This window comes from Lepidothrix coronata, unplaced genomic scaffold (genome assembly GCF_001604755.1).
Source record: "Lepidothrix coronata isolate B3197 unplaced genomic scaffold, Lepidothrix_coronata-1.0 Scaffold313, whole genome shotgun sequence".
NCBI classification, from domain to species: domain Eukaryota; kingdom Metazoa; phylum Chordata; class Aves; order Passeriformes; family Pipridae; genus Lepidothrix; species Lepidothrix coronata.
Genome location: NW_016690493.1, coordinates 132746 through 204171, shown reverse-complemented (window position 1 = coordinate 204171; position 71426 = coordinate 132746). Strand labels below are relative to the sequence as shown.

Sequence of the window (71426 nt, the reverse complement as noted above, 5' to 3'; positions counted from 1 at the left end):
CCTTCAGGGGAATTACCCTCTACATAGCAAATAATATCTTACTGTATATGTAAAATGGTAGGAACAGGTTGAAATAGCTAATCTTTGTTTTCTTTGTAATACTGATGTATCACAGCTTATTGCTTTACCAGCAAGAGCTGGCACAGCCCTACTCCTGCTGTAGGCAGCAGCACCGACTTCAGTCGGTGACAGACGAGTGTTGCAGAGGCTCCTCCACTCCATTACAGGAATAAATCTTTAAAACACTAATTCCTCAGATTTGGGTCATGTTTTGTCATTGGAAGTGTAGGACATTTGGCCAGCAGCTGCTGAAGTGTGTCACCTGCGATCCAGCACCTTTAGGTTAAACTGAAGCACGTGCCTACGCACGCAGGGTTACAGCAGGGACCGTCACTTCTCGGCTGGTGTGCCAATGGGGTTTGTGCAGGTTACAGTGCAAGCATTCAGCTGAGAGCAAGCCTTCATCAACAGTGAGCAGAATTTAGGCTTCTTGATTAATGTATATTCACGGTGGAAAAGATTTTCTCCTTTTTCAGTAGAGAGAGATTCAACAATGGTAATGGTAGAACTGAATAAACACTGTATAGCTCATAATAGCAGCCCTTAACAGAAACCAGCCACGCTTCATTCAAATCTTTGTCTCTACGCTCACTTGAAGTCAATAAACTCTAACAGCTGGAGCTAGAGATCTATATTGGAGGACTTTCCAAGTCACAAGTATAAACCCCTTGAAAAATAGCAAATGGAACCTGAAATCTGTGAAACACTAACTGAATTCTACTTATAGTCTTCTGTGATCTACAAGTATTTGCTCAAGTGTAGACATTTTATTGCTTTCCCTATATTTTTTCTTCTCTGACTTTCTTCTTGAATGGTTTAACTCTTCCCTTCAGCTGTTAATCACATGCAAATTTTCCTTGGCATTGTGCTTCAGTTTGAGTTAACTAAAGAAACATTACCTGATCAGAATCACCTGAGGAAGCCAAATTAAACAGTTGCTCTGTATAGCTTGGCTAAACTAAGCCCTCTTCCTTTTGAGTCCTAGTTTCATCCGCTTCTTTCAATGACATGAAAAATCACTGAAGACTGGCACCCGCTCAGTTATCAAAAATGCTGTTGAAATATACTTCAACAGGCAATGGCTTATTGTTTTGAATTTAGGATGTTTGCAGACTTTCCAACAATTCTCATTGCTTTGGAAATGTCTTCAGTAACAGATGAATAATATGATGATAAGGAGCAAGCTCAGCACATCCCGACTTAACAGCAACTCAACAGATCCATTATTTCCCTTGGTTATGAGCACTGCAACACCCATTTGCCTTCTCATTACAGAAGGTATACTGCCTATAGCACTGTCTAGAAGTTAGAGCTGCATGTTGTTTTTATCAAAACATCATAAAAAAATTCTAAATATTTCTTTGGGGCTCACAACTCTTAAGAGTGAACAGCTCCCAAGAAACTTAACATTATACCTTTATACTACAGACAGGAATGAGGAACTGAATAAAGCCTTCAATGACATGAGTCTAGTGATCTGGAAAGTGCAATTTGTGTTCTTCCAAAGCCACTCTTGTAGATGTCTTGTGCGTGGCCTTGTCATCTCAGGCCAGATGAGTTGACTGAATACAATGTTCTCATTGTATCTAAAAGGTTTGTGATCTTCAACTTGCAACTGTATTTAACTCCTTAAATGGCTTTCTCTGAAAGGAGTCTCCAGGGTTATCATAGAATTGCCTCAATGTTTGCCTTTTGATGGTCCTGCGAATGTAGACTCTTCTCCAAGTGATGCTGTTTTACTCTTCCACAAGAGAATAGTTTGCAAAGATGCCCTTTGTCCTCAGTTGAGGTGTCAGGTTTGGTTCGTTCTTTATTGCTGACCATTTCTCTTCTGCAGAGGAAGGTGAGGGAACACAGAGGGAGGAGAAATTTGCCTTGCTGGAGCCCTGGTCTGGAATTCCTCATCCTCCATACCCAGCATCCATGTGAGAAGGCCATTACTGTGTATTCCACTTTTTCTGCTCCTTGTCAGTCACTTCTGGTTCTGTAATCTTCCTTAGCAGGGCTCAGCCAAGAGGATGCCAAACACACCTACTCCTGCACCTCCCCCACTACACTGATTCAGATTAGGAGACAGGAAAGAGAGGTTCCCCAGCCCTAGTCTTCTCAGTGAAATTATGCTTGGGGTCCATGTTGTTTCTTTCCTCTCCAAAGCTCAGAAGCAGAACCTCCCTTGCCTTGTCTGTACATCTGCAAACTGGGACACAATTAATGCTTACTTAATTTTTTATTTTTTCATCCATATGTTTCCGAATATCCTCTTGGAGAGGCTTTTTGGAGAAGATCCACTGCGTTATGCTGGGGACCCGAAGAGGTGATTCCCCTCCAAAGTTTAGTTTTCATCATCGTATAAAACTGCTTTGTTTTGGGTAAGAGCATTGTCAGTCTGCTGCTGCACAGCTGGAGAGCCAGAGCATGCAGCTGCAGCCCTCTATAGAACCGACGGCTCCATGGGGATAGATCCCGCCGGCATCAATAGGCCTGGCCTCTGAGTGTCTAGACACTCCTACCCATCCTTTCACAGCAGGAAAATAGCCTAAACGATTATATGGGTTTAGCAATTCAAAAGCACGTCTGTGCACCTCATCCAGAGGCTTTTGAGCTGTGAGGAAGACACACGCACACATTGGGAAATCTTGCTTTATTCTGCATGCAATCCTAAACTCTATCTTCTTCCAATTCTGTAATGACCCTGTGCCCATCAGCTCCAGAGCAATATTAAGGTTTCTTTTTTTTGTTCCACACAAGCAGATTTGGATCCTGGTGAAGAGGATGGACTGTTCTAAAATGCCTTTTTTTTCTTTCTTTGTAAGACAAGATCTGGGGACAGCTGAGAGATTTTGGCTAATGGATCCAGAATTATCAGCATCTTTAAGGCCACAAAGCTAAATTCCTAGACTTCTTGTAATTTCAAGGCACAACACAAATTTTTATTTTACCTAAGGTAAATCTATTACCAATTAATTTGGTTCCCTACTCTGAATGGAAAAATTAGCACGTATGGATGCTGCAGGAATACGGCATTAAAATATGCTTAAGACTTTCTGAAAATTGCAAGAACTGATGTGAAGCTGGTTTCCAGCCTCTCAAACAGTGGGCTTTTGGGAAACTATGGTTAACCTGTACCCTACTTTTACGCTTCCCTCTCCTGTTTTGCCTTACAACACAAGTATTAATGATCCGAAGTGGCATCACACATGAAACCAAACCCTGATTCTCACAGAAGACAAACGAATGCCACCTCCTCTCCTCTGCTGCCATCATCCACCCTGTCCTGCCAGAGCATGAGCTGCTGCACTTTGGCTTAAAATCTCTGCCCTTTAGGGCAGTTGAGAAGATTTATACCAGCTGACCAACCCTCCTTTGTAGCTTGGTCTGTATGAAGGCCTGTGGATTTCATGGAGCTAAAGAAATATGGCAAGCCATTTCCGTGTTTCCTTTTGGCTATTTTCCCTACTCAAAAATGCAAGAAGAGATTTTGTTACTTCCAAAGCAGCTACTGAGAAATAGGATGTGCTTAGCAAAAGTCCACGCAGCTTCTGCTGGAACCTTATCATGGTAGGGTGGAAAAATCAATAGCAGAGAGGGCTTTGTGATGGGAACAATTTTGTTTCAGAACAGGTATTTCCTTCTGCATGTACTGAAAATAACAAAAACTCAAATCAATCACTGTGTGCAAAGCATCAGAGCCTCCAAAAATCTGCCATTACCTTCCTGCCCTCACCAAGAATGTTGTTGGTTTGAACTATGATATGTCCCACATAATCCATCTTGGATGCCCGGGAAGTTTTTCCCATCTTCCTGCAAGCTCTTGTCTGCATGTGTCTCTGAAAGATGGAGGCAAGGGGTGGAGGGTTTTTATAGATCAGCTTGCAATCTTCTTCATCTGTTTCGGTAAACAGCAGGTAGAAATCATGAAAGGCAAAGCAAAAAAATCAATGCATTCAGTTGGATGACACTTAACAGAGGGATTTCTGACTTATCATAGAGCCTCATTCTAAAATCCATGTTATAGATGAAGGCTTTTTTTTTCTTTCCCCCTGGGTTATTCTAGTTCATCTTCCTCATAATGATTTTCTCCTTCAGTTTCCATTGTGTGGCACAGAGTGTGCTTCTTGGGGCTGACTTTTGCAGGGCCAGGAGCTGGTCTTCGATGATCCTTGTGGGTCCCTTCTACCTCAGAATATTCTATGATTTTATGTGTTGTTGTTTTAAATTAAAATGAAACAATTTGGTACTCTAAGATAGCAGGATAAGATTTACAGCTGCTATATTTTGCCTCTTCCTCATTTCTTCCAATACAGCTGTGTACAGTGGTATCAGCTTAGGGTCTGATTTCTCACGTAGTTTTAGTAAAGGATATTGCATTAAAAAATCTAGAAACCTGTAAGTCTAAACATAGCAGCAAATTGTTCATTAAGGGCTTTGTAGACAGGTAGCCTTCAACAACCTATGCTATTCATGTAACTTAAAATTACATCTGAATAGTTGTCAATAAAATGCAGAAGGAAAACCATTTTCCAGCCAAGTTTTCATATGCAGAAACAACTGAGCTAAAATTATCAGAGTGATTTTATAAATACAAATACCAATAATTTTATCTGAAAATGCCAATATTACACCCTAATGTCAGGATATAAATGATAATCATACTTGCTAATTTAAAAGTATTAATGCTCCTGAGGACTTTTTGTTTCCCAAGATACAGTACTGAGGGGGCTCAGTAGCTATTTTTCAGACATAAGCAGTCTGGTTGAAGTTGATGACAACAAATGGTCTTAACATTTGTTAATTGGTCTTAACATTGCCCTAATTTTGTGTGTGTCTTGTGTTAGAGGAAGATGTTGCTGATGAGCAACTGATAACACAGCGACCATATCAACAAGTGTCTGACCTTGCTTCCCCAAAAAATAAGCGGACATCTTTTCTTCAGTGGTTAGAAGTAACCCCAAATCTGCTTTCCCACACTTCAATGTCTTGTTCTTTATGTGTAGGGGAGAACCTCTTACCAGTACGACTTATGGTCTTGTTAGAATTTCTAAACTTTCAGTTTTCTTTATTTACAGTCACATCTTGTATACGTGCCAATTACAGCCATGACTCATTTTGTAGAAAGTATGCTAGGGAAGTGTGTAATTTCTGACACTGTAAATACAGGGAGAACCATTACCAGATGATGATCAGCTCCTCGAGGATTGCCAGCCACCACAGAGATAACAATTTCAGAACCATGGTACTCTGCAATTTTTTTGCCTGGAGACTGTATGAAAGTCTTTCCTCACCTTTAAAGATTTTTACACTAAAGTTAGTTGCACTAAGATAGCAAATGTCAAAAGCTGTGCAGAGTCAACTATGGCTTCACTTATTCTCTTCCTTTTTTTTTTGAGGTGGTGGTGCCTTTCACCCTGCAGAGCAGGGGAAACTTTACACGAAGGAGAGCCCAGGGAGAAAGGCATAGCTAGAATAGAAAAGCATAGCTAGAATAACTGTAACTAATATCAAGCCTAGCATTTGGCCTCTGCTGAATAACCCCATTCCTTGAGCCTCCTAGGCCAGACTCTGCCTGTTGATGAACCAGCAGCAGGACCTGAGCCCAAAAGAGGGGCTGTGAGGCCGAGCAGTACAGCAGGTGACAGCACCGTGCACCAGCAGCTTCTCATCTCTGCTCATTTCTGCTCGTCTCGACAGAGTTCCCATATGGGTCAACCCCAGTGCTGGGGTTGCTTTCAATAGCACTGTTACCTAGAAACTGAGTTGGTCTCTTCCTTCCACTTCTCACTGACTAAAGGCTTAAGGGTGAAAGTTTTGCATGTGTTTAAAAAAAAAAAGAAAAGAAAAAAAAAAGAAAAGAGAGAGAATTGGAAGGGATCCAGCTTGGTTAGCATTTCCAGATCACTGATAGTTCTGTCAACTGTCTGCAAGCTACAAGGGGCCTTAAAATCTCCACTCAAGTAAATGTGGGCACTGCAAGATATTGATAGCTAGTATTTTTAAAGTCAGCACTCCCTAGTGTGTCCTGCTTGTCCTCTTGTCCAATAAAACACCTACTGAAATGTGAGACCTTAAGGTCTCCTTCCCTGATCTGAATCAGTGGTAGAGTACTGCTCCTGTGACAAAATCTGCACAGTGGCCAACAGCCATGAAACCAAATGCTATTTGCCTTTTTGTTGTTGTCAGCAGTGTTAACTCTTAATAATCACAAACCAGCTCATTCAGTACTCTTTCAGTGCACACATATCCTTGTCTTACTGCTGCGGGGTGAGCCAGTGTCCCCATATATGGTACCTATTGCTGTGAGCAATCCTGGCTGTGCTTCAGCTGTTTTCACTGAGAGAGCTGGGATATTATCTATTGTCTGGCAGGCAGGTTTGACTAACAATTAATTGCCTGTCTGCTTTGCATTGAGCATGAAGCTTAAACAGAATTCTGAGTAATTAAAAGGATGCGCTGACCACAGGTCAGCAGCAAAACCTTACCAGGATGTTTTCTTTCAGACCAAAGGTGTTTGCTGCACTTCTTTCCACTTAAAGGTAGATTGATAACAGTAGTGCTTGTGGTTAATTTAAATGGTCATTTAAACTATAGGTCAGGTCCAGCGAATGAGGGATAGCTTTGGTCACAGTCTGTCTTTTGGCAGGAACCTGGTTTTGTAAGGTGGGATGGGGTCACAGAAATATTTCAAAATTTTTGTTTGCTACATCCTATGGTGCAAGGTTATGTGTGTGGGGAAGAGCGTTATTTTTAATAACCGTGTTAGTTTATACGTGCATCTTGAGCGGCTTGGTATGCTGTGCACAGTTTAACATGGCTTAAGTCAGTCTATAACTGGCCTATTGTTCAGTTTTTCCTGATACTAGACAATCTAAGAAAATTTTTTCCTTTCTGTGGCAATGCATCTTTTACACATCCTAAATTATCCAAAAACCATCTGAGATATCTGAATTCAGAGAAACACATTTTGATATCTGTGTGCTTCTGCAGAGACTCTTAGCATTTACAGAAACTCTATTATTCTAATATTCTAATTATATTCTTCTAATTATACAATCAGGAGCCTGTGCTACATAAAATTTCCCTGTCTGGTTCAGTCAGAAATGCTTTTTCTATTTTTTTCCCCCCCCACTTTTCTACTATTTGATTTTCTGTTTATTTTCTCCGAACTAGACTCCTGTTTCCCTCTGTTGTTCCTTTTCATGTTGGTTTGCTTCCCAGTATAGCCATCTCTTATTCCTTCCCAGCTACAAGAGGCTTTGTCCTGCAAGCCTTATGCTGAAGTTGTGTTTCAGCCCTCACCAATGTCCCTGCTTTGGGAAGTTTTCCTCTCCTGACCTGTTCCTGTCCTCATGCCCTCAGGTGACCCGGAGCACTGACCTGCCTTAAAGATTGTATATGGTTTTCCTGGGTTCATTTTTCCTTTTTTTTTTTTTTTCAGTTGACTCAGTTGTGATGGAGTCATGAACAAAGTAAAAGGATGCAGCTTCAGAAGATGTTACTTGACTTTTTAATTTTTATGGGCTTTATAATTTTTTTACCTGTGCTTTGGGTTTTATGCCTGACAACAGAGTTGAAAAAAGTGAAAGGTTATAAATTTTGCTAAGCCCCCACAGCATTTTGAGAGTAGCTCAGGAATCATGAGACTGTTTCCAAGAGATTAGAGCTCTTGTTATTTTGTCTGGGTTCTTAAGAAGTTCTTTGGCTATATTTGGGTCACATTTTCAAGCTTCGTTCTGCAACCACAAAGGCTAAAACCTTATATTTTGTAATAAAATTGGAATTTTGGGTTCATCATTTCAAATGACCAAATACCACAAGACATATAATGTAGTTGTGAGAGATGTCAGTGTTCTCCCAAAATGCATTTTTACAGTGACTCCCTTACTGCATCAGAGGTTTCTGGGGTTTTATTTATTCAAGCTGATCTTTTTTTATTTGTTTTTGTCTCTTGCTTTTGAACACAACACATATGGGCAACCTGGGATGACTGTAAATTTCATGATGAATTGGGAATAAATATTCCCATCCTTAGCAAGAACTGTTTGCTGTATCGCCTCCCTTCCCCGAGGCTCTACGATCTCTCCCAAATCCTCACTGCGTGCAGCCGATCCAAACACTGTGTAATCCTTTTGATGCAGGTCGGTTCATTTTGAATCAGCAAAGCATTTTGTGCGCTTTTAACCTCCATACTGCATGCCACACCTGTAGGGGGGCTGCTAATCTAATTTTGATTCACAGTGGTGGCAACAAACAGGTCACTTACGGAGTTAATGTCAGCTGCTCCGCTAATTACTGTAGGAAAGCGATCCCATCATCCAGGATGAAAATGTCTAACTCCAGCCTACAAAGCACTTTCAGTGCACTAATTCTGTTAATGCTCCATTACTGCTTCATTTGAGCTGTGTAGTCCATCTCCCAAAGTGAGATAGTAAATCCCCAACCAGTTCCAGAGCTGGGAAAATGCACAGACTAAAACATTATTGACTACATTACTGGGCATTGTTTTCTGTCGGGCTTGCTTTGTTTCTTGAAGTTTATTTAGACAGATCTTCCTTGGTAACTCAGCTTATAGCAGCCTTAATCTTCCACTCTACCTTGTAGGGGGTTAGGTGCCAAAAAAATACCCTGTGCACAAGGATCTGATCTCTCTGCTCCTTAGAAACTGAAATATGAAATGAGAAAATAAAGCTACACTATTGCAATACCTTAAAGATTATCAGGATCAGAAATCATGAAGTGGTAGGCTACAGCAACACCCTTAAACACAGAAGCAGAGGAATGTCTTGAAACATCTGTGTAGGTATCCTTGGGCTTGGGATCTTGCAGTCTTCTCTTTGCATGAAAACAACCTCAGTTCATGAGAAATAACCTGGGCACTGTGCAACAGTAAATGAGAATAACAGATATAATTCTATGCTGTCATCCACCCAAGGTCCCCACTGAAGACATAGGTATGTATGAAGTGTTTTTTCTTCCTAAGGTTGTAAGGCTTTAATTTTCTCCTTTTTGAAGTAAGTGAGGATCCTCACACTGGTGTCTTTAGAGATTCCTTAGGCTTCTTCCGATCATCTTCACTGTCATTTCTCCTGAAGCCCACTTGTTTGTCTTCTGTAAGATATACAAATTATTTGGGAATTTGTTGTCAAGCAAGTGCTTTTGAAGAGCAGAAGAAAATGCGTAGTGCTGGCCATTGCTGGCTGGCTGGGTTTGGAAAGGAGCTCTAAATGAGGTGTGTTCACAGTGACAGATTAATAAATGTGCTGAGGTGCCTGAGCTTCCTCTACACATTCCCTGTTCACTTCTCAGCTGAACTGCAAAGACTCTTGAAAATTTTCACAGAAGTTATAAGTGAGAGGCAATGTGAAAGCTGCTGAGCTCTTTGTAGTTAGTGAGACAGCAAGGGCTGGATGATGATGCCTCTTGCAGGAGCATCCAGTGACTGTTATCCCGGGGACTACTTGTATGATACTCCTCCCATGCCCCGTTCCTGGGATCTCTGTTAGTCAAAATTCTCTTGTACTAAGGGAAATTCCTTGTACTAAGTCTTACGGAGTTCATGCCTAAATAGTAACTCCAGGCTGCTTTTATATTTCTGTTCCTTTTGTTTTAAATATATGAACTGTATAAAAGTATAATAAATTGTGATATCATGGCTTAACCGTATTGCATATCCTGCAGTGAGCAGAACCTGTTGCTTAGAGCACACTTTTTCTGCATATATATATATGTAACAATGTTTCTTCAGCCTTTTTTAAGTTTTAAAACTTTTGCTGCTAACTTTGAAAACCCACTTATGCATCTAAGAAGAAGCTAAATATAAAAAAATTTCTGTCTGACTGGAACTGTTTTGTCAATGCTTAGGAAGAAATGAAGTGAATGGTTAAAGATGAGGTTGGAATGTAGCCTTAATAATAAATAGGACATGCTGCCACTGTACTCTATCGTACTACGAAATAGTAGTGTGCGTCAGAATAAATACTGTGAGTGTCAGAATAAATACTGTGATTTGATCTGAAGATGTGACTATGCCTTGTTTTGTAATGCTTGATTCTATATCACACAAGGTATTTTTTGTCTCCCATAATGTAGACTGTGGTTAATGGGTACTTGGAAACTTGCATCTCCCCTTCCCCTATGGAAAGACCACCATGACAGATATGCCTGTACCAGCCCAGCAGATGACACACCTTCAAAGAGACAAGGCAAACGTGGAGAGCGTGGCATGAAGCTGTGCCCCCTCCTGCCAGACAAGGGCTCCTACCTTTGTTTCCCACTGTTTCACAAGGCTGCCTTGGCTCCTCTCTGCTTGCCCCGCTGCCGGCTCTGCCGGGCTGCCTTCTGGCAGATGGCTGATTACCATAAAGAGGAGCCAGCCTGTTGTGGCCGCTGTGTGCATATCCTGGCGTAACCAAGCACAGCACAGCTGTAGCTAAGCACGTGAAAGAGGCATTCGTCTTCCCACTGATGCCGGTTTTGACCTTTTGTAAGGAAAACTGGTGGTGTCACTCGGAGCAGATGGTGAACAGGAGCTTGGTAAAACATCTGCGATGTCATTTTTAAAAAGTCCCATCGGGCTGTCCAAGGACTGGAGCTCTGGTACCAGAATTTCACCATTTTTCCTCGTTCCAAAGGTGAGCTGCCGCTAAGGGCAGTGTACACCTGATATGGGATGGAAAATGCTTTCCCTTAAGAAATTGCCAGTGTTCGCTCGTGATGTCCTGAGCTAGAGGAAATATAGACTATCATCCTCCATAACGCAGTGTGCACTTGGACATTGTATGTGGCCAAATTATCCAGCACAAAATGAAATGTTCAAAGCACAGTGGTCAGGGGGGTCTGTTGGACACACTCAGGCAAGATGGTGCATATGTGGGTTACTCATTGACCGTGGGACAACTGCAAATAAGAGTCTGACAAACTCACATGTGTCAGCAGTTCAGGCATTGTCATGAGCCTCTAAAATCCACTGCATTGTGTTTGACTCAGTATTTGACAATTCCAATCTGACTGAAAAATTAAATATGTTGGTTCTTCTACTTCATTTCACAGAGGTAGGAGGCGAAGATGTTTAATTAGAAAACTGGTGTCACTCTAGGATGAGCTGAGGAATCTGGCTGTATGACTCCTGCCAGGGTATGAACCCTTCATTGCTGTGAAAGTTGCTTTGTCAACCACTGTGTCACCCATACCTATCCATGGGCATTACCCTGCACAGCTGAGGTGGGTCCTGGCTGCATCATGGCTCACAAGAATAAATAGTGGCAGAGGATGGGACTTTCTCTACTCTGAAGATAAGGGACTGGGAGAGACAATGGAAACATGTTGCTCAAGAAGTTGTGGATGCCTCATACCTGGAAGTGTTCAAGGCCAGGTTGGATGGGGCTTTGAGCAACCTGGTCTAGTGAAAGATGTCCAAGGTAGGGGAGGTTGAAATGAAATGATCTCTAAGGTTCCTTTCAACCCAAACTGTTCTGTGATTATATGATTCTTGAAACTTAGAGCAACAGAAGTGACCAAGAGGAGTGTTTAGACGGGTTACAGGCGAAGACTGAAACCATTGGGAATTTTTCATCAGTGCAGAGTGTCTCCTGCTGCTGAGGGGACTAAAACAGATGAGAGAAAACAAGCTGTGTGCTAATGGCCACCCTGCTCAACATTCCTAGACCCTGGGACAGCATGGCCTTACATTTAGGATCTCTGAGCTTTCGCTGATTTTTAGATTGTGTGATCTGATTTGTGTGTTCATTTGCACCTGACATACAGCTCCTGATGTGTCAAACCTCTTTCAGCCAGCTCAGATGCTTTGGGTTATCACTTCTACCAATAATCTTACATCCTCCAATTTTTCCTGGTAATCTGACAGATTCCTAGAAATCTTGACTTCTAAAAGAAGAATGCCTCTTTATTTTGTGTGTGGTGAGCCTGGCATGCCTGGAGTGCACGTGAAATGGGCAATACCTTGTAGATGCACTAGGCTTTCTGTGTATATACAGTGGGTGCTGCTTTTCTGTGCATAGATTTTAACAGAGAGGCCATAGGTGGCCTCTCTCTGGACAAGACCTCATTTCAACTTCAGGGAGTACTTTAGGACTGAACTATCTCTAGTTGAGGAAAGTGATGACAGACAGGCTTGTCACCAACAAGTGTCCTGACAGGGACAGTGTTGGCAAGAGCAGTTACTCCTCCTAGCAAAACATGTGAGAGGCTGAGGAGGAGCCAGCAAAAAGCTGGTAAAGCAAAAAGGAGGTAACTGTTGTCACCTCTAGCTGTTAGCTGGTTGCTTCATTTCTCAATGTAACAAGCCCATATTTACCTGTGATACCTACACCATCTCCGTGTGTTTCATTGTGACAACCTAAAGTGACATGGGGATGTGCCCCTTTCTCCCTTCCCCTGGGAATAAAGGGACATCAATTTGGCAAAGGGGTCTCAGTTGCCCAAGAGGTACTCCTTCCCTTTGGCAGCTCCCTGGCACTGGCCCAGATCAAATATACACATGGTTGTAAAAATATGAATGAAAAGAAACATGGTGACTGTAACTAACTAACTCAAAGGCTGAATTACTTCTGTGAAGAGTAGGATAAAGAATGACTGACTGTTTTGGGTACAGTACTGGTCATCTGCAGCAGTGGGAATGGGATTGCTATGAGGTGAATTCACTGAGTGAATCACACATCTCCAGAGACATAGGTGGATCCGCCCTGATGGATGGTATGAACATTCATGACAATTTATTCTCTTCAGAGTCTCTGACCATCGCTCTCATAGTAAATGCACCTTCCTCACACATTGGCAGTGCTTCTTCAGATGCTGGCTTCTTCAGTGGGGGACAGTTCGGGAACCCCAAGAAACAGCAAGCTGTACCAGAGATTTTACCTCCTTCCTATTTCACACATCCCCAAGTCTGCACCCAAATTGCCGTATTCCCTTTGCAGTGCCCCTCTGCCCCATATTTGCTGTTCTCTGCTTTATCTGGTGCTACTTGGCTCCTCCACAGTCAGGGGATATCTGACCCTTAAAACTCTGAGCATTAATAACCTGCTGGAACAGTTATTATACACAGCACTGGAACACCGTGCTCACCAGACTACCTGCTTTTGCCTATTTCATTCTTCATCACCAGGTCTGTTGGGTGCCTTCAGGAAAGATCTGTTTGTGTCTTCAGCATTAATTGTGGCTGCTAAAAACACCATCCTTATGTTACTCAATTCTTGTCCTTAAAATGAGTTGTCCATGGCAGGGTCTGCCAGAGTGCAAACCCACCAGCAACGGGCACTGCTGGGAGCGGCTGCTGCTCCAAGAGATGTAGGTAGTCGACTCTACATGGAATACCTGGAAGCAGTTGTTTTTGCTAGTCAAATATAAGGCATTCAGGCTGATTGTCAGGTTTCATCTGATCACAAGGTAGGCTGTTATTAATCCCTTATCAATGTAGTGCTTTTGATTGAAATCTGTCTCTCTCTTTTTCTCTCCTCCCCCCTTTTCCTTGCCGGACATAAAAGACAATGGAAGGGATAGGGCCAAACTGCTCTTCTGCGGACAAGAAGCTAATTGTCTGAAAACAACACGTCATTCAAGACCACGGGAGACTGAGGACAGTGGCAGAAGCATGAATATACAAAAGTGCCTACTGTTAAGGCCACAGCTTTAAGTGTTTAAATTCAAATCACATTCCCATTTGAGGTTCAAATTTATAGCAAGAACATACACACAAGGGTTTCAGTGTTCTAAATAAATTTCATCTGACTTCTCAGAGTATTCCTGATGGCACATATCAGAGCTGAGTGCAAGGGAGACTTGCTTTCTTTGCTCTGTGAAGCAAAAATATTGAAGTAGGTTATTTTGATTTGGTTTGGTTTGGTTTTGTGTGCTCTGTGTTAGTAAATAGAGCAGCCTGTCATATTTAGGCTCTGGTTTTCTGATTGTGAGGTTAGTCCTTGGCTTGAAATGCTATTGTTCTTGGACGTTTGCCTTGAGCTGAAGGGTTCATATGTGGGGAGGAAGAGGAGGAACCAAGCTAAAAATAAAGTGAAACAAAATGCTGTTTATTGCTATGGAGTGGATAATGTTTTCCTAGATGTCTCAGCAACCCTGTCCTTGCAGGCAGTGTGGATTGGCACAGTTTGCTTCCATCACATGCGAGGGGTGATTATCGGTATCCCCTACTGCCTTCCTGGTATTTTGCTCTGTGCTCTACTGGTGTTTGCTCATGCCAGTCACATCAACAGCAAGAGAAAGAGGTTCCACTTTTCACTACATGTCAAGCAAAGAGCATCTGCATTGCAGATGTGAGAGGCAGGTCAAGTTCCTTTGCTCCTTCATGTCCCTCAGAGTGGCCCCGTGGTGTCTGCTCCTGCCATGGCCCTGTGGTGATGGAAGGTGCTGAGAGCCACAGGGACTGCAGCACACAATACCTGTGTGTCCACAGGCATACGCTGTCCGGAACAATACCTGGACCAAAAGCACTCTCTGTCTCCGTTATCCCATGAAGCACTGGAGGCTGCAGATGTAAGGCAGTGAAGGAGGGACTTCTGCACCAGGGGCTACAGTAGTCACTGTGACAAGACTTGGTACAGGCAGGAGCTGAGCAGATGTTAGATTGCTTATGGGAACAGTGAGAATATCCCCAATTACATCAGATGAACTGCAAACTAGATGTGAGGCAACTGCCATTAGTCAGGATTGAGAAGAAAGCTTCTTTTGGACTGGACATTCCCTCCTTGTCCATTTTCAGGCTTTGAGTACGTGGCCCTAAATCCTCAGCTATGAAACCCTGTCAGTGCTGGGTACTTGGCTAAAAGCATAGGGTTGCCTCAGTGCACAGATTACCCTGTTCAGTGTAGATGCCACAGAGGCAGGTAAAATATTCAGACATTCAAATATTTTCCATGAAAACCATTCAATGAGGTTATCTTTGGCCAGTGTGCCAACATTCATCATCACACAGGTAAACAGTGACCAAGCAAAGATCACAGAGGCTACATCTTCTGCCTGTCCAACCATGCTCCTCTTGCACTGATAAAACATTCCTGCAGCTTTACAAGTTCAAAGAAATGGATAAAGAGTTTCTATCAGCAATGTGGTTTTAGTCAGATGATTGTGAATAGTTTATGCACCTCAAGAGCATGAGGTGCTCAGTTTCTGAAATATTTGTACAAGCAGAATATCAGAACCATTTAAAGTTTGGGTTTAGTGCCTCAGTAATGAGACACGGTGCCTTTTTAGACATTTTAGAGATTATCAATAACAATATTTCTCTGTGTGAGTAAAACACAGAGCACTGATAATGCCTCTGGTGTCCTTTCCCAACACATGCTGCCTGCACTCATAAAGTGGGCCAGTGGCTATCTCCTGAGGATCAAACCAGGCTATCTACACAGAAAAATTCCCAGGTCTGGTATTCAAGTTTGGTTATATTATTAGCACATCCTGTTACTTATTTTAGGGCAGCTAATTGAGAAGCTGCAGCAAAGCTGTCTTTTCCTGAATCCCTAAAACCATGAAGGTCCCTTTTCCTTTGCAGCAGTAATTGAGAACATGTAGTAAGATTGCCTCTGAGAGCAGTGAGTTATTAAAAAGCAGGCACTTGAGGACTGATTTTGTGAGCTCCTGTGATGGTAAAGGGCAGACAGGCAAGGCCCTTGAGCAGAAACCTCGGGCTGGGTACGACCTGTTGCCAAATACAGCTGTTTGGCATTCATGGATGTGTTTCTTATTCTAAAGTTCTCTTCATGACTAGGAAAGGGACTTGTGCACCCAAAGTGATCGATAATATTCTTCCTGTGTGGGTGGTTGCTTTAATAAAAGATGTAATCTCTTCTTACAAACTTTATCTCATTTAGAGGAGAAAATGCAACAGTAATTTTGCTGTCTGGGTAGTAAAGTGCAGGAGTTGTCTGTCAGCATCCCAGTCCTGTGTCTGTGCCTTATCTCTCTAGGAAACTGATGTTGAAAAAAGAAACCCAGAAGCAATCCCTACCACTATTTTTTTCAACAATTAAGACATTCTCTTTCTCTCTTCCTGGTGCATTTGGTGCCTCACTGATCACTAAACCTTAAATTGCTTTTCACCTCTTTGCTACTATGTTTTTTATCTGTGCTGGTAGCAGTAAACAGCTGCTGGAGAGATGGAGTTCCCATGTCAGCTCCATCCCCTGCAGCCACTGGAAGTACAGGTTGTGGACATGGTGTCACCACAGAATCATAGAATATCCTGAGTAGAAGGGACCCACAAGGATCATTGAGTCCATCTCCTGGCCCTGTTTCAGGACAGCTCCAAAATCACACCATGTGCCTGAGGCGGTTGTCCATACGCTTCTTGAACTCTGTCAGGCTTGGCTCTGTGACCACTTCCCTGAGGAGCCTGTTCCAGTGCCCTTTACCCTCTGTGTGAAGAATGTTTTCCTAGACCGGAGAAAAGGAGGCTCAGGGGAGATTTTGTTGCTCTCTACAACTACCTGAAAGGAGGCCAAGTGGGGGCTGGACTCTTTTTCCAGAGAACCAGGGACAGGACGAGAGGAAATGGCCTCAGACTGTACCAGGGAAGGCTCAGGTTGGACATGAGGAAGAATTTCTTTGCTGAAAGGGTGTCAAGCATTGGAATGAGCTGCACGGGGACATGGTGGGATCACCATCCCTGGTAGTAGTGTTCAAGAAATGAGTGGACAAGGTACTTAGTGCTGTGGTTTAGTTGGCACGGGGGTCTTTGGTGAAAGATTGGACTCAATGATTTTGGAAGTCTTTTCCATCCTTAATGATTCTATGACTAATATCTAACCTAAACCTTCCCTGACACAGCTTCATGCCATTCCCTTGGATCCTGTCATTGGTCACCAGGGAGATCAGTGTTTGCCCCTCCATTTCCCCTCATGAGGAAGCTGTTTGCACATGGCCTGGGACAACTCTTCAAAGATTCATCTGGATGCAGGATGAGGATGCAGTTTTTGCACCAGCCTTCCTCCCCAGTGCTGTCAAGTTGAAGTGCCTCTCTCTTTCATCCCACCACTACAAGAGATGTGGGTTTTGGTTAGTCCTCACCTGATCATTTGAGGGTTTTGGTGGAAAAAAAAAAAGAAAACAGCAGCAATCCAGCCTGGCTGTGCCATCTGTGCTAAAGGCTTGCCACCCCTCACCAACTGGGATCTCCACTGCAATCTACAGCCAGCATCTGCTGGGGAAACTTGTGAGCTCCAGCTTCAGTGTTATGGGGAGCAAATTAACTACTGGAAGGAAAAATTCTGTATCAAAGCAACCTCAAAAGCAGATCAGGAAGGAGGGTGTCACCTAGAAGCACATGCTGAGCCTGAGTGGGCTGGGCACCAGACATCCAGGCTGAATGGATGGAAGTTGCAGTGCTGCCTTATTTGTGCCAGCTGAAGGTCTTGCCTTATCTCCTGAAAATACAAGTACAGTTCCCTCTAGCTCAAAGTCTGCAAGATGTGACTCTTGAAAAATAAAGGCAGCAGGCTTCTTTTCTTCCATGAAGTAGCTTGGTGGTTTCATTGCACCTCTGGAGGAACAGCATGGATGAATTTGACTCCTTCTTTTAAAGTCTCCACCTTACCATTAAGATTGTTATAAGTCCCAGTGCCAATTAAGTGTTGTGATACTCTTAATCTGATTCTGTCTCCTCCAAGTGGCTGTTTATTTTTTTAAAAAAATCAATTTTATTGTAATTCTCCTTGCTCACCTTTCTCACATGGAATCAAATCCAACTCTTTCCTCTGGTTATATTACTGAGGACCACTTCAGGAGGTAGTTAAGATTTTTTTTAACTGGCAGCTACAGAGTTATCCCTTAGATTGCGCAAAATGTGTGATGGATATCAAAAACACTTTCAGTTGCTGTTTGCCTTGTTTCATTTGTGTGGCACAACTAATGTAAGGCCATCTTTACAAATTACATTAATAATTACTTTCCCTTGTGTTATGGAAACAGAATGAAGAGCTTTTCTAGAATCTAACAACTACTCTTTCCCATGTCCCATACTTTGCATTGTTCTAACCAAATATCACATCAGTAAAAACATGAAAAACAGTTTCACCATTACAGTCATTATCGAGAATACATGGTTGTAGTTGTTGAAAATGTGCTATCTACATTAACACACATCTTAGAGAATGCCAAAAGCACTTACTTAAAAGGATCTTGTATTTTTCAAGCAACCACAGTGTTACAAATAACCACAGTGGTGATAAGCAAGTGCACTTGCTTCTGTGGTCATGGCTTAAATTGTGCTTTCGAGATGAATGTCTGAATACCATCAGGCCGATACAGATTTTAAACCTGTATTGTCATAAATGTGAGTAAGGTTTGACTTAGCTGCTGGGAATAAATTAATATGAATAAGAGGATGTGTGGGGAGCTGTTTGATACTGCTGGGAGCAGAAAGATCAGGTTTCTTCAGTTAATACAAACAGTACGTTTGCATCCACATCTTAAGACAGGGACCCAGGAATAACTAAAGGCCACTGTGCAGATATTTTTTTGATTGGATTTTGTCAGCAATGATTGCAGCAGAGACAATGCCTATAATGATAAAATTCATCGTCTTGGTAGAAAGCTAAAAATCCCCCAATTAATGTAATTAATATCGTAAAAAGACTCTACTGCTGCTGTCTGTTCTGCGTGTGTTGGGGGCTATTTTACCACTGTTGTTTCACCAGTGGGAGAGTACTTTTTTGTCCTTGTAGCTCATTGCAGGAGCCTGGCACTAAATTTGCTCAGTCACCCTGATACCAGGGTGGGTGTGAGTGGGCAGAAGCACTGGGGCAGAAGCAAACAGTGAAGTGCTGGTGGCAAGAGCAGCAAGAAACACAGAGTAACATGCTACATCGTGGAGTATCTGTTTGCCCTTAGTGGGATCCCTGGGGTAAGTTTTAGCCCTTTTGCCAGAAGTTCTGCCTACTAATGAGAAACACACGCCCTCAGTCTGCAGTTCCCACAATACTTTAATCTAGCATTGTCTGCCACCAAGAAAGGCAGTCCCACTGCCCTCCCACCTCTGTGCTCTTCCAGTCTGTGTCACAGTGGGTGCGTGTTTGAGTCTACACAGGACCTGACCTACACCAAAGAGGATGATTTGCTCTCAGTCTTTGGTCAGGCTGAGTTTCCCATCAAACTCTTTCTTGTGTTAAATTAATCCCAGGAAACTTCAAAACAGGGGAAGCCCCACCAAACAGGCTTCCACTGAGTCCTGTTGTCCAGTGGACATGCTCCACCAAAGACTGGCTTAAAAGTATAGCTTTGACCATGGGTAGAAGTCTTCACCTGAGGAGCCTGGAGGTAACTGGGTGGAGCTGCTGTGCGGTCACTTAACTAGGAAGAAAATTTAGCTGCCCTAAGTCTGCAACATTTCTTAAGGTGCAATAAAGCATGAAGCCTTGTTTTAGTTATAAAACTTAATGAAACACTGCTACAGAGGTGTTTTAGGAGTTCTGCTGGCTTCCCTTGTTCTTCATAAAGTTCCTAAATGATCCTGTGCTTTGATTCGATTCTCATGGGAAAAGCTTACCCTTTCAGTTTTGTGTAACTCATTAAATGCTGACAGCTGCCACAACATCGTACAAGACGTGGGAAAAGAGAGCAGGAAAATTCAGAAGAAGCATAATGGAAGATGTACCCTCCATGGTAACTAGATAGCAGCTTTAAGTGGCAAAATCATGGGACTTGCATAAGCCTGATGTTTCCTGGATAAATAAAATTAAGCTAATTTACAGCCATGACTAAATTGCATTTCTTCTGAGTCCAACTGCAAGGTTTCCATTTGCCGTCAAATTCAGCATCTTGGATTTGTACATCTGATATCCCCTGAAGACAAGAGACTTGGGTAACTCACAGCAAGGTCAGCCTTATTTTTCTTTGTGAGCCAGCCTGTCGTTTCACAGTCCCACTCAGAGTGGTGCTGGTCCCGGTGAGGCTGTGGTGGCACTGTGATGTTGTCATCCTCTGCTGCGCTGGGGGCTGAAAGCAGGCCCGATGCACTTCGATAGTGTTGACGTTATGCCTGATTTGTCACATGTAAGTAACTCTGACCTGCTCGTCCTTGCATCAAAACAGTCTCCCAGAGTGACATTTCTGGACTCTTTTTCAGACTCCCTCATCCATGGAAGGAGTAAGCAAAGGAAGCTGGGAGACAGATGTGCAGCTGATACAAACACAAATCCTTCTAATGAGCTCAGTGGAGCTGAACTAGTTGCATCAGCAGAGAAAATTTCCCTTTCTTCCCATCTCAGAAATGGTAACTGGCGATCTGGCTCACCTGTATCTGGCCTGAGTGCTATTATTTGCTCCCAGAAACATGTTGCCTGTATCTTCAGAAAGGGATGGTGAAAGTGTTTGGCCCAAGGGAAGAGCTGGGGGCATGGCTGCCCAGCAGATGGGAACTAGAGCATCAAATACAGGAATGTTGTTGATTAGCCACCTTGAGGGCTGCTGGATTTCTTCCTGGGTGGGTCAACATGGCAGAGTGTGAGGCACTGGCTTGGTCTCCTGTATGGCAAGAATTCATGGTGTCAGCTAGCAAAAGCCTGGATATGTGTAATCTTTTGTGGCTCATGCACCCTCTTCTTGCTTTTTTATTATAGGGTAAAAAAAAATTAAATATTTATATATTTTTATATAAATAATTTTTATATATACATGTTTATAAACTTATATATAACAAAGCTTCAGGAACTTCCTGAGAATCTGAAAATCTGGTTGCAAAAACAAGCAAAAGGACATCTCCAGAGGTTAAAACTCAGGGCTGTTCTTTGAACTTTTGCCACATTTTGGAAACAAAGTAATCAGCTGTGATTGCATCCAGTTTGAGATCATTGCCATAACGAATTTTAATTAAGGTATATTTAATTTAAACCTTGTAAAGTTTTTTTTTCATGTCCTTGCATAGCACTGATATTCATGTGTGATAGAACGTCACTCAGATGCATTTTTGCAGTTCAATATTAACTCATACAGCACCTGCTAGCTTACCATGCTTTGAAAATTCAAAATATGCTCCTGCAAGTAGGTTGCAGCAAATACCAATGCAATGGTTACATAAGCAGAGGAATCTACTGTCATGTGTAACCTCAGTTTTGTGAAATACCACATCACACGTGTCCTCGCACATGCCATAGGTTTTTATGGCATACAGTGGATTGATTCTTCTGTGCCCTTATCAGTCTATTCCATGATGATCTCAGCTTGAGGTGGTGATGCAGGGTGTATGGGGCTTTTATCCATGCTTCTGAAATCGCTATAACTCTGGCCAAATGACTGACAAATTTATCTCCTGCTCCCCCCAGATTGGAGCCACCCTTAAAGAGTCACTGGCTCCCAGCAGCTGCCAGCCCCAGCTGCTGTGTCGTTCACTTTTGGGAAGCTATGAAAAACAATGAATAAAGCTACAACTGACTTGAGAGTCAGAAACACTTGGTATGTTAATAAAAGTATTCCTGACAGATCAGTAGAGGCCAATAAAGCAATTGGCTTTATTCTCACTGAGTGGTATTTATGTATTTTTTTGGTAACTGGCTGCAGAGTTGAAGCAAGTGATATTATTCCCTTCAGGACTCATATAAGGAAATTCTGACGCAGAAATCAGAAAACAAGCAAGTGTGTAAAGGTGTGATGGTATGGATTAGCTTATGAAAATATCGCTTGGATTTAGAAGAAAATTAAACAAAGTGTTTCTTTTATGTACTTGAGACAAACAAACAAACAAATGTATAGACAAAGTAAATTATTTACTATACAAATCTCCATACAAGCAGGTCCTCTTGTCTAGGTAAGGCTGAAACTAATATTAATTGAAAAATGCATGCTTCTCTTCCTGAAATTTACTGCCACCTTGAATTAGCATTCCTCGTGGTAAGTGCTTGTCAAGCACACCGCCAGTAAATAACGCGGGTGGTGTAAACACAGCTATGTGATCAGGAAGTTTAAAAAGGTTTGCTAATGCCTTTTGGGGGGTCTTCCTGTTTCCCAGAGGAAGAGTTTTCCTGCCCAGAAAACTCCAAGTTATCTGTGCAAACGCATGTTGGCTCAGCCAACAGCTGACCTCCGTTCTGCAGATTTCAGCCACATGAATCATTTCCAGTTCCGCTTTCCGATTGCCACCGATTTTCAAAAGGGAGCGGGTGTGATCAAGAGTATCCAGTGTTACTATTGTTATTGCTAAACCAAATGAGAATAAAGTTGAAAAAGCTCTTGAATGGCCTCCTGGAAGCCACTGTTTAACTCCTGTTGTTGGGATGAGAAATACAGGTTTTTCTACACCCTGGGAAGCATCCAATACTAGTCTGCATCAGAATTGCTGAACAGACTGGACTTTGAGATTGAGCCAGAAGATTAATTCCTACTTTCCTGTCACAGCCTCCTTCCTCTTGGAACTGGAAAGTGAGCCAAAAACCCCTTAGCAGTGTGTCTGGCCTTTGCTGTTGGCTGCCAAGGCACTGAGTGCACCCGTTGCCATGCTCCTGGGATCCCTGTGCACACCATTCCCATCCCTGGCTGCTCCTCATATGCTGGCTGGATGTCCCCATCTGGTCATGGATCTGCAGTGCAGGGTCATCTCACCCATCACCAAAGCTGCTTCCTGGCATGGCCACCTGCTCTCATCTCTTGGGAAACCCGTCCTAGCTTCCCTTTATTAAAAAGCAAAGGTTTGTTTCGAATCATTCAGATACTTTATTGTCAATATAACTAGGGAACTGGGTAGCCTTTGTCCTATAAATATGGCCTTTAAAAAGAAAGATATTGGAATTTTGTAGAATGAACAAGGTGACCCCTACTCAACTGCTACCAAATTATATGTAGGTAAACAAGTAAACCAGTTTCAGGACAAAAGGAGATGGTGCTCCATGAAAGAAGTGATGGACTTTAGGACCTTAGGAAGTCTTTGCCAAAAGGTGGTTTTTTATGAGTTCAAAGGGAAGATGGCAAAGTGCTTGGGGGAGAGACCTTTTGATTACTGAAAGACAAAGTGCATCAGGCTCTGGAAGAAGCCCCCAAGCTGAACATAAGCAGAGGTTGGGAGAATATTAGGGGCAGAAGGATCACACACACTTATGCTGCTCCTGCCCTCCCCACGCTGTCCACCTATGGCCACAGCAGGGTACAGAAGAGGCCCAGAGAGGTCCTTGGGTGGAGTGACTGTGGCCCCCTTGTCACCTCATCAGTAGCTTTCAGGAACAAAAGGTAGCCTCTAAATGGTGGCTCAGACAGAAGTTACCCCCTGCTGAAATCCTGCCTCTGCAGAGGACAAGCTATTGTATTTCCATGCTTAAGGATTTAGTCTTCAGAACAGTAAGGGTTGGGGCAACACCACTGCATTCTCATTAAGTTGGTAATTGATTTGCATGGATTGCCTTATTGGTGGCTCAAACCTTTGGGTATAGGAACAGTGAGTAATAGCAAGAAAAAGTTTTAACTTTATTTGACTGATTTTTGCTTAAACATTAAGTAAATTCATAATCTTAATTAATTAGAAGTGATCTTTCAAAGTTAATAGAGCAAAATTGCTTGTTGGTGGGGGGTGTACTTAAAGATCTATGAATAAAGTTCTACACAAAAGCCTAACCCTACTTTCATTATAATTTTGCTCATGTGCAATGTTTCTTTAGGTTAGAAGTTATACAAAATAAAACTTTTTTTTTCTATGTTATCTTTCATAGGTTCCTAGAATAATCAAATGGACCCTTAAGAAAGGAGTTCCAGTTTCTATGCTTCATACTGATACACTGAAGCTCCAAAATACAAGTTGCAGTAAAGAGGAAAAGCAACAACAGGGATGCCAGTGGAATAACCTTATTTTGGTCCTCTTGATGATCTTTTTCCCTGTTTCCATGTCAAATCTGATTTGAGTATGATATCAATTCAGAGAGAATTAAATGCAGTTTTTGTTCATTGTGATAATTAATTAAAGATTGTTTTTCTCTCAGTCACCTGAGTTTGTTTGAAGTTTTTCTCTCAGACGAAGAGGTCAGACCCAGAACTGAAGTCAAAGTATAACACTATAACATGAAATGTTAACAATTATTTGCATTTTTTTTTATTTTTCATCATGTTTCTCCTCAGGTTCCCATCTCCCTAACTGACTCTCTCAGGATGAGTGTGTGCTCTCTGGGTGGGGGCTTTTCTCCACCCCCAGGTTTCAGCCAAGGCACCTGCAGTGTCTAGAGGCCTTGGGCTTTGTGGAGGAAGGCAAACAATGCAGTTTTATCAATGCAACATCCTTTATGTGTGCATTAAACAGAAATAGATGGATCCTCATCTATGGAAGATGCAGATGACAGAAAGTATGAGTCCTCTGGACAGCTGTAATTGGGTCTAGGCAGTAATCCCTGCCAGCTGCTGCACAGATGTGCCTGTTGGAAGCATTTATAATTTGGGAAACTCAACAAGCTCCATCTAAGAGAATCCTCCTCTCTTTATCCAGGGCACAGCCTCTCCAGTGGGCTGTAGTACCAAACTGTTGATTTCTAAATAACTCTACAAATACTATGAATCTAAAAGATTTCTGGTGATAAAGTGTAATGGTCTAGTGAAGTGAATAGCTGGTTCACGCCTAGGAGTCTGATTTTGATCTAAGCTATGCTGTTCAAGTTACACTGCTGTAAATCTGGAGTGACTTTCAGAAGCCTAAGAGAGATCTGACAGAGAAAGGATGCGACCCACTGAACAGGCAGAGCTTGCAGGTTTGCCAGCAGGATTGCTGGGGAAGCGCAGGTGCTCTGCAGAGTGGGGTCACAGTGGTGGTCACTTCTCTGCAGATGAGTTACAACGGTTTTGTAGCAACAGCTCCTGTCCCAGGGGATAAAGACCTCTAAAAGGTTCTCCAGTAACCATCCTGGGACCCCAAGCTTAGGCTGACTGGCAGAAAAGGTGCTGGAGCCTGAACTCTGGTCCCTTCTGCCTCCTTGGAAGGGGCAGAGAAAGCCCCTCATGTTGTGCTGGCAGAGGCAATTCCCATCACACACAGGAAATAGGTGTGCAGAAGGTGCTTTTGACTTCGTGCGCCCAACTGGAGGTGTTCTCACAGAGTCCAGAAAGGAAAGAAACTGCTCTGAGGCAGATTCTGTCATTCTAAACCAAGCAAGATGCCCAGACAAATTCTGGAAAGTTTACTCAAATGAGGATTACTGTGCTTGAGCCCAGCCACTTCTCACTACTCTTCTTCAACTTGTTGTACTCCCAGATACCTTAAACCTGAATATAGCCCATTCCTTTGTTGGACTCCATGCGTATCTATAACAAACACTGAATATTTAGTGTAATCTTACAGTCAAATTATATATACACATATATTCACATATCAAATATATCTGTGTACACATTGTGTATAAATATATATGTACACACATATATACAAAAATCTAATCTTCAAAAGACAAAAAAAATTTACAGGTGGAATACAATCAGTAACTCATAGTGTTTCTGAAAGTCTTATATGTGGATAATCCTGAATATGTTAGACAGAACAGCTCAGGAACATCAGCTTTGATGTTTTCAGTGACATATGGAGAAAATTTCTTGCAATGATTAAAGAGCTGTAAACTGCTGCTGAGCAGTAACCAATGCTACATGCAAATGTGGAAATTGCTTGTTAAGTGTAATGTTCAGTGATAAGTGTTTTGATTACAGTCATTTTAGGGAAGTCTGATATATGGCAGCAGCGAGATTGAAGGAATATTAATTCCTCCTTGGATCATCTCAAGCCTTGGGTATGGTGGAAGACAGAGAAAACCTTTTTCTTCTGAATAGCTTTAAGCTTTAGTCAATTTTAAATTATTTTGGTTATTACAGGTGAAAGATCAGAACATCAAGGTTATTAAAGCCTGTGATAGTCAGAGTGCAGAACCACCCCAGTGGCAGCTGCAGGCATAGAGGACACATCACCAGGTCTCCAAAACTCAGCTTCACTGTCTGAAATCTAATCTAGCACAAGGAAAAGCAAAGGAAATCCTGGTCATAAACCCCCAACTTTTCCCCAAGGATGTAGATGCAACATATGTCGCAAAACTATTTTTTCTGAAGACATTGGAGATAAGATGTGAAGAAAGGCCTTCTGATGAGGGGCTCCATAGCTCATGGATCAAGTTTTCCAGGGCATAGTGTTGGATCTTCCTCCTTGGCACCAACTCTGTGCAAACCAGCCTATTGATTTGGGCTTGGGGTCCTCTTGCCAGGTGAATCCTTTATGAGATACATTTGCATCTGATCTCTACCAGGCAAATCCCAGTTATCAGATGCATTTGCATCTGATCTCTAATTTTTTTATTTGCATTTGATCTCTAATTCAATTTTTTTTTTTTCCACCACGGATCCATAAAAGGACAAAACACTTAATTTTTTAAAAGTACAAATGAAAAGTAAGTAATAGAATGCGGGGAATATACCTTGCTAATTCCTGATATTTTAATGAACTTGGTGGTCTCAGCCCTTCACTGAGCAGCTCTGGTCAATGCAGCCAGCTTAAGGCAACAATAGGTTCATCTCAAATTATTTCTTTTGTGGATTCTCTCCATTGCATGTTCAAAACAGACTGTGCCCTGTGAAGAAAACAAAGTGTTTAAGGACTATCTTTGACTGGTCAACAATATTTTGTCTGCCCCAGAAGAGAGCCAACAATAATAACCTTGTGAAGGAGAGGGAGGATGACTTTGGTTCCTGAACAAAACCAGCCTTAGATGGGGATCAGGACATTTTCTAGACGTACATATGCAGACACATGTGGCCTTGCACAGAATTGTTTTCTGTCCTTCCAACATTCAGCCCATCCTCTATTTTATTTGCTTTTTAGCAGTTTGTAAATTCCCATTCACATCTGGAAACATCCCTGAGGAGCTCTCATCTGCCGCCTGCCGTTGGATGCCATGGTGATATGTGTCTGAGAGGTTCTGTGCTGCACAGGGACCCACCAGCCCCGCTAGAGCTGCCACAGGTGCAAAACTACCCGGCTGAAGAGCTGGAGATGCTACTTGAGGACCTCAAGGGCCATTCCCCAGCAGGATGTATTGGTCTGTGTAGAGGTCTACACCACCAGTCCTAAAGGACATCATTATTAGCACGACTACCTCAGACATCCAGCAGGTCCATGATCCACAGGCTTAATGTTGGCAAGCCAGCTGTTGGTGCTTTGATAGTGAAGTGGATTAAAACCTTCATAATCCATGAGTGATGGGTATTGAGAGTGTGCCCAAAAGGACTGGCTTCCAGAGGAAAGGCTTCCTATACTCAACCAGGACCATTAGTGGCATACGGTTTGCTGGCCACAATGAGTGTATGAATATATCAGCCGAACAAAATACTGTGTGATCATTATGCTGTCCTTAATCAACTGGAAGGCACCTTCCTGAGTGCCACAGAGAAATGCACCAGCTGGTAGGTGAATAGGCTTTCTTCTCGCCAAATAAGTCCATAATCAACAGGACATCTGAGTCCAGATTATTTTCCAAGACCTCATCCATCTCCAGCTCTGACTCAGGAGGTTATAGGCAGCATCAGTGCACTGAAGAGAACAAATTTTATTCCATAGCCAGGAGTTTCAAGCACATCTTGCCTGGGCAATGAAAGAATGAAATAGTATTTTTTGTCTACAGAATGAAGAAGCCATTTCAATCTCCCTCCCATCCCATGTGTTTTATACTCTGAGTGATGGCAATATGGCAGGCTGATACCTTTATCTACTTGGTATGCCTTCATTTCATTACTCCACATCAGCCCCTCAGAAATAGCTCACAGGAGCCATGCCAGCCCCCAGCACATGGTGATTAGGATTTCAGTGGATTTCTATTCAGCATGAAAAAGAGTAGACTGAGGGGAGACCTCATCACAGTCTACAACTTCCTCGTGAGGGGAGGAAGAGGAACAGGCACTGATCTCTTCTCTGTCCCAGTGACAGGGCCAGAGGGAATGGCCTGAATTTGTGTCAGGGGAGGTTTAGGTTGGATATTAGAAAAAGGTTCTTCACCCAAAGAGTAACTGGGTGCTGGAACACGCTCCCTAGGGAAGTGATCACAGCACCAAGCCTGTTGGAGTTCAAGAAGCATGTGGCTGATATTCTCAGGCACAGGATATGACTCTTGGGGATGGTCCTGTGCAGAGCCAGGAGTTAGATTCGATGATCCTTGTGGGTGCCTTCCAACTTAGCATATCCTGTGATTCTGTGATCTTTCTAATATTTCCAGCCAGGGAGCCTGTCTGAAATCCTTGACTAGAACAGGCTGTGACGTTTCAGGTTTGATGATGGAATATAATCCACGCAAGAGTGACTTTTCCTGGCTTGCTTGAAAAATTAATTGAGAATTGTTTTGCAGGTACCAAGTCAGCCACTGGTATTTACCTGATACAAGGACCACATCTTGAGTTTCTCTTGTGTGGAGAGGTTATCAAGCAACTGCAGGAATGGAGGGAGATTCAGACAAAGGGTAAATTCCCTGCAGAACCAAGCTGCAAACCCACAATTATCAATGCACTTGGAGTCTCAAACCATGTGGGCCCTAGACAGGGAAGATCAGAACTCCACATTACTCTCCTTATGAACTCTTATCACATCATGAAGTCACTGGAGCTGATAACTTGGACTGCCTGGGTCAGTGCTTCAATACCAGTGATGGCATAACTTTGTAGCAATAAAAGCATTGCACAAGGCTCCTTGTATCTAATATATATACACAAGAAATATCTATAAGAACTATGCCCTCCTGCTTGCTCCATCCATAATCCCACTTCTTGTCTCGATTTCTTTTCTTCACCCTTTATGTATTTTTGCAAACACTTTGAACTTCATAAGAATAACGTGACAGTTTCATGTACAATCTTTTTGCCCTGTCTGGAATCCCTTAAACTACAGGTTACAACAAAGGAGAGTCAGGAGAGCCAAGGAGCTATGCATGCATGCCAGAGCTGTGTCCTTGCTGTCATCAGAGCCCCCATCACTGCCATTCCTATTGCCTCTGTCTCTTATCTGAAGATCAACTCATCCATCAGCAGCTGCATATGGAGACTGGTGGTCCTTCCTTCCCTCAGACCCAGGCAGTGTCTGTTTCCTTGCCTTTGCAGTACCCAGGAAGACTGAAGGAATTGGTAGGCGGATCACTGTCCTTTGTCTTGTGCTAGGCACTCCTTGGTTTGTAAGTGTCATGTGCAAAAGGGGACATTCAGAGAGCATCTCCTAAGGTTGTCCTCCCAGCAATAGCCTTGGAAAGCTTGTGCATTCCTCATGCTGTTGGTCTGAACATGAGGATGGCATCACCTGTAACATGAGTCCAAAAATATCCGACAGCAGAGCCACAGCTCTTCCGTGCTGTTCCTAATTCAGCCAAAACACATGATAGCAGGATGAAAGAAAATCTCTTCGGGGATTAGTTAAGAGCTGCTGAACCCCAGCCTACCACTGTACAATGATGAAATGCTGTTCCCCTCTCAGTCACCCTCCGTACTAACCCATCTATCTGTTAGAGGAGATTTTAATAACCAGCTGCCTCAGCTGGTGTTTTGAAGCTAAGCACTTGTAAATGCTTGAAGATATTTGTATTAAAGATAGGCTGAGCAAAAGCTGATATGACAAGTAAAGCTTACAACATGCAGGAAGATCGGGGTTAGCTTTCAGATTTTTCACTGGGCTTTAAATCAGACCTTTTCTCTTGAATAAAAAGGTAAATCCATAAAACTTTGTTGCTGAGAGGCACCATAATGACTATTTTGCACTGAAATCAAAACAATTTCTTATAAAAGTACTCAAGCTCTCTTCAGGCTGCCAAGTCCCTACTCAGATATTTAACCTCAGATCAGAACTTGAACTGTTGCCATTTGCCTTAAAATTTTAAGCATCAGGATAAAAATGAACCACAAGTAAATTCATCTCAAGTGCTGCTGAATACAAGTTGAAAGCCAATTGTTAAACAAGCAAGTACTCTCCTAATCACAACAAAAAGAGAGTGCCATAACACAAGGTGAAAATAAGCAGAAAGCAAACAGAACACACCATTGATTGAGTCCTTCATTATCTAGGATAGCTTTTAATGGAGGAACCTGCCTGTGTGTCATTGCTGTTATCTCTCCAAAGGCAGTAGGCACACACTGTAAAAATCAGTCTCTTCATTTTCTGCTTGAAAAGATCATTGTGAAAAAAAGTGTCAGGGAGTGGAGGTCATGCTGATTTATTGGCAATTAAACCTGCAGGATTTCTGTACTCCTTTCAAAACAAAGTATCTCTGGGTAATTCAGCCTGGCACATTGCATAGTGGGCTGGATACTAAAAGGCATGAATCTTTTTGTTTGTGCACAACAAAAGCAATTGACTTGGTCTTATTTAGGAAATTGCTACTATTTTCTGTAAGGTATTTGTATTACTCCTAAAGAGAGGTAAGTAAGTTACCTCTTAACAATGCAAGATTCTTTCCAATAGTAAAGATGCAGATTTTATTCCTTGTATATTGTTGAGGATAGCAAGTCTACAGATAAACTTCCTTCTGCTAAAGAGTAAACAGAAGACAGTGCTAAATATATTATATAAATATATATAAATAAATATATATATAATATAACATATATATTATATATATATAAAATACAATATATATACGTGTGTAAATATATAATGTGTTGCTAAGGTAGATCACATTTGCTTTACTCCATGGTTGATTTCTCCATTCTTGAGTAAGTTCTTCTACACAAGCTTTCAAACCAGGCTGCGTCAGCCTGCTCTCCTTGTGAGTATTTTTCAGCTGTACCATTTAGAAGTCTGAAAAAAACCCAACCCCTCACCTTCAAGTGACACAGCTAAACTGGCAAAATGTTCACTATTCTGTTTTGGCAGAACCATTTCACATAGGTTTAGGCTTATATCATTTACTGAGATAGCATAAGCAATACCACACAACCAGGTGCAATTAGGATTGACATTCCCACCCAAAGTGTTTCCCAGAGTAGCAATATTCTCAAACTCTTTCTAATAAAGATAATGTCTTAGCTTTGCAATCATTTTTTGATAGCCAATATTGAAGAGTCTTAATGTTTTGATGGTAACTCAATACATTTAATTCAGTTCTTGGACATGCAGCATGTGGCATAGGAGGAATACTGCAACCAGTATTGAACATGTTTCTAATCAGTGGTTGTATGGTTGAGAAATAATCTAATTATTAATTTTGCCAGGTAACATTACCCCTACAACTTCCTTTACAGTTACCTGCTTGTCTGAAATCTATACTGCGGAGATATCCATAGAAGAGTGGGTCTCAGAAGATGTTAACAGACCTCCAGTCTTAGGAGGATCTGTTAAGGGGAAAAGAAAATAGCAGACAGCACTTCAGTCCCTAAAATGAGGGACTTTGGGCCTGTCTGTATATAGGTACAACAACAAGAACTTAAGCGCCGACTCCCATTCAGGACGTACAAGAGCTGAGAGAGCAAATGTGGCAGGCAGCAGGATGGCAGGAGAAGAAATGCTATGAACCATGCACTGCACAGTGTCCCTCATGGCTTTGCCTGGGGTAAGGGAAGAGATCAAGTGCTAGACTATACTGGTGGCAGGAGACAGCAAAGCAGGAGACATTCCCAGGCAGAAACCGGAAGCAGAAAGTTACGGTGTGAGAGCTGAGTAGGCAGACACAGCAACCTGGAGAAATAGGAAGTCCCTTTGAAGTTATTACTTCAAACAGGCTGTCAATGCAAATTGGAAATGCTGCTTGCAACAAGAAGACCTAGAAGAAGCAGGTGTCCAACCAGTGCTGGGCCAGCATTTCTCCCACAGTATCCCTGGGCAGAAACAAAGGTTAGCCTGAGCTGCAAATAGCAGCCTGCTTTGCTCCTGTGGAGGAGACAATGCTATTCCTGAATGGATTAACCTGACAAACTTCCCTTATGCCAGCTTTCCGCAGGGTGATACTACAGTTGTAGTTCACCAGGACCAAAGGGCCTGAGGTCTCATGATGGGAAGTGCTGAGACACTATGAAGCCCAGTTGACTGTTCACACCTGTGGTAGAAATCCCGGCACAGTAACTGGGGCTTGCTGGCTTTTATATCACACATGCATGCCACTGAACCTCCTGCACTCACCCCTCTGCTTTTTAGTAGTTCCCTTCTTGCTGCTCCCTGCTCTCCATGCTCATCCAACTTTAGATGACAGGTTGGGTGAGGAGGTGCTTTCATGGCGCTGGGTGGCATGGGTCATGTTCGGCTGATGCAGCCCTCAGAGGGTCCCCACTCTGCCATCTCCTCTCAGAAGAGGTGAATTGCAACTGTCAGGAGACAGGTTGCATCTTCCCAGTGGGCTTGTCCTTCACATAACAGGTTTGGCTTCACAGTGGGTTTGTCCTGCACATAACAGGTTTGGATGACCGTCTTCTGTGCCCAGGGAAAGTCTTCTCCCAGGATGCTCATATAAATGCCATTTACTATCAACATCTTGGATTGAAACAAGAAAGAGGGGCTGAAGATATTCACCCTGACATGGGAGAGGTGGACAGGCCTATTTTCTGCACAGAGCAGAAAAAAAAACAAACAACAAAACCACCTCTTGTTTTTCTCTTTGTTTTCTTGCATTTCATCACCTGTGGTGATGGCAAGTCACCCACACCCACGACTGTACTCTGAAGGGGAGAGGATGGCCAGACTCTGGCAGAAACCACACAAGGAGCTGGGAAGGAGGACTGCAGTGATGTACAGCTGCCTTGGCAAAGCACGGCATGGCATGTCCTTCAGTGGGCAGTACAGTCAAGGACAGCCTGGAGCCAGGCCAGGAGGCACCAGCAGCCTCTGCTAAGTCTATCTTGGCTCAAAGCAGGAGCTGGCAAGGGTAGGGTGGAAGGCGCCTCCTGCCACCTCCTCAGCACCTGCCTCCACCTCTGCAGCCCATTTTCCCCATGCCTCCTGCCTGGGGGGGCTGCAGGAGATGCTGCACGAACATCCTGGGGTTCTGTGCAGACACCTGTAGGGAGTACCATGACTAATGTCAGTCCCACCTATTTTAAAGGTCTGTGTTAGAAAAATACACAATGTCCTTGTGATATTTATTGGATGAGTTCTGCTTTGTTTGGTTGCTGTTTTGCTGTAGATTTCTCTCAACTCTGGTGCCTGTGCTGTCTGCAATAGAAAACTGAGATGGAGCAAGAGGGAGACCAAGGCGGTGTGTGGGCTCACACTGCTGGCAGCCACAAGCCTCCATCGTGGGACAGGGTACATTGCAGGAAAAAATGGTCTAATGCCTTCAGTCTAAAATTTGGGAGCAAGCAGCTTTCAGGCATTCTGCACAAAACAGCTTGGCAGGGCATCCTCCATGCCATGGCTCTCCAGCTCCTTGGGGGTGAACAAACGCACAGCAGGATGATACCAGTGGCCTTGGCTCTGTCTGACGCCATTGCTTCCAGCTGGTCCCTCTTGCCCTCACAAATCACATGCAAGTTAGCAGGCAAACTGGATCACAGTAAGGAAGCAGGTATCAAAGTTGGTGTGGACACTGAACAGAGATAAACACAGTTCCCTCGATTATCTGGCAGCTGCCTGGGACTAAGAGAAGCATCCTGATGCTGACAAAGGTTGGTAGTCAGGAGTCAGTACAGGCAGGGACAAACAGAGCAGGCAAACATCAGGAGAGGTATGAGTGTGTACCTCTATGATCCAGAGGGCCTGTGGTGGAAGACTGTCCCTGCCTGTTCATGAAGGTTGTGTACCCTTCTCTCTGGCTGTGTGTTTGGTGGGGACCAGGAGAGCCTGGAGCCCTGCCATGTCCTGGCTCCTGTGTGAGCTGCAGGGATGGATCTGGGCTGCTGCTGAAAACAGGGTGGAAATGAAGCATTGCCCCGTGTTGCAAATGGTCTTTGGGCAGGAATGTGCCGGGCTGCTCCTGGAGGCTGTGGCTGGTGGGAGAACAAACACGCTTGAGAAGTGACTCCCATCTCTGCAACACGAGGGATTTCAAATCCCATATCTGTGCATGTACCTGTCCTGTACCCAGCACCTAACCTGGCAACGCCCGCACAAAATGCTCTGCACCCAAACCGGGCCGGGTTGGTTACAGGTCTTCTAACACTGCACAGAGGAGCTGTTGCAGGACTGTAACTGTATGTGTACTGCTGGAAGAGTAACTGGCTACTGCGTGTTATGGAGATGAGTGCGACATAAGGCAGAAAGTTTAAGCCTCTCTAGGAATTGTGCTGGGCTTTCTTCTGTCCCCTGTCCCCAGATGCACTGCTGCAGCCACCGATGACTTCACAGGCTGAGTGAAGGTGACTGTGGTTGGACTCAGAGCTAAGGGAGAGATTCAGAAGGTGCTCCAAAAAACCTCAAATCTTGGTCACTGTATTGATGCAAAATTGCTGGATTTTGAACAATGTATTACAGTTTAAAGCCACAAGGACCTAATGTGTGTATGTTGAGAGTAGGGAGGGCTGAGAAAGGTAAAGGTGATAATGTTTTTCAGGAGGCGTGGAAACATTTTATTTCATGTGAAGTGCTGTGCTACAATTTTGTTTAAATAAAATGGCCAAGTCTGTGAGAGGGTGGCGACTTCAGGGTACTTACAGCTTTTATCTTTTTAATTCTTGTTTGGTTTTCTTGTGGGGTTTTTTCCTACCGCAAAACTATAAAGGGTGAGAGAGCATGCGTTCTACAGAACCCAGATTGCATTTTCAAGGGGTAAATGGAAAAAAACAGTGAGCAGACCCACTTTAAAGGCCAGAGTGTTAATGCAGTCAAAGGTTGTGAATAGATACCACCTTCGGTGGCCCACGCTGAACCTTTCACATAATAAATTGAAACTGAAGGGATCCTGGATTCAAATGTCTCTCCTTCAGGTTGCCGCCCAGCTGGGCAAAAGTCAAAGCAACACACCCTGATCAAGGCAACAGGCAAACAACGCTCTGCTCAGCCCTGCTCCTCCCTCTGCCAAAGCAGCTGAGGTGTGAGAGGTAGACAAGGCACGCTGATGTGCACTTTCTGAGGGATAGGAATTTAGTCAGAAGAGCCTCTTACGGGCAAAGCATTGCTGGTACCAGCAGTGCTAGGTCTATTTTTAATGATTTAGGAATGGAGGGTGCTTTCAGCATTAGATGGCTTTGGTAATACATAATTAATATAAGTGCATTTCTGTTGTTTGCAGAGATGGTAGGAAGGCCCTGGATAACTTTTGAGGCTGTAAAAGGAAAAAGAAGAGGTTGAATGAATCATAACGCATTCAATCAGTGGAAATTAGGTAGGAGCTAAATGAAATTTGCTGAGAATAATTTATTCTGGTCAAAACTGTGTGGTTGGGCTCTGTTTCTGAAGCTAGTCATGCTTCATGGTGCAGCAGAAGGAGCCTCCCTGCCACTGGATTTGATCTTCTGCCCTTAGGAGAATATTTTGTGTGCTATAACCCTGAGCCTGATACATCTTCACTCTTAAAAAACCCACAAGGTTGTTCTCTGAAATTGTTTCAGATTAAAAAAACTCCAGCAACTGGTTCCTCCTAACGTGGAGTGGGGGAATTTCCTTGAAACACATCCTCATCGTTCTTTATAAATAAAATTACCGCGAGTCATCATGAAGCAGGCATAAGCTGTGTCCTTCAGAAGGTGGGGAAACCTTGAAAAAGTGAATAAACTTTTTTTGCAGTGGAAGATCAGGTCCAAACCAAAGTTCCTCTCTGTGAGTGACTTCCCGAGGTCCCCTTTATGATGCTGTAAAACTGCAAGTGTACACGCAGGACGGCTCAGCCCCTCCGAGCAAACAGCCAAGTTCTTGCCCTGGAAAGCTTAAAGCCGAAGGCACGAGCGGAGTACAATGCTCTACAAGGCAGAGCAAACACGGCGGCGGCTTCATTTCTGTTGAGAGGACAAAAAGAATAATTATAAAGAAGGTGAGGAAAGCGAAGCGAAACTAAAAGGAGGGTTTATGTTTGAAATTTTGGTGGGTTTTTTTTGGGGGGGGGGGGAAGATGAACTTTTACGAGGCGGCGAGGATGCTCGTGGCGGGATGCGGAGCCTGGAAGCCGCGCTCGCAGCCCGCACCGCCCCGGCGGGCGCGGGGCGGTGGCGGCGGTGCCAGAGGCGGCCCCGGCGCTAAGGGAGCGGGGGGGCCGTGCTTGTTCCCGGTTGCCATGGGGAGCACGGCGGGGAGGGCGGCGCCGCCGCCGCCGCTGCGCAGGGAGCAGCTGCTCCCTGACACATCCCCCCGCTGCCATATTGTGTGTCCGCCGCCGGCCGCGCGGCTTCATGACCGCGGTGAGTGCAGCCCGCTCTGCCCCGCGCTCCCCTCCCGCCACCCCGCCACCGGCTTTGTCGCTCCCCCCCGCCTTTTTTTTTTTTTTGGTTTAGTTTTCGGGCTTTCCGCGCGTTTGGGGGGATGGGGTGGGTTTTTTTTTTTGTTGTTCTTGACGCTCCGGGAGGGTTCCGCTGGGGCGGAAGGGGGAGGCGCGGGGAGCGCCGGGGCGGCGGGTCCCGCTGGCTCTGGGGGGGGTTCGGCGGGGGGTGACCGGTGTCCCCCGGTGCCCCGCGTGGGGACAGCGCTGGATGGCGATGCGCGGGGAGGGGGATGCGTGGGGACACCCCCTCCCCTCCCCTCCCCGCGGCGGCCGCGGACCCGCTCCCCACACCCCGCTCCGCTGCTCCTCCTCCCGGCGCGGCTCCGCGGAGCTTCCGCCCGCGGGATTTACGCGGGTGACCCCCCCCACACACCTCTTAGCCCCCGCTCCCCCGGCAGGGCAGTCCCGCGCTCCGTGCGCGCTTCCAGCGGCGGGGATGGAGAGCGGGGCCAGCCCGGCGCCGGGACCCGGGAGCGCGGCCCCGACGTGTCCCTCGCCTCCGGGTCGCCCCCATGAAAACCCTCAGGCGCTTCATTTAAGTAAGTAGGGACCCTTCTGGCGTTATTCCGCCGCGCCCCGCCATCCCCGAAGCGGCGGGAAGCCCCCATGGATGTGCAGAAGGTCTGTGGTTTGCAGAGGTGAGGGGGGAGTAGGGGAGGCGTTCCGGGGTTCCCGCGTTTTGGGTTGAAATCCAAGAAACGGCTGATGAGGTGCTCGAGGTGAGGCTGGGATCTGTCTGCACGTGGCCCTTAAGAGTTTTCCGTCTCTTTTGTTTTTTTTCTTTTGGTGAAGTTGGGCAACGAGTTGGTGGCAGCAGAGGAGCAGCATCCCATTGCTCTCCCGCCTTATTCCGCCTTGGACACACCAACGTGCTTGGTTGCCCAGGTTCTATAGGAGCGGAAACTGGCTTTTGTCGGTAAAGATTTGGATTCTGACAAGGCCTAAACAAAGAGTAAAAAGGACAAAGATTAAAAGCAGAAAATAAGGGGTAACCTTGAGAAGGGCCCAATAAACTCACATTCCCGCCCTGGTGCCTGCCTAGGGATGGATGCTGTATGCAAAATGTGAAGTTAAAAATGCTGAATTATGGTGGATTTCAATGCTGAGAAGGTAACTTGCTTAGCTTTGTGGCTAACGTATGAAATCAAGCTAACTTTATGTGTGATATACCATGTATATATATGTATATGTACTCTCCGAATCTTATCATTGGTGGACTTGCATTTAGACGGATTTAGTAATGATTGGGTAGTAATACAGTGACATGAGAATCATTTAACCTCTGTTGTGTTTCTTGGTTTGGAGTCTTTTTTTTGCCTCCTAGAAGTCTGGTGTTATGCTACATCTATGCAAGAACAATTAAGCTGACATTATATTAAGTCAGAAAACTTGAACTAGTTAGCAGGTTGTTGATTTTTGTTTTTTCTTGGCAGGTGCCAACTCACATTTCCCAAGCTCTGCAGAAGGTAGTTGGACACAACTCTGAACTGAAAGCTCTGTAGTAGCAATTAATGGAGCACACAGCTTGAGCTGATGAACTTAGCTGAGTGCCAGGATGTTATCTCTGAGCTTGGCTGTGTGCTGCCACAGCACTGCAGCTTCTGCTGGGGGCTCACTTGTGTCCAGCTGTGCGGCTTGACTTTTGTGGAAATACAGAGGGGATGATAATTCCTACTTTGGATGTTTGAGTTGCCTGAAATAAGTATCAGACTTTTCTGTGCTTTTAGTATTTTTTTAATTATCAAATGCTCCCCTAAAGTGAGCGGTGCCACTGTACACAGTGTCTACACCTGCAGACTGTGGTGGAGATGCTGCCTTGGCTGCCCTTCAGGTCCTGAGAGAAGCTGGAGGCACTGACCCTGTATCAATCCAGGCATGTGGCCCTGAGCACTCTCAGGGACCTTGTTGAAATAAAACTTGGTTAATATCTTTGTTGGCAGCATCTAGACCAGAGGATGAAGTTGTGACCTGCTTTGGGTGCTGCCACTGAGGCTGTGCTGAAGAAGCTCCTCAGGGATTTTTCAGCCCAAAAGTGAGGTATTTTTTGTCTAAAAGGGACACCAGCCAAGGAGTGTGCTGCTTCAACAGCTCCAACGACCATGGGTTTTCTGCTTGAGAAGCCTTCCCATGTCCTCTGAGGAACTTGGGATTGATGGCACCAGCATTGACAGCAACTATCTGAGTGTCAGGACATGCCAGTCCAGTAAGTAATGGAGCAGGTACAGGGCTGTGTAATGGTCCCCTTGAATGAGAAGTGCTGCCTGGCAAGTGAGTGTAGTGCTTGACAAAGATGACAGAGGCTTAGGGACATGTCAAGCTGATTTTTACCATCTTTATTAACCACAGGCTCTGTCCACTCAGTGCAATAGACTTGAAAACCTGAAATGTTGAGCAAAAGCAAACTTTTTTGGTGAATGAGATGGTTTGGCATTTGAACATGCTGTATATGGATGTAGTTTAAACAGGTAAAAAGCCACACAGTTCTTGTGCAGAAATGTTAGTTCCCAGAAGAGCAGCTGAAGTTTTTATGTTGGTTTCACTGGGGTTGTAATTCCACCTTGCTCTCCTGCTGTTACTCCTTGACTGCTCATTGTTGGGGTTCAAAGGAGCTGGTATTTGAGAGGAAATACCCCAAGCACTCAGAAGACTTTTCCCATGTGCAGGTTCATGATACCTTATCAGAAGGAGCTGCACAGTGGGATTAGAGCCAGGGAGGTGGCAGGAAGTATGGGTGTTGGGAGGAGTGAGGGCGAGCCTACAGCCACCCTGCCATGCATCCCTTAAGGCTGTTCCCTGCAATGGGGTACTTTCACTGCACTACTGTGGTGCAAAACAAGCTGTGTGAAGCACAGCTTTCGCTTCCTGGCTGCAAATCAGTGAAAAGCAGCCTTTAGTCCCTGTAAGTAAAGTCTGTCAGAGATCTGGATGCGTACTCACTACCTATTAGCACAGGTTTAACTTTGGTTTATTCCTCTTGGCTCCTTGAGTTTTCTTGCGGTGGCAGTTGCTGTTCCTCCCCTCCTGGTAATTGAATGTATTGTGTATAAGCTCGTCTGAAGGATGTCACTGCACTGATAGTAACTTTTTCTGAGGGAAGCAGATGAAGGCAGTGAGTGCCTCATCCCAGTGTGTGTGTTGCCACTCAACCGAAATGGTGTTGGGCAACTTCCTGTGCCGAGGCACCACTGTCAGCAGCACCGGTGACTCACGTCAGCACGCGGCTGTGCCTCAACAAGTGCACACTTGCAGGCTGCAAACCCTGTCCGTGTCCCAGTGCAGTGCTGAGAGGTTCGAGGTGGGTGCATGTGGGGTGTCTCTTCCCAGATCCAGCGGCTTTGCTCCTGCAGAAGACACCCACAAGTAAAACAAGAAAGCCCTGAGATGCTGCTTCACTTTTTATCCGGCTGGACCCTTACGTGTGATACGTGTTTATTTGTTCCCTGTCACATTACGTGTCTTCTGACACAGTGCATGCTGTGTGATGGTGAGCTCTCCATCCCATCCTCGCCACAAGTGGTAAAAGCATGCAGCGATGGTCCGGGGTACTTCCAAAATACAATTTCAGTCAGCAATTGGGAGGCAGCTCATTATTTGGTAATAAATTACATGGAAAGGAAGAAGTGCTGCCTGATGTCAGCCAGAGTCTTTATGACCCCTGGTGCTCTGCCTCTTCCCTGTAAAACCTTATGGCTGTGGAAGCGCGAGGGTTGGGTCACTTTCCTGTTTGGAGAGAGCACTGCTGAGTGCTCAGGCCGAGTGCCTGCAGGCCTGCAACCGGGAAACCTGGATGTTGTGTGTGGGGCAGGAATACCCATGTTACCAAATGGTTGCTCAGGGGTACCAGGACCGTTTTAAGAGAAGCTTGGAATTTGCACAGATAGGAGTATTTATACCAAAAGTCAACAATGTGGATTTTGACTTTTTCGTTTTTCGTAGTGCATTCAGATTTTTTCCATTATGTTCAGACTAGACTTAGAGCTCCCTACTTTTTCCTCAAAGGTTAGGGAACATTAGGGACTCCACTAAATTGACTACTGCTGCTGCAGGAATCACCCTCCACCACTGCTCTTCTGCACACTCTGTAAGGATTAGATTATAATTTGGAAATGTTTTTACCCAGTTCCTGCTGGCAGAACATCCTAACATGATTTACTCGGGTCAGTGGTGTATGTTGACTGCCTGGCAGGATGGTAGTTGTTGTCTGAGGTGGCTGTCACTGCTCCACTGAACTTGCTGATGGTATGGGTTTGAAGTGCAGCGGTGAGCTGAGATCAGGTCTGCAGCCTCCAGCTGCGGTGCTTTTGGCTGTCTGCTGGCCTTCCCCTCCGGCCAGCAACAAACCTGGTCTCTGCACTACAGTCACAGACCCCCACCTCAGTATGCCTTTGAACAGCATGGTTGGGTACCTTTGACTTTGTCGGCGTGACCGCGTTCTCCATCTGCTGAGTGCTTGAAGGGTGGTGTGTGGGTGATTCTGCTCCATCCCTGTGGTACTTTGCTTATGCATCTGAGTGTCCCACCAGTGTGTCATGCTATTTGCCATCGTGTTTTTATTGTGGGCTTCCTGACACGTGAGGGGATGTGTTGCCGAAGCCCATCTCCTGGAGCAGTGTATCTTGATGCCACACTCAGGCCTCGTTTCTTCTCTCAAGTTGTTTTCGGTGCATTCCTGTCTTGCAGTTTGTAGCTGCTTTTAGTTTCCCGATTTGAGTATGGTCCCCTGCTTGCTTTCTTTTTACCACTCTCACTGGATTCCATTGTGCTTAAGTTTGGGGCAAGTACATGGTTGCCTAAAAGTTAATTACTGTATATGGAGAGAGCTCAGTGCCTGGAGAAGTTGCACAAAGTAGAGCTGAGTGAGTGGGAGTTGGGAAGCTTACTGGCAAGGAGCAGCCACTCATCCCTCATCCTCTGCTCTGTGAGGACCATCACCAGACCGCTTATCAGCCAGTTTAGTTTTACTTTAGGGATGTTGAGCAGTCAAAAGTAGGACCTTTTTTTTTTTTTTAAACAGCCAAGTTTGACTCTTGTGGAATAAAATTAAAAGCAAGTTGGCCATGGGGGTCAGCACGGCGAAGAGCATTGCTTTGCCTTCCCTGGAGCTCTGGAGGAAAACTTTTGCTTTGAGAGGAGGAGCTGGGAAGCAGCAAGTGGGGAGAGCTTCACAATCACAGAGTTGGTACCGGCAGTGTGGCCGTGGGTTTGTGATATAGCTCTGATGTTGCTTTTAAATTAAATCTTGCAGAAGGGGCACTTGGGGTGAAGCTTCAAATTGTTGGTTTTCGGCTGAAAGTCAGGAGTTTTGGTACTTTAAAGCTGAAGAAGGGAGGAAAGCTGAATATAAAAGACAGTAGTATGTTTTCTAGCATTGGTAGATTGGCACTGACACCAGCTGAAATGTAGCTATATTCACTTCTGTTTCAAGAGGATGGTAGAGAAACACGTGGAAGGGTTACCCTGGAAAGGGAATTAGCATCAGAATTATTTTGCAAGGCATTTGCTCTAATGGCTCACTTGTGAACATATCAATGGCTTACATTTTTTTGCATGTTAGTCCATTTAGCAAGCACAGTACTGAATTTAAGGAATATGACCCGTAGGCACCTTTTGAAAAGCTCTTATTGGCAGTGAAGCGTTTTTCTTAAAAGCACTTATTCCATCCCCACCCCCCTTTCTCTGACACCAAGGAGTTTTCTTAATAGTTTAGGTTTCACTGCTGGTTTGGTTTTTATATTTTTCATTTCCCTGTTTCTCTGTTAGACTGTTTTCATGCGCGTGTTTTAAATCTGAGGCACACGGAACTAGGTCCAACAGTGACTGCAGCCTTTGGAAAGGCAACACGATTGCAAAGTCTCTGAAGGCAGTGATGGAATAAATGTCCAGAGGCTCTGGGTTGTGCAGAGGGTCTGGACTGGGGTCTGGGTATGTCAGAATTCACGTTATCGTTTTTCTCTCAGATACTTGTTTTGGACACAAACCTGCTTGTGTGTGTGTATATGTGTACTTAATAAAAAAAATAGAAAATTTTTTCATATAAGTCAGATCAGATGAAATCTTTCTCTTGCTCCCTGCCCTTCCCTGGGCTATGATAAGGTTTTAATCCCTTCCCTTTTTAAATTTTGCAGCATTTCTCAGCTTTTCCTAATACTGGACCTTTTAATTGGTTTTAGTTACCTTCCCCCTCCCTTCTTCCCTTAATTATATCACAGGGTGCAGGAGAACATTGACATTAAAAGAGCATTAAAATGAGAGAGGCTTGGAAGTATTTCAGCAAATCCCTGGAGAACTTCTCTTCCCCTTTGAGCCTACCAATGCCAGGGTTAAAACGAAACCCCTGAGCTTACGGCTTGTGCGGTCCTTCAGTTGGTTGGGTTTGTTTTCAGGTTGGTTTTGAGAAGCCAGTAACTGCTTTTTTAATGCTTTTTTAAACAATTATTTCTAATTTTTCCCCGCTTTGCAAGCCAGGAGGAGCAGGAAGGGCCCTGCCTGTTGGAGGTGCTACCCCAGGGAGCATCTCTGGGTGCCCTTTGTCACCCAGGGGTGCAGCTGCCTGCGCGTCTCCTCTGCAGGCAGTGGGTCCCAGCTTGCTGAAATCTATGGCCGAGAGGTGGTTTTGTCCTCAGGAGACTGTAATGCCTTTAGTTGTCTTGGATACGTGACATCATATAGTGTTGTAATCAAATATAGGCCTTTCTCGGGGCTGGGGGGGAGGATTTCAGCTGACCTGCAGCCCGCTGAGCACGGGTGTGAGGTGTGCAGGGTACGGAGCAGGGCAGCCTGAGACAAAGAGATGAGTGGGGGGGAAAGGTTGAATTAATGGGGGGGAAATGGGAGGAAATGGTCTGGTGTTGTGCTTTTAATGTTCCCAGTCAAGCAGATGTGGTGCTTTTTAGTGATTGGTTTTCATTAGTTGTGCCAGGATCTTTTTTTTTGTTGCGCTTCCCTCCAATATGCAGAGATTTGTAGCTGGTCCTGTGCTGTGTGCATGCTGACTTGGAAGTTTATGCCCAGCTTGTGTAGGTGAGCATTGACAGTCATTTATTTGTGTAATTCTTGGGCTGTTTCAATAACACAGTATATACATTGATGCGTTTAAGTCAGGACAAGCCCTGGTGTCAATACCTTCTCATAAATGCAAGGGAATGGGAAAATCAAGAGAAGAGTTTGCTGTTGGTATAGGTGCTTGCATGCAAAAGCACCTACTGATCGTTTTAAATACTCTCACAGAGCCTGTTTTTGTTAGTACAGAAGTTGTGTGTAAAGCACACAAGTGCCTGGCTCTGTAACAAAGACTGTGCTCCCTGAGCTTGTTACAGAGAGGGTGGGTGCACAGCTGCTGTTATTAACCAAGGTGTGATATGCCTAAAAATCTTTTTTCCCAGGTTAAAATTATATTCTGCTCCTCAGACGTGGACAATGCAGGGTAAGATTTATTTTTGTATTTTTTTAAACCTGGAGGGAAATCACTGCACTGTTGGCAGGTTCCAGATCTTCCCACTATTAGCTGAGGTGACCTAGTTGCTCGGCTGGTCATACAGAAATAAATAGGTGCATTTAGTTGCGGAGAAGGTTGTCCTAACCTGGGACACTGATGTTGTGCGGGTGCCAAATGGCACCTTTCATCTGATGCCAGTGTAGAGTAAAGAAGGATCAAGCAGCAACAGCAGCTCTGTTCTCACGCTGACTTGGCACAGACAAGGCTGTGGCATCTTTTAACAAAAAGACTGACTTCTTTCCTGCCAGGTCAGTGAGTCCAGGCATGGTGGCTGCAGTGCTAAAATGACATCTGTGCACTTACACCTGCAGTGCTGCTGGATTTGGAGAAGGTCACCTTTGGTGATGGTGGTGTCTGCTGCGGCTTTGTCCTTTGGACCTGGACTCTGCAGGAATGGGGCTTCTTTGAGAGGGGCTGCTGCAAAACAAGCATGCTTCCCTTCTTGCCTGAAGATATGCCCAAGTGAACTTTCAGTTTTGTTAAACAGTTGGCCTTCATTAAAGCAGCTTTGTCTTCATAAAATGCTCACACAAAGTATTCTCTCCTGTGTCAGAACATATTGGTCCTCAAGGTCTTCTTTCAAAATGAAGTTGTAGCTGGAGATGTATGTGGGGGCACACAAACCTGGTTTAACTCCATGTGTGCTCTGCTAGGCTGAGAACCTTGCAGTCCCCATAACCTTTCCCAAAGTTAGCTCTTCGGTGAGTTTGAGAGAAGACTGCAAAAAATGTTATCGTCTTGCAACATTGAGACACTGAGTCTTCTCCAGTCTGTGCCTGCTTCTTTGAAACAGACTGCTGACTGAACACATCTGCAGCCTTAATCAGCCCCTTTGGACTTGGGCTCTGCTGTTCAGGTTGTGAGTGGCCTGGAGGAGCAGGTCTTCACTGGGCTTTGGGTGCTGGACTGGCACATGTTAGCAGGGAGGTCTGCTCCTGGCTTTCATGTGTTCTCTTGAGTGATGCCAGAAATCACGGAGACTGCTGGAAAGAAGGTTGTCTCTCTCGCCTCTTTTCTGATGCATCCTAACTTTTGTTTGAGCAACCTCAGCTGACTTTGCAGCCTTTTAATCTTCTTACCCCTGAGTCATGCCTTACCTCTGTCTGTAATTGCTGTGCAAAATAATGGGCACCTCCACTGCGATACTCACAATAGATGTTTTGATTGGCGTTTCTTTTCTTACAGGAGGTAGATGCTTGAGTCCCGTAGGTTTGGATGTGTGATGCTCTGCTTTCAGTTGCAAGTGTTAATACCAATGAGCAGCAGCATGCTGTGTCACTTATTGGTGGGGTAAAGCGCACAGGTCAGAGCACATATTTTTTCATAGGTGTGCTTAAAGCGTATTATTTTTGCGTGTGTGTGGCTGGAAGTTGCTTTCTGGCTTTTCTGTGGCTATCCCTGTGGGAATTGCAGCAAGTGTCTGGCCATTCAACGCAGCAGCTGGAGAAGCTGGGTAGATGGTTGCTGTTTGCCATCCCCCTTCGGTAAGAATTGGCTTGAGGAGAGCTCCAGTAGAGGGATGGGGAGCATATCTCAGCAGCTAAGCAGTTGCCTGTCATTTGGAAATGGTTTTCTTGCTGTTCCTGAAGTAGCTGAAGAGGCAGGGAAGGTGGTAGTAAGGGAATAAAGGAGTGGAAGATGAATTTCACTGAGTGACCTGGCAACGCGCATGCGCACTCAACCTCCCTGTTTTCATGTTGGTGCTGCTAATTCAGCTTGTCCAGGAGCACTGTGGAGAGCAAGTCCTGGTGGCCACCTCTAACCTGGTTTGCTTCGACTCTTTGAGCTGGTTAACAGTGAGAAACATTAGGAAAACAACCTGATGGTCCAAGCAGGTACAATTTTATCAAAACATCTGCACCGGAGAGCTTCTTCTGTGCTCTTCTCACAGTCTGCTCTCCTTACTCTTAACTGTGGTTTTCCCACTGGGTCATGCCTGCCCACAAAACCTTGCCAGCTTACAGCAAAGATGGCTTTAGTGAATCCCACAGTCCTTATGTAAAATATTAAAACCTGAATATTGGAAGTGGTAATCTTGAGAATGACATCTTGGAAGCTGTGTGCTCACAGTCCCATCTGCTTATGGCCAGGCAGAGCCTGGAGAAAAAAATTGTGAATATCCATGTCATTAAAGGTCTCTGTGAATGAAGAGGGGCTCTGGAGAGCACACAAACTGACCACTTGTGTGCCTTCAGATATGCTCCAGAGGCACTGGTGTCTCTCCCCACCAGGCTGCTGCAGGCAGAAAGCAGTGCTGTCTCAGATGGTCCTGTGGTCCATGTGGCCCTTGGCTACTTGAGAAGGGAGAAGGTCCTGTGGTCCAGATGGTCCTTGGGTGCTTGAGAGACGAGACAGACATTACCATGTCTGCTAATGACCCTATCTGTGGGGCAACCCTTGGAGTTGTGGTTGTTGATCTTAGGGGAAGAGCCAGCTTTTGATGACTTTGCAGTCCTTTGCAGTCGGAAGGCTGCCAGTGTTGGTTTCTTCTTCAGACTGATGCAGTGGCAGGCCAGAGTAAACAAGACAGAATTAGAGATTCTGAGGCTGCATTCTATATTCTGAGGCTGAGGTGATGCTGTCTCCAGAAAAGCAGTGTCAAAATGATCAGCTAATGGTCCTCAGTGTCACCAGTCTTATTACTGCCATCACAATGGAGTTAAATTCTTCGTTAAAATAGCTTCCCTGTTGCATACTCTGCTATCTCTATATTTCAGTTATCCTTGATGCAGACCACTGGAGAACACTCTTTGAAAACTGCAGCAGTTATGGAACTAAATTTTTTTTTCTTATTTATGAGATTATAATAATCTAATAATGGCCTTCATAGCTTTCTAGAAAAAATATTTTGACTTCTGATGTGTTCAGGTAGGTGTGCAGGGTGGTGAACTAGGCACCAAGAACGTAATGAGATGTGTGGATTTTTGTGAGAGAAACATGGCACTAACCTAAATTAGTTCCTGTAAGTATATTACCTGTAAATAATATTTTTTATAAGCAGAGTGTTAATTGTTGTGATGATTCTCTGCTAAAAGATAATGTCAATGCACTGTTGGTTTGCATACTACCACAAATCCTGCCTGATATGCAATGCCAATTTAATAAGTTAATATTTTTCCCTCTATAATTTTGAGTTTACCCAGGCCACATTTGAGTTGAAAACAGACTTTACTGCCCCCCTTTCACCTAAGAAATAAATACAGTGACCTCAGACTCGCATGTGTGTGTGTGCATGTGCGTGTTCTTGATCGGCTGTGCTGACGGAAGATTTGCAAAGGGATATTTCAGGTAACATGAACCGAGAGCTAAAATTACCGACACACGGCTGCGAGGTGTAAGCTTAGTATGTAGCTGGCTAAAGAGGTGCTGAACAAGGAGGTAAAGTTAATCTTCATAAGGAGAGCGGTGCAACTCGGGTTGCAGGAGAGTTGGGGTTTCTTTCACTGTATGAATTTTTTCACTAGCTCTTTGTTTGTTTGTTTGTTTCTTAATTTAAGAAAGCATTGAAGAAGTGACATGAGCGTATGGCTGTGTTAAAAGCCAGCCATCGCTGACTGCCAATATAAATCTGCTCTGATGGCTTGGGGGAGAAGTAAATTGTAGGGAGAGCAAAGCTATTTTTGACCAGCTATTTGAGCAGCTCACTTTATTTATTTATTTTTATAACTGAGCTGGTAGTTGATCATGTACATCCCTGCATTGAATAGAAATAAGAAATAGAAAACAGAAGGTTTGGGAATGGTTTCCAGCACTACTGCTGGTAAGCATAGGTGTAGGTGCTGCTGTCAAAACAGCTTTGCAGTTGCTGGTGCAAGAGCACATGAACATATGAAGAGAGGAGCAAAAATTGCTGGTGGGAAACCTGGTGTGTTCTCTGGGGGAGGCACAAATTCTGTACCCCATGACTGCCTGGCACCAGGAAGGGACTGGCAGGACTCTGGCCCCTGTTGAGAAGCACAGAATGGATGTATCCTGTTGCCTTTTTAGGTCACCATGTCACTCCTCCATTACACATCACTCCCCTTCTCCATAGTAAGGAGACTGGGCAAATATGTCTGCAGGCAGGCTGGACAGGGTACTCCCATGGACACAGTGAGGTTGGAACTGGTTGGCTCTGGTTTTGTAGGTGGGACAGCCAAGAGCTGTACACAGGCTGACCGACTCCATGCCTCCACTTTGTAGGAGAAGATGCAAGTGCTTGGAGCCACATGTTTACTGAAGACTGTTGTAAGAAAGCATCCAGTAACTGCACAGAGCTGTCTGGTGAAGCCTGATATGGAAAGTCCTTGTCTTGCAATTGAACTCTTGCACTGGGGGCCAGAGCATGAGACCAGAATGATAGCACGTACTGGGACGAGGAACTTGGTTGGGGTTTGGGTTTTTGTATGTTTGATTTTTGTTTTTTTTTTTTACAGTTAATGTGAACCTCAGATTTGCTGGTCAACAGCATCCATAGTTGGGGTGTCTTACATCTGTAGTGTATGTGTGTGTGTATGTGTACACAGCCCACATCTGTACAGTGGTTTTGTTGGTGTGTACTTCTGGTATAGCTGTGTTGGCCAAAGCTGTGGGTGCAGTGAAGCTCTGACATGGTCACATCAGCAGGAAAAAAGCAGCTCTTCCCATAACATAGTTTACTAGAGGATCCCATTTTAAATCCTACAAGCAAGGTGGTTTTTGTTAGTGTAATGCCTCTAAAGCATGTTAGCCCATGCATTCTGGGTTGCAGGTTTTTGTAGATAATAATTTTATGGTTAGGTTTTTAGTGTGGGGTTTTTTTTTGGTTGAAGTGGTCAGCCATTGTTCCTGCACCAAGTCTGAGCTGCCACCCCAGAGATGATCCTTTCCTGTTAAGAGCTGGTCCCACCACCCTCTGCTCTGCAGGAGAGCTCAGGTTAGGGCAGCAAGCTCTTGCAGGAGGGAAAAAGATCTTTTGGACCCAGGCAGTTCTGTGGGACTCACAGCTGATGAACTGATAGACTGGCCAGATCTTTCCGTGGTAGAAATATGTGACAGCACTTGGGAATGACTGTGACTGGTAGGGAGTTGTAAAGGCTTCGTTTGTGCTGAGCCCACAAACGCACTTTATGCTGTTGTAAGTTTTGCAACTTTTTTCACTCTTTGGGCACCAAAGGCAAACACTTCTAAACAGGTTCAATTTACAAATATAATGAGTATAACTAAGGACTTAATGTCAGACCTACATGGATTAGATCCTACCTGTTAAGGTCTTTTCCAGATTCAGATGTTGACATGAGAATAACTATTATTTCTGTGTCTAAATTGGTGTTTCAAGATAGATACAGCAGTTTCCAAGTGATTACCATAATCTCTGATTACAAATGGAGGGGAGCTAGCAGATGCTCATGAGCTTACTGGGAGGCTCCTGCTGGACCCTGGCTCTCATCAGTGACTACAGCATTCCTGCACGGCTTAGGGGTGGTGCAGCCCTGTATTCGGGTTTGGTAGGCTGAATGTGATTTTGGCAGTTTGCAATGATTTCTGACCATCTCCTTTGTTGCAGACCAGTAAAGCTAAATGGGTCCAGTCACTGGAATGACTCCGGATAAGAAAGCTGAAACGCCAGGAGCAGAAAAAGCTGCAGGACTACGGCAGTGTCATGGGATGGGCAGCTTGCCTGACACAGGCGATGCCGGCAAGCCAAAGGCCACTGTGGTGGACAGAGATGCAGCAGACGATGAGCTCACAAATTTGAACTGGCTGCACGAAAGTACAAACCTTCTAACAAACTTCAGCCTCGGAAGTGAGGGCCTTCCGATCGTTAGCCCCTTATACGACATCGAGGGGGACAGCGTGCCATCCTTCTCACCGTCCTGTTACCAGAACCCTGAAAAAAAATCCTCCACTTCCAAACCCCCTTACTCTTTCAGCCTTCTCATTTACATGGCAATCGAGCAGTCCCCCAACAAGAGCCTGCCAGTCAAAGAAATCTACAGCTGGATCCTGGACCGCTTCCCCTACTTCGCCACAGCCCCCACCGGCTGGAAGAACTCGGTCCGGCACAACCTCTCCTTGAACAAGTGTTTCCGAAAGGTGGAGAAAAGCCATGGCAAGGTGAGACCTGGCAGGAGGGAGGTGGAGCAAGTTTGAAATTCAGGGGGGAATAAAAAAGATTCTGTTGTTCTCAAGGATGTTTTGTTTGGCGTTTTTTTCCCTCTTTATGTCCTCTAACACTTCATTTGCAGCTGGAGATGGTTTGGAAATGCTGCTTCTGACAAATCACAGGATGACAAAAGTCATTTGGGTTTGTTATTTATTGCTGACCTGGGTAGATCTTGCTGTGGTGCATCATTTTTAAATCTGGCAAACATGCAATTGTAAAGGACCTGGTTTCCACATACAATTTCGGTTGCCTGCAATAGCCAGATGAAATTTCAGATGTCTCTCTTAGGCTGTCTTCTTGATAAAGCTTCTTAAACCAGTGCTCTCTCTATTCTCCAGTGCTGAAACTGGGGTATGTTCCTCCTTCCCCTCTTTTCCAACACAGCCATGGCTACGATTGCACTGACAACCTGGATGCCAACCAGGTTCCCCGCTTAGTTAGCGCGGGTGTTTCCCCTCTGGGTGCAGATGTGGTCCTCTGCAAGGCCCTCTTACTTGGGGGCACGCTGTATGTACGTGGCTAAGTGTTTCTCAGTCCAAACAGCTTTCTTTAATGTTAAACTGACTCCTTCACTTGTGATCTCCTGTTACACTCAGCTCTAGCTTTCCAATAACCATCTTAATTCCTGCATTTAATGTACTGCAATGCTTTAACCCCTGTCATAGCATAACAGTGTGTGACTCTGCATTGTGCAGACGCAGTTCTTGAAGTCAAGGATACTCTTTTTTGTACAAGTTCTTTCTTTTGACTTTTACGATTTTACTAATGTCGCTCGCGAAGACTGGCCATTACTTAATGGCTTTCTTCTTCCCTCTCTCATTGCTCATCCTGTTCCTCAAAGAGCTGGCTCTGACTTAAATAAACTAACAAACCACATACTGGAAGTCAACAAACAAATCCTGGAGCGCTGTGTTTGGAGGTCAGCCTCAGTGGTAACAGTCTCGTTATCAAAAATGTCTGTGATGCCTGGCGTGCTTGACAACCTCTTGCTGTAAATAGTGGTCCTGGAGCTGAGTGGACGTCGGGCTTTCTACTGATAGGACTGAATACTACTGCTTCTCAATATTCCTGCTTTTACATTTAACTGATAGCCACTGTTTGCCCAAGCAGCAGCTTTGCCCTGAAAAAGTGACTTTTTATTGCAATGTGACAAGTCCAGTAACTCCCCCATTGTCAAGTCCTGCCAAGAGTTAGGACAGGCTCTTAATGTGACTCCAGGTGCTGCAATGGAGTAACTGGGATGCTGCCAGCTGTGCCTGTGAGGAGGACTGGATCTGAACAGGGACCACCCGCTGCTGCAGGTGACAGAGGTGCCCTTAAAGAATTGTCTAGCTCTGTCCAGGAACGGTGACATGAGTTTCAGAAGAATTAGGGCAGGAATGGGAAATCTAAATTGGTATATGAGTTCCTGCTGTCTGTGGATCTGCCCTTTAATGCTCAGCTGTTTCTAGCCTGGAAACCCCCATGGGTTAGGAGTTACCAGTCAAACCTCTTGTCTTGGCATTTGGGTGGCAGGAGCTTGAGACTGGCGTGGTCCCCTGCTTGCCCTGGCATCTCCACTAGTATTGCTGGGCTGAGAGGATGGCTTGCTGCTCGATGTGACATCTTCAGTAGGAAGAGCAAAATGCAGAACAGCTACCACTGCTATCAGCGGGGTGATGCTGATGTGCTCTGTCAGTGTTTTCCCAGGGCTCCAGAGACCGCACAGCTCTCTAACTCTAAAGAACAGAAACTGCATTTACAAAAAAAACCCCAAAAAAGCCCCTCCTGAAACTTTGCTGAAGCTTCCCCATTTCCAGCAAACAGTAGTTAAATCTTAACCTTCTACCCTGCTTAGAAAAGGACCAGATGAGGGTACTGCTCCAAATTCTTCCTGCAAAATAAGTCTGTGGCGCAGAGCATCACGCACAGACTGCATGGGAGTTGATCTGATCGATGATGGAAATGCTGCAGACCCCTTTGTATGAGCTCCTCTGGTGCAAGCAGCAGTGGCTTACAAACTTATTTTACTGGTTGTTGGTAACCTTGTGCTAGCCATGCCTCTGGGTGCTTCCCCGAGAGGGCAACATAATTTTGTATTTTTTCCATTTTTTTCCTTTGTTAATGGCATTTTATATCTCAAAGGGAGCACACAGTCAGCTTTCTTTTAGCCCCAGTGCCTGTGGAAGCAGAGAGATCCATGGCATGCTATATTGGATGAGCATGGGGTTTTTTTTGTAACGTCAGGGTAAGAAGGGTTTTAAAGCCTTTCAAATGAATCTGGGCTCTTGTGTTGGAAGAGTGTAAATGTCTGGCAGGAGGGGATGGTCTGTGACCCCACATCCCTGGGCAGGCTGCTGTCTAACAGCTCCCTGGCTATTGCTGCTGGCTGTCAGCTATGAAATCATCTCTTGGAGGTCTGGCAGCAAAAGTAGGAAAAGTCTGTCCTCATCTTTGCTGTAATGCTGATATTTTGGTTTGGATTGGGAATGCACATGGAAATGAATCTCCTGATTTTTCCCCACTTACCCCACTGAGCTGGCACTGCAGGGCAGTTTCAGGACACTTAAACTGAATTCATTTGTGAAGAGTTGCTGCAGTAGCATGCTTACTGTGCCCTGATGGCTCTGGACATTGTCCACAAGACCCTGCTGGAGCTTCCCTGCTGGGAAGGCTGTCCTTGCTTGGACAGCTGGAAAAAATTGTATGTTATGGTTTTCTTTTGATGATTTGAAGGGTGCTGAAGGGAAAGTAAGAGGATGATTTGAAGGGTGCTGAAGAGATGCCTTATGAGCCAACACTGCAGTCTAGAGGAGGAACTTCTCATGCCATGGAAACAGGGTTGTATGTATGTCACATCTCTGCTAAAACACACCTGTTCTGAATGCACATCACACAACGCTGCTGTATCTGAGTGGTTTGTCAAGATTTACCCCAGGTAACAGACTTACAAGCTGAAATGCCCTTTCTTGTTAGAGCTGGGGTTGAGCACCTGTCTGCAGTCATCCAGGCACAGGAGATTTCCAGTGGGTCTCTCGTAATGGTGGTTGGGAGGTGGGGCTGATGAACAGCAAGGGAATAATGCTGGAGACAGTCTTAGGGACTCCTGCTTGCCTTCCAATGTACCTGCTGTGGCCCTGGTGCCCCTGAAGATGTCGAGGTACAACTGTGGGCTAGGGATCTTCAGAAGATACACCTAATGCTCTGCATCTTAAGCACTTCCCTGGGGTTGGGAAGAGAGGCGCCTACAGTGGGAAATTGCTTTTTTTGAGGGAGCAGCATCTGCTGAACAGCACAGGAGAAACTGAAAAGCACTTTGGAGCTGGAAGCCCTGAAGAGCCTCCCTGATCTTTTCTAGACTTGGTTTTACAACTGTGGCATTGGGAATTATGCATTAATCAATACCACTGGGAAGAAAAGGTGTAAGGAGGCAGGAGTGGCATTCGCATCAAGCATCAATTTGGCAGGCCACTGCTTGCATGGATGTGGGTGGCCCTGCCACTGGCTCCTCTGTAGAATGGGGTGCAGGGCTTGAATACCTTCAACAAAGCTCTCTGTCTTCTAGGTAAATATGTGGTTTAGGGTTTTTTTCTTTTAGTGTTTGTCTTTTTTTTTTTTTCTTCTTTGACAAGTAATGGTGGTATGCAGTCTGTGTAGCTCTTCAAATATTTGGGCAAGGAGCAGGGCAGGTCCCATCCATAAGGCTGTAGAGATAGGAGAGAGATGCCTATTACCTGATAAAACTCTTGGTGAATATATGATATACCTTTGTGCGCACAGACAGTATTTTCCAGTGGTTCACCTTGCTTGAGTGGAAGCAGCTGATGAGCAGTGTCCATACCCAGTGGAGCTGGGGATGCTGCTCAGGGCTGACGCTTATGGAGGGCTTATGGAGGGCTCTCTGCAGGACATGGACATGTGTCTGCCTCTGCAGGGAGCCTGAGCCAGCAGCACCAGCTGGGTTGCTCCGCTGTGGTTGGTCCTTGGTCTTTACTTACTGGACTAGTGGTAGGGTGGTGATAAAGGGTAAGGCTGGATCATGAGAGGCATCTTGTTTCCAATGCGTTTTTCTATAATCCAGTCCCAAAATGCTGGGGGCTGGAAACTTACTGTCTTTACAAAATAGCTCCAGTGCTTCAAAACATAGGGATTACTTTCCTTCCCTTGTTTTTGCCTAGATGAAGTCCCGCAAGTCAAATTAGAGACGTTAGAAAGATGCAAAACAGATGATAGGCCAAAAAATAATCTCAGAACTGTATGACTGCTCCACATGTCCTGAGATGCAGATTAAGAAGAGTCTGGTGGCCTCTCTGCACTGGCTGTGGAGGGGTGTTTCTCTAGATCTTAAATGAAAGTTACACCTACATTTCAGCTAGCACATCAACACTTGCCTGGCTGTTGATGTGAAATGGTAACCTCCAAAGGCAGTTTAGCATTCTAGAGCATCCTAGGATTAGTCTTTGCTAGGAGAAATAGCACGGTCTGTTTTGTCTTGTTTTAAAGCTGGATCTATTAGTTCTCTGGAATTGCCAGCTCCAGTTGTGGCTGGCTTTCCCCTAAAACATTAAACTTAACTTCAGACCTGGGCTGGACTTCTACTGTGTCTTTGCTGGGCAGAGGGTGCAAGTGAAGCACTGCACAGGAGCAGCCCCACGGGCATCCCCTCTTTTGCTCAGTGTCTGCTTTTAGTATCTGTAATGGTGGGTGGAAGTGTGGCGTCACATTACACATGACAGAAGAAGTCACTGTTTTACTGCCTCTTACATTGGGTCAGTATCTGTATGGCTTGAGGATGTACCTGGTTCAGCTTGCAATACCCACCCAAAATCCTTGTTTTAAGTTGTCATAGCAGCAAGCTGGCAGGAATACCTGGCTGGGAAGATGAAAACTAATCCCCAGCAGCTGAACTGAATTAGGCATGAAGCGAAAGTGCTCACCTGAAGTAGCAGATAAAACCCTGTGGAGCAGTGGTTTGCTGGTCAGGGGAGTTCCTGCTGTTCTCTGAGGGTCTCAAAGCTACCAAAGAGAGGGGAAAAAAAAAAGCCAGTTGGATAGGGGTTGGGATGCTGGGGAAAGGGGTCTGGTAGAGGTGCAGGAAAGGAATCAGGGTTTTAAGTGTCATGGAGATGATGGATTCAGCCAGTTGGGAGGATACTCCCTGTTAGTACTTAGGGTGGCTACATCATCCTCCCAGCCACCATGGCTGTTTAATAATTAAAGGTAAACTTCTTGATAAGTATCTTACCGGCTGTGCTCAGTTTTAGTATGAAAATATGAGTGTAAGAAAGATTCAGGTTAAAAAATAAATAACTCAGAGGGATGGGACAGCTCAGATCTTTGTGAAAGGCAGTGACTTCAACTAAAATTGTGGAGCTGCATCTCTTTCTCAGCTGGGGCTCTCTTCTCTGTTGATAGCAAGGTTCTTCCTCTTCTCCAGAAAAAAAAACACCATTACTTAAATAGAACCACAGACTTACACACTTCATGAGTCCTTTTCAGTCTTGAGTAAGTCATGGAGCATCCATCCCTACAAGGGTATTATTGCCCCCTGTGGTTGTGGCAGGAGGAGGCCAGCTGTCCTCTGTGGGCTCACAGGAGGTGCTCCACGAAGCTTGGGTTTCTGCTCTGAGAATCAGCCCCCTCAAATCCTCTAAAAATTCCTTCCTGTTCAGGTGTAGAGCTACCCCACCCTTCAGCCAGGTACATGATCATTTCTGTAATACCTGTTCTCCTGAAAAAATCTGGTGCTGCTACCTGCAGAGTTTTTAGCTGATCTGTCAGGTTTTAGCTTTCCTATTTAATTTTCTTCAGGTCTTCAAGAACTAACAGGCTCAAAAAAACAGGTTTTTTTTCTTTATTTAGAAAATTTTTGAGGAAACCTTTGGGAGGAGCAAGAGGTGCTTAATCTTGCTCAAGTTTCAACATACCAAATTTAATATCAAGAATGACTAGCACAGTGGTGCTTACACTGTTAGGTGCATCAAAAATACATTAATTAAGTTTTCAGATTTTGCATATGTGGGAAAATGCTGCGCATCCGGCAAGATCCTTTTACAGGATGCTGTAAAGTTAAATGAGTATGTGGCCATATTTAAGCAAAAGGAAGGGTGCTTAGATTTTTTACTTAGAAACCTATTAATGAAAAGACTGCTGATTAGTTTGCTGGTGCTTGGACAGATCCTTAAATGCACAGCTGTGTTTACCAAGTGTTAAAATAAGGTTTACAGCTTTCGGGGGACAAATGAGAATGGAAATGGGGCTTTGGAGAAGGGGCTTTGGAGATGCTATCCCAAGCTGCAAGATGGGTGCTTCCATAGTATGTAAGAACTGTTTTCTTAATTTGGGAGCATGCACTTTCCATGCTGGTGGTGAAGCTGCCTGTGGATGTTGTACATCAGCTGTACTGGGGCGTATGCCTACGTACAGTCATTGCACTGTGCTGCGACTTGGGAGTATTAAATTAGAAAGGACTGTAACAGTCTGGCCCCAGGTTTTCTGATTTTCCATGCTTCTTTCTTGCAGGTGAATGGAAAAGGGTCGTTGTGGTGTGTTGACCCGAAATATAAACCTAATCTTGTCCAAGCACTGAAGAAACAACCTTTTTCCTCAGCACTTGCATTTTATACTCCGCCGGCGTCACCACCAAGGTAGGTGAATTTTCCCATCCGAGCAGGGCGTGTGGTCACGTTTCTCTACCTGGCAGAGGAAATGCCCACATGGATGTTGTTGATCTGTTGTTACCATTTGCCACCTGAGAGAAGAATTTGAGTGGGGCTTAGCTGAGACCAGCTAGATGAGGTGGGGAGATTTAATGAGCTCGAGCTTCCCAGATAGACATCTGAGGTGTGTGTCCAAGTCGTCTCCTTAACTGTGGGAGAGTTTCAAAGAAGAAGGTCAGGAGTGTGCTGGGTGCTTACTGGTTAGCCCAATTTCTCCAGGGGGCAAGCAGTCCTGGGACTGGAGCAAAATCCTCCTTCAAGCACAGTTCACCAGGACTGAATCAAGTGTGCCTGGTGCTGTTGGCTTTGGAGGAGGTGGGTGTCTTCTTCTGTAAGTCACTTATCTGGTTATAAAATGTGTATACTCCATGCTGTTGTCAAAAACAATCAACTTTTCTACAGTCAGAAGTGCTTAGAAAGGCTGGTCTGTGAGGGTTGTTTTTCTCCAAGGCTGTTAAAAGGATTTTGCAGCAGGGATGGAAAAAACAGTCTTTGACATAAATATACTCTGAGGTGGAGCATGCAAGACTTCCAAAACCAGGGCTTCTTTACCAGCACATTTTAAGATCAGGCAATAGATCTGGGGGAATTTGAAGTCAATCTCATGCATCCTCAGTAGAGGAAGAGGAGCTGGGTCAGCCTGTAGAGGTGGGACAGAGAGGAGGAGCACAAAGCAGAGGAATGCGTTGGGTGAGCTCAGTTCTTAGGTAGGCATGTGGCCGGTTTGTCTAGTTCAGGAAAGAATTTGGGTAAGATAAGAGATAATTAAGGTCTCTCTACATTGACCTATGCCTTAATCTTACTGCAAGGAATTTCCTTAACAAACAGGAGGAACTGGGATTACTGGACTGGTAACATTGAGCAGGCCTTTCTCAGGGTCCAACGGGACATTGACTGTGGGAACTGGCAACCCCATGCAAGCCTTAGCTGTCTGGCTGAAGATTTTTGTCTGGTAGGGGCTTTTCCAGTTGGGCTTGTAACCTACAGGATATAACCAGTGATCTCTGGTCTCTCTCCAACCCAGGGCCATCTTGGGTTGGAACCAGCCAGGCAGAAGTATCCTGTCTTCCAGCTTTCTACTGGAATGGGAGCAATACTAAAATAACCACAAAGCATTTAAGTATTAAGAAATAGTCAACTTGGAAAGTATGAGATGACTGGTGGTATTGCTTGGTTTTATGGGAATAAAGATTATTGAAATGACTGTAATCGGACTCTAGAGGATAATGCTTTTACAGGCTTTAATGTTTCTATGTAAGGGCATAGACTTCTGGTTTTTGGTACAACTCAAGTGAAAGTTTAGTCCTTGAAAGCTTTAATACCGTGTCTGTGTTAGCACAATCAGACATTAAAATGTAGAGAATAATGGAGATAGAGAGTGACCTCTGGATGTTGTTTCTCCAGCTGAGGCACAGAGGATCCAGACAGGCTCAGCCTAGGGTAGGGAATTCAGTTAAGCTTTTAGTATCTCCAAGGTCTTCAAGATTAGTCCAGCTGAAGTTCTGTTGGAGTGTGGTTTACTTAGCTTGTCTAAATACAACATACTGAAATCAGGTGTAGGGAAGGAGAGATTTTATCTGAATGCTGAAGTACTTAAAAGATCATGACTTTAATTTGAAGCTGTTGTTTTTGGTAACTTTTTTTTTTCCTTCACTGAAGGACTAGTCACACTTGCCAACAATCACAATTACAAGGAAATCCTGGTTCTAATGAAGCCACATGGCAAAATTCCCACTGTCTTCAATACAGGAAGGGTTTTGCAATGCTTGTATTTATGAGTACAAGAAAATAAGAAACGACATTTTAAGATACCAGACTTCTTCCTAATGAAAGCTGCTTTATTTTCCTTTAATAGTAAAAAAAAATTTATATGACTTTCCATCACGCACAGAAAACCAGATTTTTTGTTCCCCTTCCACGTTTAAAGATTCTTGGATTTGATTTAAATTCTAGCCTAATTTTGGGGAAGGGCCCCCAAGGGTCTGCCTTGTTGAAGAGAGAGAGAAAGCCCGGAGGTACAGCTGGAGAGACTGTGGAAGTACTGTCCAAATTTATCTACAGGGTGATCCTAAAATTCGACTGTGAGAGTCTCTGAATTTTTCTGTGGGAAGGCTAGTGTTCATAATTATTTTACAGTGTGCTTGTGGGGAGTATGCCTGTCATTCAGCAGGATGTTAAAATAAAATTTAAGCTGTTACTTTGAGCAGAAGCTTTCCAAAACTGTAATCTGTGTCTAGTGACACTGAAATTCGTATTATCATAGATGATTGGCATCCCTGATGCATTTTGTTTCTGCACAGCTTGTTCAACAAGTTGGTGCAGAGCCCCTGGCTGCATTTTGTTTCTAGTACTACATGTATTACAGCTCTGGGGATGGCCACAGCCCTCATCTATGCATAAGATACCTTATGCATAGCTTGTCTTAATCAATACTGGGCATTAATTTGCTCTGGGGAAGCTCCATGTGGATGTGATTCTTGAAGGATCTGAGCTTAGAACAAAAGGATGAAGATGGTTAGCATCTCTTTGTACAATGGACCTGTGGGCTGCAGAGCCAGCCTGTTAGGGTTGGACCATTGCTTTCCTTTTATTTTTAATTTTTTTTTTCCACCCCATTTTTGCAGTTCCCTTTGTACTCCATTGCTGCTACAAGAAAACATACCAGACAGTGAACTCTAGTTTTCCACTTTTTCCCATTCAGCTGAGCTGGAACTTTTTCCCCTTGGTTATGACACTGGGAGGTGCTCAGATATTACTCTCCTTTTCAGTAGCTTTGGTTACCAGTGCCAGGCAGGCTGTGGTGCAGCAAGAGCTCCTTATGTAGCCCAGATGGTGCATTTCAAGCCACCTTGCTTTGATTTTTTTTTTTTCCTCTTGCACTGTAGCAGCCTTTGGAGCTGAGTTTGGCCAGCTGAGTTTGGATAATGTGATGGCAAGTTGGAGCAGTGAGGCTATTAAATGGGCACCCTTGTTAACATCTGTGCAGGGTAGCTGATCTCAGGGTGGCTGAGATGTGTGCAGCCTCAGTAGCAGCCAGTCACCAGTGAAAAAGCATTTTCTTCAAACTGCAATTTGAAGAGTGAAGATTTTAGTTTAAAAAAGGTATTTTTAAAGCTGAAGTAATTATTTGAGTTTTAATGAATGATCTAGACAAATAATTACAATGTTAAACATTTAGCAACTTTGTGATTTGGGGGGGTTTTGTGGCTGTACCTTATTTTGGAAAACAGAGCTGCCTAAATATTATAAATATAAAAGGTAAGCACTCCTTAAGGATGAAAATAACCCCATTAATCCTGTGAGGCTTCTGTTACAGGTTGGGCTTGAAAATTCTGCTCATCACCCTTCAAATTCTTCCAGCAACACTATAAAAGATGCACATTGCTACATTTCATGCAATTTTAATAGTGTGTACTATTTTTGTTGTATTTATTTCTAACTGCTTGCTAGTATATTTATAGTGAACTGAATAATTAGGACTGGGTGTGTAACAAAAAAAAAAAAACCAACCGAACATGCAAAAGCTTTAACTTGCCCTTTATGCTGTAGGGGATTTAATGGTACTTTGCCAGGTGCAAAGCTGGTCTGATTATGAAAAAGCCCCAGATAGCATCACCAAAACAGCCAAGCTTCAGATAACTTTAAAATCATCAGGTATCTTGATTTGGTTTTTTTCTTTGTTCTTCCCCAGCTTTTTGCACATTACCTTTCATTTTTGTTAATTGCCCTCTGCCGTTTGGAGGAGCAGGCAGACACAACTCCCCCTTACCTCTTGTGTTGCTCCTGGGCTCTGAGCATCCCTGTGTAAGCTGAAGTTTACTTCACACATAGGTTTTACATACTAAAAATTACATGGTTTTGTTTAAAATCCAGACTTTAGGCAACTACATAAAATCTGTAGAAGTCAGTATCTCTTGCCAACAAGATTTTTGCTTAGTTGTGTGTGTTTGGAGGTGTTTTCCAAATGCTGATGATGGCTTAAATAGTGCTACACAAACTATCAACCAAGTGTCAAGCCATTTACTGAGGGCAATAGGAATTGTTTGCCCACCTCTGGCAATAGGGTTGGTTTTGTTTTTACCCTTCTGTGATCATAATATGGTGTCTGCTACACTTTGTACAGATCATTTGCCTAAATTAGGGCTTGGCTTTGAGCTGTTGAATTTCTTTTCAGTAGGTCGTCGTCCCCTCACTACCTAACTTCAGTCCTTCAGCAGAACCATGGCCGAGCTCTCAAAGGTAAACATTTCTTCTTACTTCACTCTGCTCCCCTGGCTTTAGTCACAAGCATGTACTGCAGCCCAGCTGATGTTGTCTACAGACCTGCTCTGAAGGGTCTCCTAGACGACAAAAAACCCCAGATGTAATACAGCGTATGCGTATTATATTCGCCACCTGTGTATTAATTTTAAATCCATGAGGTGAATTTCAAGGTGTAATTTGGGCCATCTTGTTCTGGCAGCAAAGTATTCAGCACACGTATCACTCCCAAAAATGACCTACTTAAAGAATGAATAGTTCAGTAGAAAACAAATCCGAAAGCTACACATCTCTAGTACATCTAGTACATCTCTGTACTAGTTTTACTGGAGACCAAGAACTGAGAACCAAGGGCAGCAAATTTTAATGTATAAAACTTGTGGGATGTGGCCACAAAAGTTGAATCTAACAGGAAGTGAGCATGTGTTGTATAGGAGTGTTGTTAAAGCTCTTTCAAAAAGGACAGTGAAAGGCCACTGACAGAGTGGGTCTGTGAGCAAGCACAGCAGACACTCAGCTCCCTGGTTTTGATAGCGTGGTAGGCTTAGAGGGGAGAAGCTTGCTTTTAGTTTTGGACACAAACTAGCAGCTTTGGCTAGGCAGCAAAGCCAAGGCTTTATAGAGACGAATCAGGTGCCTGGCCCACAGATGATAATCACCGTGCATCCAGATGGAAGTTTATGGTTGTATGTGAGTGGCAAGGAAGCTTCCTTGGCTGGCTGGCTGCTGCAAGGCTGCTAGACCTGAGATTCTTAGGGCTCGTTAGAGAATACAAGGAATCCCCCTCCTCTTCATGATTTTGCTGGTGTGTCCTGTGACAGGTATGGAGATTGCCAGCCTGATCCTAACTATTCCAATTAGCTACACTGGAGGTGCCAAAATAATGATTTGTGTCTGTTATCATTTAATTTCTGCATCTCAGGGAACCTGCTCAGCATTTCTCTGGCATTAGAGGGAAGCCATTAATGTTCCTGGGGTCACATAGGGCAGCTCTTGTGCACATGAAAGAATTCCTTGTAATAAGGTGCTTCCTCAGCTGTTCTGTTGAGGAAGCATAAATTTGGGAAATACTGCTCTGTTGAGGAGAGTAATCACAAATGAAGCCAAAGCACCTTAACAATGACACAGAGTACTGCTAAGAAGTCACTGCAGAAATGTCTCTCCTCTTTCTTTGGGAGTATTAAGGTGCAGAATACTATTTGCAGGTAGTAATTCTGTGTTGCATTAATGCCTCCAATTACTTGCCATTTTAACAAGTGGTGCTTATGTACCAACGTCAGATGATAAAACAAAATGTCTGTGATAGCAAGTAAGGAATGGAAGTATTTCACTTTCTGATTACACTAGTGGAGCAAATTAACTCTTCATGGAGTTTTTTCCACTTCTTTTTTTTGGTTGGATGCATGTGACCTATAAATTCAGGGGCTCTATTTCTGCCAAAGAAAGACAAAACAGAATTAAAAAAATAATCTCATGAGTACAATGGGATAGACCTTAAGGTACGATGAGTTTAAAATGAAAGACTTCGAAAACAAGGGGGGAATGCATATATTTTATAACCTGTGCTGGAAACAGCAGGTCAGTCCCCTTTCTATGTTGATGCAATACAACATACCCCAAAGTGTCATGTTCTTCAGATTTCTCCTTGACCAGGGATGAAGGTAGGGATAGTTGTCAAGATAAGGAAGCCACACTGATGACTCTGCAGTCCCCTCCCCTCAAACTCAGTAATATTGTTAATGCCTGTAATGTAGGGGGGAAAACAAATGCCATCAGAAATGACATTGCTGATGTTTCACTTTAACAGTTCCCACCCAGGTTCCAGTTCAGCAGAACTGAGAGCCTGTTCTGCTTGCTGCTGGTCCCTTCCAGCACAATATCTTCCAGCTCCTCTTCTCCACTCCCTGCTCATACACATGTACATACCTACATACGCCTCAGATGTGATCCTTTGTTCTCAGACACCAAGGCTCTTGTGAGAGCTCACTGTCTCTTTGCTCTTCTTGTGCCTGGTTAGTCCACCATATATATTTCTGTCCCGTATAAGGATTATTCATCATCCATTGCTGAAGTGAGCCAAGGAAGACCTTGGATTTCCTCCTTTTTAAAGTGCATGAGCATATCCTGAAATGAGTGGGAAAGGCGTGCTTGTTTCTTTTCCTTTTCACCTGATTCTGGTTAGAAATGTCACTCTTTGCCCTAATATCCTCCAGGTGCCTTTCAGAGATGTAAGCAATCCACCCTGGGCAGCAAAGGATGGCATTTTACAGCAGCACTTGTCACCCCAGCTGACAGTGCTGCAGTTCACCTAAGCCTTTTTACGTGCCTATTTATTATTTAGATCCCCATGCTTTCTAGATCAAGCAGTTCAGAGCCCTTTCCCCCCTTATATTCTCAGTTTCTTCCATTTGACTTATTAGTGTGAAAAATACTGCTGGGGGAGGGAGGTGTTCTGAATTAGTGCCGGGTTAGCAGGCACGGTTGTTCTCAGCCTTGCACATTCACACAGCCAGGGTATGAAGCTGCTGAGATGCTTTGCTGTGCCATGTGTCTAATCTTTCTCTCTCGACTGGTACAAACAAAAGGCACTTGTTAAGTATAGCAACAGCATTGTCACATGAATGTCTAATTATGTCACTGATTCTTGGCTTCGGTAAGTGCAACGTGAGAATTCAGCTTTTGAACGGCATAGTTAAGGTATGAGACTGATCTGTAACAGTGTTGTGATGTACAAGTCATGCTTGGTCTGAGTTTGTACGTTCCCCCTGCCCCCACTTTTTGTTGTAGGCCAGTATAGGCGGATATATATGTTCTTTGTATGTTTTAGGGACCTCATCTTGTCAGGCTTACCTGAGATCTAACATTTTGCTGCTTCTGCTTTACAGAATCTGATATTGATGCTGCTACTGCAATGATGCTGTTAAATACTTCCATTCAGCAAGGGATATTGGACTGTAAGCATAAGCCATTTTACTCTGTTTTTCTTCTCTACTCAGTAGCTAAAGACTTTCTCTGTAAAATTGCAGGAAACAAGTAGGGTCTGGTTTCCAAATAACAGGAGCAGTCAAGAAGTAATTCTGGTTTGATTGTTCTTTCAGCTAGCACTGCAAGAGTTTTATTAGAATCACCTTCTTTTTCTTTTCCCAGTTAATTTTGGGGGTTTTATGCAAAGTTTTTCCCCTGCCCTCTCTGTCCTAAATGGTAAGAAGAGTTTCTTGGCTACTTCTCTACAGCTCTTAGTTGCAATTAGCTGAGGACTGTTGTCCTCTGTGGATGACAGTAAATGTGCACAAGAGACCGGGACTCTTAACTGCTGACGTTCAGCTCACCTTGCAGTCAGCCAGCTCATTGTGCAGGTGACACCATTAGAGTATTTGCTTACTGACACATCTTGTTTTTAATAGGTGAGAAACCTCAGCCTCTGAAGACACCCAAGAAGAGGAGCTATGGCAGTGCATTCAACCCTCCGAGTTCCATAAATTTGCCGGAAAATGATTCTGCGGCCACCAATATTGATCCGAACGAGGATCACAATTACAGTGCCAGCAGCATGGGTTCCCAGCGCTGTGCATCCAGGTCCAGTGTGTCTTCCTTGTCCTCCCTCGACGAGGTGTATGAATTTATTTCCAAGACCAGCCATGACGGGAGCGATGGCAGTGAAGGATTTCACAGCGAAGTGGATACAGACGTTGACTATGAAGATGATCCTCTTGGAGACAGTGGCTATGCATCACAACCTTGTGTAGATACCTCTAAGGAAAGTCAGTCTAGCAAGAAAGCATTCGAGGAATTATGTCAAGAAATCGATGAGGAGTTGAAAGAAGCAGCGGGGTCTCTGCTCCACCTTGCCGGCATCCAAACGTGCTTGAGTTCCTTAATAAGTACTGCAAAGACCCACTGTCACAAACAAAGGAAAAAATAATATGTTTGTCAGTGTTGAATATATACATATATTTTTTTTAATTGTGGCAATACTCTTCTACTTTTACCCTTCACAAGGGAGATCAAAGCCATAAGAGGACTTACTGCTTTTTTTATTTTTCGGCGCAAACTATAATTTAGCCATTTATTTTTAAATCACCACTTAAAAAGAAAAATAGAATATTTAATCTTCTCAGATTAGAGATGCATGACTTGTGAAAACCTGAAAGCATACTTAATGATCACTGTTTATTTTTTTTCTTTTTAATAGTTGACTTTATTTTTTTTTTTCAGAGATATGTTTGTTCAGATGCACACTGTGGATCATATTTACATCTCTGCTGGCCCCATCTGCAGAGGTGAATTTTGTTCTGTCTAAGGGCTCTGACTTCCATGTAAAGGATTAAAAAGGAGGTGAAAAAAGAAAGGGGGAAAGAAAAGGTCCTGGCCTTGGTTGCCTCCTTCTACCTGTCCTCTCTTCACTTTTTAGACAGGTCCTAGTGAAAACACTGGTGATGCAACTCTGAGTTGCTGCATTTTTGGCCTATCTGACAGAGTGGCTGAAAACCCGCAGGAGCTGCTTTCAGCAAGATACTAAACACCCCCTGGAAGAGTGGGATAAGGGGTAGCTGAAGTGGGTACCACCCACAGTTGTTTTTTTTTTTTGTCCCTCCTTCCCCCAAATCTCCTGTGTGCAGCTCAGATTCCTGAAGGAACATGGTTTGTGGTTTTATCTTAAGACATGTTGTGAGTTTTTTTGGGGTGGGGGGTTGTCCTTTTCATGCAGATACGTGCATGCCCACACATGCCTTGGATGTGGCCAGCAGTGACAGCTGCTGCCTTCCAAGTCAGATGTTGTCTTTGTGTTACCACCACTGTTGAATATGTAGTACCTACACAGTCCTGCTACATCTGCCCTTCTGCTCCCCTGTACTGGTTTGGGAGGGAAAAAAGAGCCCAGCAGTTGGTGGTGGTGACAAACAGCTGCTGAAAAGGGAATGTCCTGCTGCCTAATCTGAGACAAAATAGAATCGCTTCCTTTTGGATCTCTGAACCCTGAATCTGTAGAATCATAGAATATGCTGAGTTAGAAGGGATGCATCAGGATCACTGAGTCCAACTCCTGGCCCTGCACAGGACCCCTAGGTCCCTTTCCACGGCACTGCTCTCCAGCTCTTGTTCCCCAGTCCATACACACACCCAGGGTTGCCCATCCCAGGTGCAGAATCTGGCACTTGCCCTTGTAAGCTTCATGCAGTTGGCGATTGCCCATCTCTGATTTGTTGAGGTCCCTCTGCAGGGCCTCCCTGCCCTCTGGGGAGATGACAGCTCATCCCAATTTAGTGTTGATGGGGGTTTTTGCCCCTTCCCCCAGTGTTTGCTGGTTTTGTCACATGGACTGTCTATCCATACCTTCTGTTTCACAGATCACTGTGCCTTGTGCTGTTTGAACCCCATCAGCCTTCTGCCACATACGGGGCATCCAATGGGCAAGGCTTTTGCCTTTGGATGTGCATTGAGGCTCAGGAGGACCTCTGTTTTGGGAAGAAGTTCCTTCACAATTCATTTTGCAATAAGAGAATCTCTTTATAGTTCCTAGACATCCTTCAGCCAAAAATGTTTTGTGGTATGTTGAACTTTATCCCTGTTGTTTTTTCCTTTTAAAATCAGTGGTTATTGCTTACATCTTCCTGGCCTTTTTTTTTCTTTTTTTTTTAATTTTCTGTTCAAAAATGGACAAGCAGTTCAGTTGGAGTGGGTTTTAACATTACTGTACATACAAGGATGCCTTAAGTATGTTGCAGAATTGTATACAGCTATTCAAGGTCATCTTACCTGTTGCTAAAAGGTAGCATGATGTGCCATAAACATTCTCACCAACGTGAAGCTATTGCTTCCAGCAGGTATTGGGCAAGCTGGTTGAAAATTAGGAGCAGAGCCACCTAGGAAACCAATGTCCACTGTGGAGAACAGTGCTGGATTCAGCCAAAAGTTAACCTTTCCCTAAGGGGGTGTTTTCCTGGCTCTTTGGATGCTTTTATTAGACTAGTGTGGGGGTTTTTCCCCCTTTTCCTTTCATTTCGTATTTGTCAGTCTATTCATGAATACTGTCATAAACTGTTTTAAATACAAACACAGCCATGCTGCTGAAGGTCTGTTGCTCTGAGGGCCCATTCCAGTGCCTCTTGAAGACAACGGTGGTGCTCCTGCTGACTCAATGGCTGTTGGATCAAGCCTGAAATATTTGAGGTTCTTTGTGTTTTGGAATTTAAAGCACAAACCCTAGGAGAAAAAAAAAACTTTTTTTTTTCTTTTTCCAATTACTTCAGTTTTAAGAATTATTTGTTTTATTTCTGGAAAGGGAAGGAAAATACTCTGCTTCATTCCTGCTTTGTGTGAACACCTGTTAGCCTATACCTGTAGCAGAGCAACGTCTGCAGATGTGTATGTCTTCTGGCTATCACAAGTGCTGCATTAGCCAATTAGATCTGATTTTGGATGTGTTACTGATGGGTAGTAGGGGTAAAACTCACTATTTCAAGGAAAATGAATTATCAACACAGTGATTCTTTGGATTTCAGGATGTGAAGATGTGAATGCTTGGTGGAACTGCTTTTTGCTCATGGGTTGCTTTTGAACTTTGATGGAAAACTGCAAAGGGCAGAGTTTGTGTCAATGTGAAACCCAAGATTCAGATACACATAAATACTGTGTAGCAGCCTGGGATTTTGCTCAGTGCCATGATTTCAGTTTCATGCTGTTGGAAAGGGGTGCTGCCTGGCTCCTGCTGAAGGTGGTTGCAGCCTTTCTGTAGCTTCCAGTGAAAGCTGGATCAAAGTCCAAGTATTCTGGAAATTCTGCGGTCGTAGTTGGCTCTGTGTTTTGATTTGGTTCTGCATTTATTTTATGCCTCAGATAAAATTGGAGAAGGTTAATACTGACTTGGAGTGTGGCTGTGCTGCTGTTAACCCTGAAGCTGGTGATAATGACTTCAGCATATCTGAGGAGATGGAGTTGGGATGCTAACAGTGCATTTAATTACCATATGCAATGACCAGTAAAAACCAATTACTAATCAAAGTCAGCAGTGAAAGCTAGCTGCATCCATCCTTACAGCTCTTAGCCTGGGAGAACTGGAATTCTGGGAAGTAATCATAGTCTTTCCCTGGGACACAGAGCAAAGCTCTTCATGCTTTGCTGTTTTCCCTTTCTCCTTTCAAAGGAGAAGGCAGACAATCTGTGCCCCTGACCTGTTCCGCTGTGTTGTCCCACACCTCTGCCTGCACGTTTGGGAGGCAAAGGCCGAAAGCTCAGATGCAGAGCACCCCTCTTGGGAGTGGGAGAAGAGCTGTCCTTCCTTTCTCTTACATATCTATTGGGTTTGGGTTTGTTTGCCACCTCAGCCAGAGACCCTGGTGTATATAGTATAAATGGAGTATAATTAAAAGTTATTTTGACTGTTGGGCTTTGGGTTTTTTAGTGACATATGTAAAACGTTGATGCCAATGGTTGACTTGGATACATTTTGGCAAGAAAAGTATTAATGAACCACATTCAGTTCTTTAAATGCAGTGAAGAAGTGTATGAGACTTTTGTACCTGGGAGGTTGCTCTGTTCAGGGTAAATCTGATGTGAATACTGTACAAACCTATATTGGCCTTCCAGATTCCAGTCCTAAATTACTGATTGGCAGAAGTCACATCAAGTGTTTTAAAATCCAACTGTAAAATGCAAGTTGTGTGGTTTGCAACTTTTCATCAACCTGAAAAGTACAAGCTTTAATTAAAGCAAAGTACACTCATACACATGAATAATGGTGTGGTCAGAATATTTATTGAAAAGAAAAGGTAGAATATTTAAATGTTGCACCTGCTATTTTATCTTAAAGCACATTCTTCACACCTAACTGCCAGTGCCATTATCAAGTCTGTTTTATAAGTGTACATTTCTTCAAATTAAAAAGTGCATAATTAAAAGTATTATGTTACTGCCATATAGTGATATAAAACATTTTATAATTGCCAATTCATTGTAACTATTATTTATTTAAAAGTGAATTGTAAGAATGCTTTCTGATCAAATGAACCAGAGTTGTTTTTAAACCATTCCCATTAGCTTGTTTCTAATGTAGCATAAACAGTGTCCTTGGGTTTATTTAGAATAATTTTGCCAGTAGGTGACCAATTCTAACCCTTTTTCCTCCGGTTTAGTCCTTTACCCGTTTTAAAGACGATTTACAGAAGTTTAGTTTTTTGTATGCTAATCTCTGTTAATTAAAATGTTTATAAATTTTATTTTTACCAAAGAGATGCAATTCATTATGACAAAATATTGCAGAATAAACTTTGTTTTATAACATTTGTGACTTTTCTGCCCACATTTTTCATTCAGATGATCAAAGGGGCTTTTCTAAAATAAACAGCATTGCAAACAGAAAGCGCTGTGTTCTCTCTTTATCTCCAGACCCTGGTTCTGGTCTCAGACGGTGCTGAGTATTCCACCTTCCCATTTAAACTTCTTCCACGAGAAGTGGACCAGTGTAAAAAGCCAAATGTGTGTTTCATTGAAGGTTGGTTAAGATGTTGCATGCATGTGGAGGTCATCTGTAAAACACCTACCAGTCCATAGCAGGATTTGCTTACAGTCAGGTTCATCCATAGCTGGCCCATAATAATTGAAGAGCATCTTTTAAGGCCAAGATTTTACCCTTTAACCTGGAACTTAAAGAATGTTTTGACACGTTGGAAATTGCTGAAACACTACTGCATAATATTTTGCCCTTCTGTGCAAAGCATTTGTTTAAATAGAAATAACTTGAATCTTTTGCTGATGAAACCGTGATTATTTACTGTTCCGTGTCCATACTGCTGTGGCCAAGTTGCTTGGACGATACTGAAAAGATCAACAACCTAATACAGGACAGGTAATTTAAAAAATGTGTCCCTGGATAAAGCTCCATAGGTCTTGTTTGGGTTTTTTTCAGTGTTTACTTTCCCTAGATAGGATTTTTGATATCTGTCAAGTCTTTATCCAGAAGGCCTTATGGAAAGCACAGAGGTGGGAACGCACCCTCTTCACTAGCAGGAATGAAATGCTCCCCATCCCACTTTATACATGCCTCAACTTGCTGCTCCTGGGCCAGCTTTCCCCTCAAATGCACACATGTGGCATGTGCCCTTCCAGTGCCTTCCAGTGCCTGAGAGGCAGAAAGACCAGAGAAGGGAAACAAGATGTGACATGATGCTTACCTCTGTTAAACGCAGACGTTGGTCCACCTTTTCTATTTTTATTTGTTTAACCTACTAGTATCACTGAGTTAAGCTTGCTCTGTAGAATCTGATGACAATACAACTTTCTCAATGATACAGTAGATGTTAACAAAGACTTGCTTTCATTGCCATATCAAATAAAATTTAAATCACATTACAGAATACATAAGTGCTATTAAGATATTTGATTTAGTGTTCATCTTAATATACTGATAAGAGAACAACTGCTCTAATTAGTTTGGACAAAATCACAACTATGTATCATATGTTAATGATAACTTTCTAATTGCTATTCTCTGTATTATGCTGAGAACCTTGAGCTCATTGTTAAATTTCCCAAGAGTGTTTTCCTCTGTTATGGCTTTGCTGAAAATTACCCTCTGTATGAAGCCACAACTCTCAAAATAAAGCATTAACTGAAGCAATTATGCACTTACACCAGCTGTATTTTAAGGACAGTTGCTGAGGAAATACTTCTTAGATTAGATTTATTTTGAAAAAATGGCTGTCTAAATTTGACCCAGAATATGGTTACTCTTTCACAGACTTTGAGCTTACAGGTACCTGTAAGTGTTCTTAGTTTGAGTAGTCTTGGGTAAATACATGTAGCTGTGAACATCTGGTGTGCTTAGAGGTAATCACATCATAGTCCAGCAATGTTATTGTGAACTTCCCCAGCATATTTAGACATAAAAACTCTTCCTTGTTTTTACCCACAAGGTTCATTCTCCCCTCTGAGATGGCAAAGCAATATCACCTCTGCTTGAATTTTCAGTCTTCAGATCAGAAGGATTTATTTTTCTCTCTTTCTTCCAGAAGGCTGTCCTGAAAGCTGCCTGCTCTTACCATTATAAACTACTTAGAGCTAATGTAAAATTATTAACTGCTGTCCGCCAGTGTTAGTTTAAACAGCTCCTCGTTAAACACCAGCGTGTTTATTTTCCTATTGCATCAGTACAAAAGCAATCATTTCCCTCCTTAGACTCCTGACTTATTAAACAAACCAAGATTATGTGCTTTCCTTTTGGAAGACATGATCTTCATTCCTCTTAACCACTTTTCTGTACATCAATTCCAGTTTTAATTCAGCCTGTCGGCATGTACACGAGAAGAGTGAAAACCACTGTTCTAGAGTGCTTTTCTTTGAAATCTGGCCTTAATAATTCCCTGCCTTTGCAGCACTCTTGTCTGTATGTCCTAGGCTTGGCATGGCCTTTACCCTGTCACATGCAGTTGACTAATCCTGTTATCAACTAATGTATCCCTATCTTTGTTCTCCTCCATCACTGCCAAGTGGTGAGGCCCCAGTCAGCAAAAAAAGTTCTTAGTTCATGA

General features: G+C 43.9%; 1 protein-coding gene across 5 annotated transcripts; it reads left to right on the top strand.

Annotated features, from left to right (window-relative positions):
• Positions 1-36149: 36149 nt before the first annotated feature.
• Positions 36150-69179, top strand: FOXN2 (forkhead box N2). 5 transcript variants are annotated; one of them, XM_017837849.1, is made up of 7 exons: positions 36844-37433; positions 38379-38526; positions 49343-49893; positions 56444-56568; positions 60815-60879; positions 63786-63854; positions 64305-69179. In XM_017837849.1, the coding sequence occupies exons 3-7, from the start codon at positions 49357-49359 to the stop codon at positions 64820-64822; spliced, it is 1314 nt and encodes a 437-aa protein (XP_017693338.1). In that variant the 5' UTR covers positions 36844-37433; positions 38379-38526; positions 49343-49356; the 3' UTR covers positions 64823-69179. The 5 variants fall into 5 exon arrangements, with proteins under 5 accessions (XP_017693340.1, XP_017693336.1, XP_017693338.1 ...); XM_017837848.1 differs by having other exon boundaries at positions 37757-38526; XM_017837851.1 differs by lacking the exons at positions 36844-37433; positions 38379-38526 and adding an exon at positions 36150-36243 and having other exon boundaries at positions 60818-60879.
• The last annotated feature ends 2247 nt before the right edge of the window (positions 69180-71426 follow it).

What these genes read in the sequence shown, in the direction of transcription:
- FOXN2 (XM_017837847.1), top strand. Translation starts at nt 49,357, where the DNA reads ATGGGTCCAGTCACTGGAATGACTCCGGATAAGAAAGCTGAAACGCCA. An exon ending in TGGAGAAAAGCCATGGCAAG is followed by an intron (nt 49,894 to 56,443) that starts GTGAGACCTGGC and finishes TCTTTCTTGCAG; the next exon opens with GTGAATGGAAAAGGGTCGTT. An exon ending in TCAGCAAGGGATATTGGACT is followed by an intron (nt 63,855 to 64,304) that starts GTAAGCATAAGC and finishes TGTTTTTAATAG; the next exon opens with GTGAGAAACCTCAGCCTCTG.